At 47.8% G+C, this 72089-nt stretch overlaps 1 protein-coding gene across 1 annotated transcript; it reads left to right on the forward strand.

Moving 5' to 3' along the window:
* The first annotated feature begins 1484 nt into the window (after positions 1 to 1484).
* On the forward strand, positions 1485 to 58556 carry LOC119971512 (lysosomal protective protein-like). The gene is made up of 11 exons (XM_038807132.1): positions 1485 to 1759; positions 39168 to 39279; positions 40861 to 40998; positions 41857 to 42015; positions 42812 to 42903; positions 48473 to 48557; positions 50803 to 50952; positions 51341 to 51471; positions 51700 to 51862; positions 54246 to 54335; positions 56123 to 58556. Exons 1-11 carry the CDS (start codon positions 1605 to 1607, stop codon positions 56204 to 56206), a joined length of 1359 nt encoding a protein of 452 aa, XP_038663060.1. The 5' UTR covers positions 1485 to 1604; the 3' UTR covers positions 56207 to 58556.
* The last annotated feature ends 13533 nt before the right edge of the window (positions 58557 to 72089 follow it).

Genomic DNA, 72089 nt, shown 5'->3' on the forward strand with positions numbered 1-72089 from the left:
CTGAGATCGATGAGGGTGATCAAAAACCCTATCGATCCATTGGACCTGGAGTAAGGACTGCCCAAAAGGGCACGAAAGAGATGAAGGATAAAAAGCCCTGCGCACTAGAGATCTGTCTCTTTTGGGACCGGCCTGTGTGCGACCAACAGCAGCAGAACAACCAAGTTCAAAGACCTGCTACCATTCCTGAAGGATGAGCCCAGCTGAGACAAACGCAACAACTTCCAAACCAACCACGTGGACCCGGATAAAGGCCTTATCTCACACAGTGCCGGTCACTCGTAGTTAAGTAAAGGTCATCTTAGTCGTTAGGTGTAGTTTAGTACGGAGCTGCGTGTGTTATTGCATAGAGATATAAGTCTTGTGCTATTAATAAACTGTGTTTTTGAGCTAATATATTGGTTGTGTGGTCATTTGGTCGATATAAGAAACAGCTTGTGGTTCACCCCAAAGTAAAAAAGGCAACAGGGTGTTAAAGATCCCACTGAGCTTTTGGAAGAAGAGCAAGGGAGATTTTCCTCGGCTAGAGTTCCTCCAACTAAAACAATCAGCTGGTAATGTGTCATCTGGTGTTTGTAAGCCTTTGTTGTAAATTGGCTGCAGTTTCTCAAACTTAACAACAGGAGCTATGTTCAAATGAAACAATTAATGAGGATAAAGTGTTTAAGACACCTTGATACCAGTCTTTCTTTAATTAGACGGTTGTTGGACAAAATCAGTTGTTTTCAAATTCCTCCAATCCAAGGTCTTTTTCTCTTTATCCAGCCCAGTGCCTGTATCTGTCTGTGTCTCACTCCGTCTGCCTGTTTCTCTGTCACTTTCTCTCTCTCGGTCTGTCTCTTTCTATCTGTCATCTGTGTGTGTCTCCCTGTCTGTTTCTCCTTCCAGTCCAGGGAATGTCTCTCTGCATCTGTCTCTCTGTCCTGTGTGTGTGTCTCCCTATCTTGTTTCTCCAGTCCAGGGAATGTCTCTCTCTGCATCTCTCTCTCTGTCCTGTGTATGTGTGTCTCCCTATCTTGTTTCTCCAGTCCAGGGAATGTCTCTCTCTGCATCTGTCTCTCTGTCCTGTGTGTGTGTGTCTCCCTGTCTGTTTCTCCAGTCCAGGGAATGTCTCTCTCTGCATCTGTCTCTCTGTCCTGTGTGTGTGTGTCTCCCTATCTGTTTCTCCAGTCCAGGGAATGTCTCTCTCTGCATCTCTCTCTCTGTCCTGTGTGTGTGTGTCTCCCTATCTGTTTCTCCAGTCCAGGGAATGTCTCTCTCTGCATCTGTCTCTCTGTCCTGTGTGTGTGTGTCTCCCTATCTGTTTCTCCAGTCCAGGGAATGTCTCTCTCTGCATCTGTCTCTCTGTCCTGTGTATGTGTGTCTCCCTATCTGTTTCTCCAGTCCAGGGAATGTCTCCTCTCTCTTTTTGGCAGTGTTACAGGAGCTGTTATGTATTCTGCACCGCCCATGTTTCCGAGAATGTATAATTTACGCCGCTCACGTGATCAGCCTATTCCGAGCCGGTCATATGAGAAGCCAATCCAGGCTGCTGCATTCCTGTCGGTTCCTCCGGGTTGTGGCTGTTTATCCTACGGTCTCACTCCTGCTTCTGCTTCGCAGCAATGTGGTGGAGTTTACTGTTGCTCTGTGTGGGCGGCGCTCTGGGATATTACACTCCAGATGAAGTCCTGTCCTTGCCGGGTCTGAGCACCCAACTCAACTTCAGGCAGTGGTCCGGCTATCTGCAGGCATCTACAGGCAAACATCTACATTATTGGTAAGTGAACGGTACAGGAGGCGAGCTGCTGCATGCCCTACCCTGGCATTGGGGCTGGTCGCCCTCCTGAACTCTCAGTGGGTGAAGATCCTATTTTAGATCATTGAGCAGACAGGGAGGGTGGGCGAGATAGGCCAATGCAATTGCTTGTGATATCTGAACACCGCCAAAATCTGAGGAGGAAATTAATCTCTAATGTACATTGGATTAGGTCCTGTCTGATAAGAGAGGTCGGGGAATACCGGAGTTATCCTAGATGAGGAAGGGATGGATGTTTGAAAAGGTTTTAGCCTGAGGTGCTGCTATAATGTGACAGAGTTTATACTGTTCAGTTATTGCAGCGTGATTAAAATTGAATAGTTCTTTGAAGGACATTATACCAAGTTTTGACATTTTCAGTGGACCCCTGGCCTCAGTTGATTTTGTTTTTTGGGAGAGAGTTCCAGATTTTCATTATCCTGTCTGTGGAGTGCTTCCTGACATTATCCCTGAATATCTCTACTCTAATTTAAGTATATGCACTTCATTCTGGACTCAGCCACTAGAGGAAATAGCTTCTCTCTGTCTACACTGAAATTCTTTAATCATCTCAAACATGTCAATTATCACTGTTTAATCTTTCTCACTCGAGGGTCGAATTGGCCTTGGAGTCTTATGTTTTTGTCAGTGTTTTTTTTTAATGTGTCTTGTGAAATGAGACTGCTGTTGGTGAGGATGTTATCGTGATTTTTCAGGCATCACGGTTATGGGGCAAGCGTGGTGGATCAAGATAATATTTCTTTGCTTGTCGTTCTTCTGTTCCTGTTTCAGTGAAGGAAAGCCTCTCTGGTGAGGGAAAAACCCGACTCTTGTAATTAAACATAACTGAAGTGAGGATTTGATAGTCTCTAAATATCACCCGGTTGCAATGCTCAAAATGTCACTGACTGGGGGGGGGGGGGGGCAGTGGCAGAAGTGATGGGACGGTTACTGGGTTGAGACCAGACGCAGGGGCCTTTGCTGAATTTTTCTCCTTCTGAATGCAAGAGAGTTGAGGCTATTGAAAGTATACCCGATGTAGTCAGAGTTAACTGGGGACAGACTGGAAAACAAAGCTGAGGTATTTTATCCTGCGGCTCAGTTACACCCAACCTTTGGCAGCTGAGTCACTAGCAGCTAATGGCTGTCTGACACTGGGCTCCTCATCCCCACATCCAACCACCTCTTGCTGGGATTGACCTATATTTCGATTTAGATTTATTGTCATGTATACCATGAAAAAGGTATTGTTCTGCATACAATCTAGGCAGATTGTTCCATGCATGAAAAACATAGGACCAACGATAAATACATAGACATCGGGTGAAGCATGCGGAATATAGAGCTACAATAGAGAAGATGCATAGAGAGATCAGTTCAGTCCATAAGAGGACATTTAGAAGTTTGGTAACAGTTGGGAAGAAGCTGTCTTTAAATCGGTCAGTGCGTGTACTCAGACTTTTGTATCTTCTGCCCGATGGAAGAGGTTGGAAGAGAGAATAACCTGGGTGGGAGGGGTTTTTGATCATTCTGCCCACTATCCCAAGGCAGTGGGAGATGTAGACAGAGTCAATGGATGGGAGGTGGGTTCACGACTCTGTATTTTCTTACAGCCTGGGCCGAGCAGTTGCCATACCAGGCTGTGATGCAGCCAGATAGGATGCTCTCTACAGTGCATCTGTTCAAATTGTTAAGAGTTAATGTGGACATGCCGAATTTCCCTTGTTTGCTGAGGAAGAATATGCGCTGTTGTGCTTGCTTGGTTGTAGCGTCGCAGTGGGTGGACCAGGACAGATTGTTGATGATGTGTACACCTAGGCATTTGAAGCTGTCAACCATCTCCACCTTGGCACCGTTGATGTAGACAGGGGTGTATACGACACTTCGCTTCCTGATGTCGATGACTGGCTTCTTAGTTTTCCAATTAAGTGGCAATTTAGAGTGTCCAATCCACCTCCCCTGCACATCTTTGCTTTGCGGGAGGTGAGACATGGGGAGAATGTGCAAACTCCACACAGCCAGTGACCCGGCCCGGGATTGAACCCGGGTTGTCAGCGTCGTGAAGCAACAGTGCTAACTACTGTGCCACCATGCTGAGGGAGAGATTGTTGTTGTTAGAGCATGCTACTAGGTTCTCTATCATCCTCCTGTACTCTGCCTCATCATTGTTTGAGATCTGACCCACTGTGGTCGTGTCATCAGCAAACTTGTTAATGGAGTTGGAGCCAGATTTTGCCACACGGTGTGTGTGTGCATAAGTAATATAGTGGTGGGCTAAGTACACAGCCTTGCAGGGCCCCGGTGTCGAGGACAATCGTGTAGGAGGTGTTTTTTTAAATTCTTACTGATGGTGTTCTGTGGGCCAGTTGGAGTTGGAGGATCCAAGTGTGTGTGTATTTACAGTATTGATTTTTTTTAAATATAAATTTACTAATAATATAATCTTTATTAATGTCACAAGTAGGTGAAAATCCGACGCCTGTTCAGGTTTACTGAGGGAGAACTCCAAGTCCAATTCACCTAACAAGCACTTCTTTTGGGACTTGTGGGAGGAAACCAGAGCCCCCGGAGGAAACCCCGCAGACACGGGGAGAAATTGCAGACTCTGCACAGGCAGTGACCCAAGCCGGGAATCGAATCCGGGTCCCTGGCACTGCGAAACAACCGTGCTAACCACTGTGCTACCATGCTGCCCCAATTTAGAGTACCTAATTCTTTTTTTTTCCAATTTAAGGGGCAATTTAGCATAACCAATCCACCTACCCTGCACATCTTTTTGAGTTGTGGGGGTGAGACCCATGCAGACAGAGAGAAAATGTGCAAACTCCACACGGACAGTCCACCTGAGGCTGGGGTCAAACCGGGCAGCAGCGTTAACCACTGTGCTGCAGTGCTGCCCTTGTATTTACAGTATTGATGAAGTACATTTGCAGTTTTGCATGTGATCTGTCATATTTACAAAGCCTCTTATAGACATAGGAAAGGGATATCCCATTTAGCCCCTCAAACCTGTTCCACCATTCAATAAGATGGTCTGTGACGTTCAGACCTGAACGTTTTGACTGTTTGACTCTAACTTTTAGACATTTTCTGGTCTTAGACCCCCCCCCCCCCCCCCCCCCCCCCCCCAAACCCCCAACCCCCAACCAGTGGAAATAGTTTCTCCTCTATCTGCTTATTTTAACATCTTGAAAAGTTTGATCAACACAGCTGTTAAATTCCAGGAAATACGACTCTAGTTTGCATAATCTCCCCTTATGTGTCATGTGCTTTTGATTCTCAAATTGCTCCGCAATGTGCAAAGAAATAATTTACAGATCACAGAATTTACAGAGCAGAAGGAGGCCATTCGGCCCATCGAGTCTGCACCGGCTCCTGGAAAGAGCACCCTACCCAAGGTCAACACCTCCACCCTATCCCCATAACCCAGTAACCCCACCCAACACTAAGGGTAATTTTGGACACTAAGGGCAATTTATCATGGCCAATCCACCTAACCTGCACATCTTTGGACTGTGGGAGGAAACCGGAGCGCCCGGAGGAAACCCACGCACACCATTCAGCATTTGCCAAAACCATTTAGCATTTGCACAGCCTGAGGATGTCCCAACTCATTTTCCACACGTACCCAAATGAACATGGAAATTTCTGGAAGTACTCAGCAGATCAGGGCAGGACTGTTCATCAGATCTGGTGAAAGGCCGTCAACCTGAAATGTTACCTCTGTTTCCCATTCCACAGTAGTAACCTGTCTGCCAATTTTTCCAGTGATTTGATACTACTTTGGATTTCCAGCATCCGCAGTATTTTGCAAAGTGAGGTTTGTCACTATTGTGATGTTGGAAAAGTGGTGGCCAGTTTTCACACAGCAAGATGATAATGAGCAAGTAATCTGACGTTAATTGAGGGGTGTGTAAATATTGGCCAGGACACAGGGGATAACATCCTGCTCTTCCGAATGTGCCCCGGGACCGTTTATGTTTATCCGAGGGAACACAGAGTCTCAGTTTAACATCTCATTGACAAACGGCACCTTTGATAACTGCCGCACTCCCTCATTACTGCATTGGAGTGTCAGTCTAGATTTTGTACTCCAGACTCTGGAGCAGGATTTGAAGCTATGACTGTAGAACTCCCACAGATTTAGAATTATTGTCACAGTGCAGAAGGAGCCCATTCTGCCCATTTGGGCTGCACCGAGGGAGGGGTTTTGTTTTGTTACATGTTGTCGCGGTTGGCTTTTGTATTTTTGTGGATATGTAGATATGACAAATCCCTTCAATAAAATGTTTTTTTTAAAAAGTGACTGCACCGACCCTCCGAAAGAGTACCCCACTTTGGCCCAATCCACTATCCAATCCCCGTAACCCCACCTAACCTGAATATATTTGGCCTGTGGGAGGAAACCCACCTTCTGACTCGGACAACTGTGGTACCATTGAGCCGGTTAATGAGAATAGCTCCAGGCTGCAACTACAGCCAGAATCTGAATCTGGGGTGATTGAGAGAAAAGACAATGAGTGGGGTAATTGGTTGCACGTTCACACATGTCATTACAGTACTACCAATTCAAAGCTTATCTTGTGGAAACCAGCAACCCTGAACAATTTACAAAGTAAATAGCTGACTCCAGCAGATTAGGAATGCTGATTACTGACTTGGCAGGTGGGACATTGGTGCAACAATTTGGCTCTTGTTGACGGGACAGTAGCCAGAGTCACTGCTCCTCATCACTGTTGGAATTACCCTCCAGCCTCTGGGATCTGCTCTACCATTTAATTCGATCAGGGCTGATCTGTACCATGACTCTACTTATCCAGCATTGTTCCATGTCCTTTCGCAGATGTGTGTAGATGGTGAAGAAAAAGAATGAACTAAAATCTGCACCGTGTGAGGGAAGTGGGGGTAAAGTGGGTTTTTATTTTAAGCAACAGAAAGAAATTACAATATGGAAATAGTCCCAAGGTTTGTCCCACCAAGTGAATGTTGTTTATCCTTCCTGTGAGCATATCTTATTCCCACATGCATGCCCAAACCCACATCCCTTTGTTGTTCTTTCCTTCGCCCAGCTCTCTGGCCCATTTTTAGTTGACGATCTTTGGCGCTGCCGGACCAGAACAAAAGTGGGTGAGCTGTGCCTCCTCAGTAACCCAAACCTGAGGAATGCTGCAGCTCTGGCCAGTCAACATGCCACGCCTTCTTCCGATCCAGTCACAATCGCTTTCCATTCCCCAACATTCAAAGAGGAACTAGAAAATAGGGTCTGATTTTTTTTTTTAAGAATGCAGTTCTGTGCAGCGGAAATGAGAGAATGAGGTGAGATTCTGGCTTGTAGCCTGAGAGCCTGAGTAGCAGAGCTGATGGGTTCCTGTACAACAGTTAGGAGGCCAAGCAGGCAAGTTTCCTGTGTGCTCCCAAGCTCGGGTTGCAGGCCTGTGTGATCAATTTTCAGCATTGGCACCACTCCAGGTTCACTTGACCACAACCAGTGAGAGGCTCCGTCAGCGTTGAATCACAGACAACTCAGCCAGATTCACTTTGAATAAAGGACCTGATATATTTAAGGCTACTTCCTCATTTTTAAAAAAATTTAAATTACCCAATTATTTTTTCCAATTAAGGGGCAATTTAGCGTGGCCAATCCACCTACTCTGCACATTTTTGGGTTGTGGGGGCGAAACCCACGCAGACACGGGGAGAATTACTTCCTCATTTTTAAAACCTTCTATGATTCATTAGCTCCCAGATTTTGATTCAGTGAAGGAATTATGGTATATTTCCAAGTCAGGATGGCAAGTGACTAAGGGGCAGCAGGGTGGCACAATGGTTAGCACTGCTGCCTCATGGCGCCGAAGACCCGGGTTCAATTCCGGCCCTGGGTCACTGTCCGTGGGGAGTTTGCACATTCTCCCCCGTATGTTCTATGTCCAGGTTATTAATATTAAAACATCCACTGCCCACTATCTGTTGCCTGTCACTTAGCCAATTTTGTATCATGTTGCTACTGTCCTTTTTATTCCGTGAGCTATTACTTTTCTCGAGTCTGTTTTGTGACATTACATAAAATGCCTTTTGGAAATCCATGTGCACCACATCAACAGCGTTGCCCTCATAAACCTTATCTGTTAGCTCTTCAAAACAAAACCCAGCAAGTTAGTTGAACACAATTTTCCCTTAATAAATTATGCTGGCTCTTAACTAACCCACATTTGCCCAAATTTATTTTGACAAGTTTCTGTCCCACCATAGTTTAACTGACCAGCCTGTAGTTGCTGGGCTTACCCTTACTGTTTTCAACAAGACTGGAATGTTTGCTGCCCTCTGGCAATGCCCTAAGTCTAAGGAAGACTGAAAAACTATGACCAGGGCATCCGCAATTTACACTCTCTCTTTCATCTGTAACCTTGAATTCATCTCATCCAGACCCAGTGCTTTATCAACTTTAAATTCGGACTATCCGATACCAACTTATCAATTTTAAACCCATTCTCACCATGGCCTGCACTGCATCGTCTTTGGTGCAGACATGCAAAGTGTTAATTTAATCCTTCAGCTAACCCTCTGGCTCCATGAATAAATCCACTTTTTTTTCCCAAATCGGTCCGACTCCTTTTACCCCCACCTTTTGCTATTTATAAGCCTGTTTGAACTCTTGTTTCTCAGACCGTTAGTCCAGTCTAGTAACATAATTGTATTTCAATTCCAATAAATATTCTAACCAGTACAAAGGCTATGGAGCTAAACTGGACCACCCCAGAAACAAGTTTTGGGAATCACAATATACAGTTACCCTGCACCCGTTCACTGTGATACAGGCAGTACACCAGCTTCACGTCACTGGTTCATTGTCATTTTGGCTTACAGACTGCATTGAACACTCTGCTAACTGGCTGCATGCACCAGCTGGAGGGCCCAACTGTGAAGCATTAGCCTGCACAGTTCAGTTCCAGCCTGTATCTCCTGAAGAAGGAGTAGCAGCTGCTCTGGATTGGCACAGGCTTGGAGGGCCAAAGGGCCTGTTCCTGTGCTGTAATTTTTCTTTGTTCTTTTTGTTCTAAACCCTTTGTGAGCTGAATTTGGACAATGGAAGAGAGAGAGGAATGGCTGAACATGGGAATGAGCGTATGCTCAGATCCTCCAACAATGCACCGGATGCCCCAGTGGAGGAGGCGGAAATGAAGAGAACTGCCCTGCATGGAGTGAGGTGCACCTCCGCACACATGAGGCTGGATTTTACTCTTTTCCCCCAGCGACAGGTTTGAAGGCTTGGGGACTTGTTAAATCTAGCAGGTGGCCTGCCATTACCTGGCCGCCCCCCCCCGCAATTATAACAGCAGCAGGGATGGCATTGGACAGCTCGCCTGCCACTGGGCCAACTGAGGTCCCCAAGTGGACAGTTGCTTCACCCCCAAAACCTCACTCCGCTGCCAGCAATTAACCAGTGATGGGAATGGCCCAAGCCACATGGCCAGCCCTGCAGCTTTCCCTGTGTGAGCTGGTAGTGGGCAGGTATGTCCCTCAATGGGACCCATGGCCCATCGGAGGGCATACCCAAAGTTGTTTTTTTTTTGTACTATCCTCGCCCCCCATTCCCAAAAAGATGTCCTGCCCTCATGACCTGCCAGCCTGACACCTAGCGCGACACCCAAACCCTGATCCAATGCCACATACCCCGAGTAATGGAGAGCTGGGGGTCTCTGCTTGCTTGGCAGCTCTCTGAGGTGCAACTACAGTTGCAGGATGGTGGTAGTCCTCCTGCCAGCCTATTGGCTGTTAAATGACTGCAGGGAAGTGGATATTAGGAACATGGATTCCTCTCAGTGGGCTCCTGACTGACGTTTTGGCTGGGTGGGCCTTCCCCCGCCCATGCTTTTCTCCTTTCAGACACCCAAGAAGTGTAACCCAATCAGGTAGCAGAGGACGACCATGCAGAGAAAGATGATGAAAACGCAGTGCTATCACTTGATTTGTCGCCAACAGTCATCAGCTCAGATATTGACACTAACCGTGAGGCAGGAGCTGCACCTGGCGAGTCTGTTAAACATGACTGCACAATGTCATACGAGCCAAATTTAGTTAAATCTAACAGTGCGTGAACATTTATGAAACAGGGATCATTATGATCAAGTTCAATGTAGTATTTCCCCTTGAGTCTGCTCCGCCATTCTGTACGATCATGGCTGATCTCATCTCTACCTCAACTCCCCTGTTCGCCATAACCCTTCAACCCATTAATCATTAAAAATCTGTTTCTCTCCTTGTATTTATTTAATGTCCCGGCATCCAATACACTCTGGGGTAGTGAATTCCACAGATTCATGACCCTTTGAGAGAAGTAATTTCTCCTCATCTCTGTTTTAAATCTGCTACCCCTTATCCTAAAACTGTGACCTTGAGTTCTAGATTGCCCCACAAGAGGAAGTATCTGCTCTATGACTACTTTGTCAATACTTTTTATCATATGTACCTCTAAACTTGAGAGTATAGGCCCAAACTTCTCAATCTCTCTTCATAATACAAACCCCTAATCTCTGGAATCAATCAGGTGAACCAGATTCTCTGAACTGCCTCTAATGCAACTATGTCCCTTCTCAAGTAAGAGGACCAAAACTGTACACGGTACACCAGGTGCTCTCGCACCAATGCCTTGTACAGTTGCAGCAACACTCCCCTACTTTTATATTCTATTCCTTTAGCACTGACTCTGGATTGCATTTTGACTTTCCAAATGTCTTGTTAGTACTTCCTTAGTGATGGATTCTAACAATTTCCCAGTGACAGACGTTAAAGTAACTGGTTTATAGTTTCCTACTTTCTGCCTCCCTCCCTTTTTAAATATGTATTTTTTCAATACACTGGAAGTTTTCCCGTATCCAGAGAATTTTGGAATATTATTTTTTTTTTTTTTTTATAAATTTAGATTAGCCAATTATTTTTTCTAATTAAGGGGCAATTTTAGCGTGGCCAATCCACCTACTCTGCACATTTTTGGGTTGTGGGGGCGAAACCCACGCAGACACGGGGAGAATGTGCAAACTCCACACGGACAGTGACCCAGAGCCGGGATCGAACCTGGGACCTCAGTGCCGTGAGGCGGTTGTGCTAACCACTAGGTCACCGTGCTGCCCTGAATTTTGGAATATTATAACTAATGAATCCACTATCTCCACTGTGACTTCCTTTAAGACCTTGGATATAGGCCATCAGGCCCTGGGGACTTGTCTGCCTTCAATCCCAATAGTTTGTTTTGTATTTTTTCCCGATTGATGATTGATTGTTCTAAGTTCCTCCAATCTAATACCCCTGCATTACCTGTTACTATTGGGATGGTACTAGTGTCCTCCACCATAAAAATTGAGGCGAAATAGTGTCTCCGCCATTTCTGTGTTCCCCACCATTAAGTCCCTGGTCCCAATCTCTGAGGGACCAACATTCACTTTAGCTACTCTCTTCCCTTTTGTATACTTATAGAAGGTTTTGCTGTCCTTTTTTTATCTTTTGTGCTTTCATAATTTTCCTTTGCCCTTCTTATTACTTTTTTGGTAACCCTTGATGATCTTTAAAGTTTCCCAATCTTCAATCCTGCCGCAGGCCTTTGCAATTATGGTATGCCTTAGTTTTTATCTCTGTTATCTTTAATTTTGTTGCTTAACCATTGGATGCTTTTTTCTCTCTCTAGAATATATTTAGTTGGAAGGAATTGAATACCTCCTTAAACAACTAGCACTTTTCATCAGCTGTCCGACCTTTTAGTCTTTCTGCCCAGTCCTCAAGCCTATGTAATTACCTTTGCTTAACTCCAGAACGTTAGTGTGGGACACCAGTTTCTCACCCTCAAACTCAATCTGTTATGATCGCTCTTCTCTAAAGGATCCTTAACTATGAAGTTATTAATTAATCCCTCCTCATTACACAATACCAAATCCAGAATAGCCTGCTCCCTGGTTGGTTCCACAACATATTGCTCCAAGAAACAATCTCTGATACAATAAAACAGAGCCTGTCCACTGTAAACTGGGCAAATCTGTTAATGGATAAAATGGCAGGAGATCAGTGGGAGGCGTTCAAGAATTTAATCTGATACAGAACCTTAAGGGGCAAGAGCTCTACTAGCCAAAAAGGACAGCCGAAGGATATAACAAACTAAAAAAAAATGCATGCACAAAATGGTGCAGGCGAATGAGAAAATACAAAAATCAGCAAAAGGTTACAAAGAAAATCAACACTTTAAAAAAAAAAGTCACATCAAGAAGAAGAGAAATAAAAAACAGAAAATGCTGGCTAAATCCACCAGGTATGGCAGCATTAGTGGAGAGAAACAGAGTTAACATTTTGAATCTGAATGATTCTTTTAGAGAACTGGATGAAGTGGGTTAACTCAACTTGTCTAAATCACACCGAAGGATCTCTGCATCCTCCTCACAGTTCACCTTCCCCCCAACTTGGTGTCACCTGCAAATATGGCGATAAGACATTTTGTTCCCTCATCTAAATCATTAATATATATTGTGAATAGCTGGGACCCTAGCACAGATCCCTGCGGTATCCCACTAGTCACTGCCTGCCAATTTAAAAAGGACCCATTATACACTAATCTTTTATGCGGGACTTTATCAAAAGTCTTCTGAAAGTCCACCTACACCACATTCACTGGCTCCCCTTCATCAATTTTACTATTTACATCCTCAAAGAAATCATGCTGGACAGATTTTTTGCGACCTGCAGAGTGGACAAGGATGAACCAGTGGATGTTGTGTATCTGGACTTTCAAAAAGGCTTTTGACAGGGTCCCACACAAGATTAGTGAGCAAAATTAAAGCTAATGGGGCAGGAGTCTCTCAGCCCACGCCAGGCCGGAGAGTCGTCGGGCCAGGCGTGAATTGCGCAGCGCTGCCCCGACACTGGTCCGCTGATTCTCTGGTGAGAGGGGAATCGGTGCCATTGGCACCGGCGCAGCGCCGTTCGGGGACCACTCTACGAGCCCCCTCCCCCCTCCCCCCGGCGATTCTCCACTCTGGATGGGCCGAGCGGCCGCATAAAGGATTCGAGTCCCGCCAGCGCTGTCCACATGTGGCCCGGCGGGACCTCAGTGTGCATCTATCCGGGCGGGGGGGAGGGCCAGGCCAGGCCGACCCCAGGGAGGGTCTCCGCTGTGACCTGGCCCGCAATCGGGGCCTACCGATCGGCGGGCCGGCCGCTCGGGCTGGGGGCATCTTTTGCTCCGCGCCGGCCCCTGTAGCCATACGCCATGTTGTATCGGGGCCGACGCGGAGAAGGGAGCCACCGCGCATGCACGCAATCGCACCGGTCGCACTGCGCATGCGCAGCCCCACGGCGCCCATCTGACGCCAGTATCGGCAGCTGGAGTGGTGTGGGTCACTCCAGTGCCGTACTGGCCCCCTGTAGGGGTCAGAATCATTGCTCCTGGGGCCAAGTTGATGCCGTCGTGAAACGCGACAGCGTTTACGACGGCATCAACACTTAGCCTCAGGATCAGAGAATCCAGCCCATGGTATTGGCGATAATGTATTGATGTGGATAGAGAACTTGTTGGCAGACAGGAAGCCAAGAGTGGGAATAAATGGGTCTTTTTCAGAGTGGCAGGCAGTGACTAGTGGGGTACCGTAGGGTTCAGTGCTGGGACCATTTGGACGAAGGAATTGTATGCAATATCTCCAAATTTGCAGATGATACTAAGCTGGGTGGCAGTGTGTGGCATGAGGAGGATGCAAAGAGGCTGCAGGCTGACTTAAGACAGGCTGGCTGAGTGGGCATACACTTGGCAAATGCAATTTAACGTGGGTAAATGTGAGGTCATCCACTTTGGTGGCAAAAAAAGAAGACAGACAGTTTATTATCTGAATGGTGGCAGTTTAGGAAAAGGAGAAGTGCAACAAGTCCTGGGTGTCATGGTGGAACAGTCGCTGAAGGTTAGCATGCAGGCACAGCAGGCGGTGAGGAAAGCTAATAGCATGCTGGCCTTTATAGCGAGAGGATTTGAGTATCGGAGTAAGGGTGTCATGCTGCAGTTATACAGGGCCTTGGTGAGGCCACACCTTGAGTATTGTGTGCAGTTTTGGTCTCCTGGTTTGAGGAAGGACATTCTTACTATTGAAGGTGTCCAGCGAAGGTTCACCAGACTCATTCCTGGGATGGCAGGACTGACATATAAAGAAAGACTGGATCGACTGGGCTTGTACTCACTGGAGTTTAGAGGAATGAGAGGGGATCTCATAGAAATGTAAAATCCTGATGGGACTGGACAGGCCAGATGAGGGAAAAATGTTCCTGAGATTGGGGATGTCCAGAACTACGGGGTCACAGCCTAAGAATAAGGGGTAAGCCATTCAGGACTAAGATGAGGAAGAACTTCTTCTCAGAGAGTTGTGAAGTTGTGGAATTCTCTACCACAAAAGCTGTTGGGGCCAGTTTATTGGATATATTCAGGAGGGAACTGGACGTGGCCTTTGCAGCTAAAGGGATGAAGGTGTATGGAGAGAAAGCGGGAGTGAGGTGCTGAATTTGCATGATCCGCAATGATCATATTGAATGGTGATGCAGTCTTGAAGGGCCGAATAGCCTACTCCTGCACCTATTTTCTATATCTACTAACCTCCCCCCGCCCCCACCTTGTATTCATGTATGCTGCAGTATTTATACTATACTGTACTGCGCCAGTTTCGAGGGTTTGTTGTGTTATTTGTAAAAATGGGAACACTCTAAAAATAGATATAAAATAAAAACTGATGATTGTGATGCTGTCAGTGAAAGTGAGGAAATGGTGGACATGTTGAGTGATTACTTTGTGTCCGTGTTTACAATAGAGTAAGAAGTCATCCCAAGGAAGCTATTATCGAATCAGGTTTATTTCAGAATTCAAATTTACATTTAACCATCTACCATAGTGGGACTTGAACCTGGAACCCCAGAATATTGGCATTGGTTTACCAGGTCAATGGCCTCAGCCACTAGGCCACAGGAGGAAGCCAATATTGAATCAGGAATTCAATCCAATTAACCTAAGCAAAATAATTTTTATGAAGAATGACAAATCCTCAGGAACTGATGGTTTCCATCTCAGGATTTTAATGGACGTAGGTGAGAACATTACAGATGCCGTAACTAATTTTGCAAAGGTCTCTTGACTTGAGAACTGTTCCTTCAGATTGGAAAATTACCCATGTCAGTCCACTATTCAAGAAAGACGAGAGAGGGAAGTCAGGGAATTATAGACTAGTTAGTTTAAATTCTGCTGTTAGGAAATTGCTAGAGTTTGTATTTAAGGATAGGGTGATTGAACACCTTGAACATTTTCAGTTGGTCCAAAGCCCTTGTATGGAGTTTTGTTTCTTATAAATTTAGCGTACCCAATCTTTTTTTGTCCAATTAAGGGGCAATGTTAATGTAAGCCTACTTGTGACAATAAAGATTATTATCATTATTGTTATTTAGCATGGCCAATTCACCTACTCCACACATCTTTTTGGGTTGTGGGGGTGAGACCTAGGCAGACATGGGGAGAATGTGCAAACTCCACATGAGCAGTGACCCGGGGGCTGAGATTAAACCCGGGTCCTCAGCACTGAGGCAGCAGTGCTAACCACTGTGCCACCGTACTGCCTCCCCTTGTATAGAGTGGTGAAGGGTAGGTCATGCCTAACAAATCAGATTTAATTTTTTGAAGAGATGATGGGGTAGAGGTATCGTCACTAGACTAGTAAAGCCTGCAATAGGCCCAAAGTAATGCTCTGGGAAGCTGGCAGATTTCACTGTGGCAGATGGTGAAATTTGAATGAAAATTATGATGTCGATAGTTGCAAAATCCCAACTGGTTCACTAATGTCCTTTAGGGAAGGGAATCTGCCATCTTTACCTGGTCTGGCCTACATGTGACTCCAGATCCACAGCAGTTTCCTCCCACAATCCAAAGATATGCAGGTTAGGTGGATTGGCCATGCTAAAATTTCCCCTTAGTGTTCAAAGGTTGGGAATGTAGCAGGAGAGTGGGCCTGAGTTAGGGTGCTCTTTCGGAGGGTCAGTGCAGACGCAGACTCAATGGGCCGAACGGCCTTCTTCTGCACTGTAAGGTTTCTATGATGCTACGAATGTGGTTGACTCTTAAAATGCACTCCGTTCAAGGGCAATTAGGTATGGGCAATAAATGCTGGCCCAGCCATCAGTCGTGAAAAAGGCAATGTGTCTGGATGTTATTTATATGGACCTCCAGAAGGCACTTGACAAAGTTCTGCATGAAAGACTGTTAGTTAAAGTTGGAATTGGAGACGACTTATTAGTCTGGTGAGGAATTGGCTTAGTGGGTGTAGACGAGTATGGATCGTGGGCAGATATGCCAATTGACAGAGTGTGACTTGTGGTGCCCCACAATATCGGGGTTTGTGTGGGCGGGGAAAGCCCCACGGGTGAAGATGGTGCTACTGGTTGTTGTAACAGGCGCTGGCAGCCTGTGTAAGGGCGAACCGGGTGAGTTTGGGGTATTTTAGGCTGCACTGTGGGACGCGGCAGGGATGCCCACTCTCCCCATTGCTCTTTGCCTTGGTGATAGAGCTACTGGCAATGGTGCTTAGAGTGTCAAGGGGTTGGAAAGTGATTGTGCGGGGGTGGGGTTGGAACATAGGGTCTTGCTATATGCCGGCGGCCTGTTGCTCTACATATCGGACCCAGTGAAAAGTATTGGAGTGATCATGGACACTTTGGTGGAATTTGGCCAGTTTGAATAGATAGCATGCCACTAAAGTAGTTTTACGTAAATTATTTTATTAAGGATTGATATGAATTATCGGACTGAGTAACCATCATTAACCATTAAACATTTATTTTTAGGACAAAGCAGTAATAAGTAATGAAATGGGATTTAGGATACTAACTTGACCAAAAGGACGTTACTTCTGACATCTTGGGCGGGATTCTCTCGAATACCCCGATGGCCCGACGCTGGCGGAAAAGAAATGGCGCGAACCACTCCGGCGTTGGGCCAACCGGAAGTTGCGGAATCCTCTGCACTTCCGGGGGCTAGGCTGGCGCCGGAGCGGTTGCCACCGCGCCAGCCGGCGGCGAAGGGCTGGCACGAATTAGCGCATGCACAGAACCACCAGTGTGATTCCGCGCATGCGCAGACTGGCCAGCGTATTCTTGCGCATGCGCAGGGGTGTGTCTTCTCCGCGCTGGCTATAGCGGAGCCCTACAGAGGCTGGTGCGGAAGGAAGGAGTGCCCCCACAGCACAGGCCCGCCCACAGATTGGTGCCCCCCCCCCCCACCCGAGCACCGCATCAGCCGGCCTACCAGCCAGGTCCAGCCATGTGGAACCATGTTCATTTCACGCCAGCGGGACTGACCAGAAACCGACAGCCACTCGGCCCATCGGGGCCCCCGGAGAATTTCTGGAGGGAGGGGTGCGGCCAACGGCCCCCGCCTGGCATAGTGTGATCCCCGCCCCCGCCTGAAAACCGGCGCCGGAGAATACAGTAGCCGGCGTCGGAGCGGCAGGGCGGGATTTACGCCGCACCCCCGGAGATTCTCCAAACAGCCGGGGGGTCGGAGAATCCGCCCCTTGTTTTTGTGAAACAATTCAGGGTGTTGGTTCTGTTCTGTTTCTCACAAACAGTCAGCACAGGCTGCTGGGATTGTACACAGCTGTCAGGATGAGGATCAATCATGCGCTGCTTGCAATTCTATTGGGTGAAGTTTAAAGACTGTTTGCAATTCTATTGGATAAGTTTAAAAGTAGCAGCTTCAGGGATTGGATCCCGTCCAATTGGGGTGGGCTATTGATTTTTGAACGCTGTACAAGTACTGTGTTCTGGTCTTTGTTCGGCAGAATCGGTCTTGGCTGATATCCAGTCTGTTCTCCGTGTACACGCAACAAGCTTGATTTAAACAAGCCATCTTGTCCAGGTTGTCGTGTTTGTTCCTCTCTTTACTGAGTTGAACCACAGGGAATAACCCCATGTGCAAGCTGACTCAATACACAGGTCTTGAAACCGTTCATACATCACAAATGAAAGGGCATTTGAAGAGGTTGGACGTGTTCCCGCTGTCATTGGCGGGGTGAAGCCCGTGAAGATGACGGTACCCCCGAGGTTTCTTTTCATGTTCCAGAATCTTCCGATTTTTATCTCAAAGGCCTTCTTTAGGAAGATCAATACATCGATCTTGGGGTTTGTGTGGGGAGGTGTGGGGTGGCCTTGCCAAACTTCATGAATTATTACTGGGCAGCAAATATAGTTGTGATAAGGAAGTGGGTAGTGGGGGAGGGGTTGGTATGGGAGCAGATGGAGGCATCCCCGTGTAAGGGCACTAGCTTGGGAGTGCTCTTTTCTTTTTAAAATTAGAGTACCCAATACATTTTTTCCAATTAAGGGGCAATTTAGTGTGGCCAATCGACCTACCCTGCACATCTTTGGGTTGCGGGGGTGATACTCACGCAGACATGGAGAGAATGTGCAAACTCCACATAGACAGTGACCCAGGGCTGGGATTTGAAGCCGGGTCCTCAGTGCCGCAGTCCCAATGCTATCCACTGCGCCAGATGCCGCCCGACTTATAAAGAATGAATGGACTGTGAGGGCGCCTCGATAGAAGTTAAGCGGAAGTGGGAGGAAAAGCTGGGGAAGGAAGTGGAGGTGGGGTTATGGGAGGAGGCTCTGAGAAGGGAGGTGGCCAGAATAAGCAGGTTTTTTTGAGGGGGTGGAGGATAGGTGTGGGCGTTGCGCGGGGGGTGCCCGCAAACCATGTCCACATGTTTGGGGCCTGTCTGAAACCCCAAAGCTTCAGGGATATTGAGGGATATTGGCGGGGGTTCGCTGACGTGATGTCTGAGATGCTGAAGGTGGAGGCGGTGTCAAGGTCAGAATTGGCAATTTTTGGAGTTTCGGAAGATCCGGGAGTCCAGGGGATGAGAGGCTGACATTTTGGCCGTTGCCTCTCTGGTAGCCCGGAGACGGATCCTGTTGGGATGGAGGGACTTGGGGCCACTGAAACCGGGGGCGTGGGTGAGCAACCTCGCAGAATTCCTTAGGCTGGAAAAAATCAAGTTTGCCCTGAGAAGGTTGGTGGAGGGATTTGCCCGGAGATGGAAACAGTTTATCGACTTCTTGCAGGATAGTTAAATCAGCAGACACTTCATCTGAATACACTGTGCATCTCTAAAAGGATAGACAAATTAATGGCATAAATAGAGAGAAATAGGTTTGATCTAATAGCCATTGCAGAAGCATGGGTGTATGGTCACCAGAAGTTGGGAACTAAATTTCCAGGGTACACTATTTTGAAAAGACAGATAAAATCAATATGTAAGAGAGAAGACAGAAGGTAGACCTGATAAAGGATGACAAGGAAGGTGAGGAAAAATCTTTTGCTCAGAAGAGCAGGAAGTGAGATCTGTGTGGGTGGAGGGGCTAAGAAGTAACAAGGGTCATACAATGTTAGTAGTAGTTGTTTGTAAAGGTAATAATTATACCATTGAAATGAAATGAAAATCGCTTATTGTCACGAGTAGGCTTCAATGAAGTTACTGTGAAAAGCCCCTAGTCGCCACATTCCGGCGCCTGTCCGGGGAGGCTGGTACGGGAATCGAACCGTGCTGCTGGCCTGCTTGGTCTGCTTTAAAAGCCAGTGATTTAGCCTTGTGAGCTAAACCAGCCCCTTGGACAGCAATTAAGCAAGAAGTAAGAGGAGCTTGTAATAAAGACAATGCATTGTTGGAGACTTTAATCTTCAGCTAGACTGTACAAATTAAATGGGCAAAAGTATTTTGGCGGATGCACTAAAATCACAAACCGATTCAATTTGCAAGATGGCGCCGGAGCGTCGCAGCTCTCTGCGATCTCTCCCAAACAGATCCTCTTTTTACTTATTTTATAATTGTACTAATCATTTTAAAATTTAATTTTAAGACTAACATTACTAATTTTTCTCTTATCTTCCGGTGTTTATGTAGTTACATTGTGTACCTTGTGTTGCCCTATTATGTATTTTCTTTTTCTTTTCATGTACATAATGATCTGTTGAGCTGCTCGCAGAAAAATACTTTTCACTGTACCTCTGTACATGTGACAATAAACTAATCCAATCCAATCCAAAAATAGCTTATTCCCCGCTGTTACCAGACTCCTAAACAACCCTCTTATGGACTAACCTGATTTTTTACCGCACTCCTGTATGCTTCACCTTATGCTGGTTTCTATGTATTTACATTGTGTACCTTGTGTCCTGTTTTTTATTTTATTTTCATGTACTAAATGATCTGTTTGAGCTGCTCGCAGAAAAATAATTTTCACTGTACCTTGATACACGTGACAATAAACAAATCCAATCCAAAACAGTTTCCTAGAGTAAAGCATTATGGAACCAGCCAGAAACGGTTATTTTTCAGTCTTTGTATAATAAGACTGGATGGTTTAGTAATCTCATTGGAAGGGATCTTGAGACTTGGCAAAATGTGGCAATGAGCTGGAGCAGGTAATTTTTACTGGAGCTCCTAGATGATGGGGTGTGGGTCTGTGACGCAATACAACCACTTCTCCGTGATCAGGGTATTTCAAGCCTGTGGTTAGATATGGGAACATTTCTCTTTTTTTTATCTTCCAAATGGCCATTATTCATGTCTGAGCTTGGGTAGTAGAGTTGATCTGCCCTTCAACTGTGAATATATCATAATAACATAAGAACTAGGAGCAGGAGTAGGCCATCTGGCCCCTCGAGCCTGCTCCACCATTCAATTAGATCATGGCTGGTCTTTTGTGGCCTCAGCTCCAATTTCCGGCCCGAACATCATAACCCTTAATCCTTTATTCTTCAAAAAACTATCTCGCCCATTACTCCCTTTTTTTTAATCACAGCTGAACCGCAGTATTAACATAGCAATCGGGATTTTTTTCCCCCTTGCATTCTCTCAAGATTTAGCACCTAGTTGAGATCAAAAATTTAATCTGTGGACTTTACAATCCAATCGTATCGTTTATTGCCACACCTACGAGAAGCCTTTACTGACTGGGCCAATCTAAGTTTCAAGCTTTTGCCGGCTTGTGTTGTTATGGTTGAGGATTTATTTCCGGCATAGATTCTAACCACACACGCTCACTGCTGAGTTAAAGCTGTAACCTGAAGTAGCTTTTCTGCTCCTTTGAACCCTTTCCCTACAAGGAACTTTTCTCTTTTGTTTGTTCTCTTACCTTTGTACACGTTCCCTCACTCATTCTGGCTCTCTCTCCCTTACTCTGTCATTCAATCACATTCTTTATTCTCTTCCTCAATGTTTCTCACTCTCTGACTTTCTGTATTTCATTTTCTCTCTCTCTGTTGCACTCTATATAGAACTGGGAGCAAGTGGCGGACGCAGGGAAAGTAATGCATCCCTGATGATCACGAGGGCAGAGAACAAAACAGACCTATCCATTGTGTGTCAGAGCAGGGACCATCAATGCCTTCTGTCCTTTTTGTTTTTGACTGGGAATTTGGCTGCACAGCAAATGGATCCATAGAATCTCGAAAACTGGTTGTCAGACGTCACATCTCCCCACGGTTTCTCCAGGAGCCTCCCATGCAGCACAGTGACTAGATTTCCACATGGGTAACTCTGAGAACCCTCATGAGGACCACGGGTAATCGCTCATCGATCTCCCCCTGAGGCTCATGGATTATGAGTTCCCATGGTAACGGGCCGTGGCCCGCCCAGTGGGGACTCGTTACCGAACCCTTTCAATGGCGTCCCAGACCCGGAGTTGTGTTAGATCAGGGCTGGGATACTTGTGTTGTGCCCCTCGAGTGCAGATTTACTTTTGAAATTAGAATAAATCTGGTTAAACCTTCATCTTCGTGTATCTTCGTGTCTCCTATCTTGCTACAGTAATATCAGTGTATGAAACTTTCCTACTGTGTCTTGATGGACTCTGAGGTTCAGTTCTGTCCTTCCCTACTTGTGTTTGGAGAGAATCATGCTGGAGTGAGACTACTTCCTGGTCAGTGGGAATAATGTGAGGTGGTGGATTAAGAATATGTTAATTGATGCCAATACATTAAAGAAGGCTAGTGTCTGTGTCTGCGTGGGTTTCGCCCCCACAACCCAAAAATGTGCAGAGTAGGTGGATTGGCCACGCTAAATTGCCCCTTAATTGGAAAAAATAATTGGCTAATCTAAATTTTTAAAAAAAGAAGGCTAGTGTCAGCATTGCTGTGGTTTCATGTTTTGACCTCATTCTTTCGGTCAAAACCCGATTTTTCCACAGGAAAGAAAAGCATTCAGATTTTCAAATTGTGGATTTATTCTCCGGATGTGGCTGTTGTTGCCAAGACCATCATTCATTGCTCATCCCTCGTCTCCCTGAAACAGTAGCGGGTGGTTGCCACTCTCTTGATCCACTGGAGTCCATGAGATGTTGAGGGAGATAATTTCCAGGATCTTGAGCCAAGGACAATGCAGAGGTTGCATTCATAGAGGTCCATGTCAGGATATGGTGGGGGACTTAGAGGTGATAGTATGAGGCTGCTATTGTTCCTCTCAGTAGTAGATCTCTCAAGGGAGGAATATGCTGTTGAAATAACCTTGATGAGTTGCAGTATTCACATGATGCATAATCGCAACCAAAATGGGCTAGTGGTAACAGTGTTTGGTAATGAGTCCTGCGTGAAACATGGTGAAACATGAAAACCTTGTACTTGCACCAAGGCTTTATGCGTTGAGCTGGTGTAGATTGGACTGTCAGAATTCAACATTTTGCATCAGGCTTGGATTTGGTGCTGACAGTGTGCAGCCTAAATACACTGTCATGGGTCATGAGAACAATTTGACCTGCTTTTAAAGTCACTGTGACTATGGTCAGAAGATAGCAAATGTTGTTATGTAAACTATTGTTGGCAACCGTCTGCCAATGGTGTGACCAGTTTGCCTCAGTTGCAACATCAGGAACATGCTGTTAAGAAATAGGAGCAGGAATGGACCATAACTCCATTTTGGCTCCCACTCCCCATATCCCATGATTTCCCGAGAGACCAAAGATCTGTCCGTCCCAGCCTGCCACATATTCAATGATGGCTCATTCACAACCCTTTTGTGTGAAGAAATTTCTCATCTCAGTCCAAAATGGTTTAGCACAGTGAGCTAAACAACTGGTTTGTACTCCAGAACAAGGCCAGCAGCGCGGGTTCAATTCCCGTACCAGCCTCACCGAACAGGCGCCGGAATGTGGCGACTAGGGGCTTTTCGCAGTAACTTAATTGAAGCCTACTTGTGACAATAAGTTATTATTATTAATAATCAATCCTTTATCCTGAGATTGTGCCTCCATGTTATTAGAACATAAGAACTAGGAACAGGAGTAGGAAATCCGGCCCTTCGAGCCTGCTCCGCCATTCAATCAGATAATGACTGATCTTTTTATGGACTCTGCTCTACTTACCCATCCGCTCACCACAACCCTTAATTCCTTTACTGTTCAAAAATCTGTCTTAAAAACATTCAACAAGATAGCCTCAACTGCTTCACTGGGCAGGGAATCCCACAGATTCACAACCCTTCGGGTGAAGTTCCTCCTCAACTCAGTCCTAAATCTAATTCTAGTTCTAGTTTCTCCTGCTAGTGGAAACAACCTCCCTGCTTCTATCTTATTTATTCCCTTTATAATTTTCTATGTTTCTATAAGGTTTCCCCCCTCATTCTTCTAAATTCCAATGTATGTAGTCCTAGTCTACTTGGTTTCTTCTCATAAGCCAATTCTCTCAATTCCGGAATCAACCTAGTCAATCTCCTCTGCACCCCCTCCAGTGCCAGTACATCCTTTCTCGAGTAAGGAGACCAAATCTGAACATAGTACTCAAGGTGTGGCCTCACCAACACCCTACACAGCTGCAACATAACCTCCCTGGTTTAAACTCCATCCCTCTAGCAATGAGGGACAAAATTCCATATGCCTTCTTAATTATCTGCAAACCAACATTTTGCAATTCATGCACAAGGACACCCAGGTCCCTCTGCACAGCAGCATTCTGCAATCTTTTACCATTTAAATAATAGCCCATTTTGCTGTTATTCCAACCAAATGGATGACCTCACATTTAGCAACATTGTACAGTACTCCATCTGCCAGACCCTTGCCCACTTATTTAAACTATCTATATCCCTCTGCAGACTTTCAGTGTCCTCTGCACACTTTGCTCTACCACTCATTTTAGTGTAATCTGCTAACTTTGACACATTACACTTGATCCCCAACTCCAAATCATCTATGTAAATTGTAAACAATTGTGGTCCCAACACTGCTCCCTGAGGCACACCACTAGCCACTGATCATCAACCAGAAAATCACCCATTTATCCCCATTATTTGCTTTCTGTTAGTCAAACAATCCTCTATCCATGCTAATACATTACCCGTTATGCGTCTTTATCTTATGCAGCAGCACTGTCCGTGTGGAATTTGCACATTCTCCCTGTGTCAGCACAATCACCCAAAGAGGTGCAGGGTAGGTTGATTGGCCACGCTAAATTGCCCCTCAGTTTAAAAAATAAAAACATTTTTTAAAAAAAGAGGGTGGAGGGAGTTCTAGATAAGTAGCCCCTTCAGAAAGCCAGACACGTTGGGTTGAATGGCCTCCTTTTGTCCGATAACCTGTGATTCTATGATCATGCTATTTGCTTTCGTAATTGTTTGCTGTACCTGAATGCAAATGTATTGTGTTCCTTGTGTAGGTACACTTAAGTCTCTCTGAATATCAACATTTAGCAGGTTCGTGCCTTTTAAAACGCTATTCTTTTTTAAAAAAATTTAGATTACCCAATTATTTTTTCCAATTAAGGGGCAATTTAGCGTGGCCAATCCACCTACTCTGCAAATTCTTTTGGGTTGTGGGGCGAAACCCACGCAGACACGGGGAGAATGTGCAAACTCCACACGGACAGTGACCCAGAGCCGGGATCGAACCTGGGACCTCAGCGCCGTGAGGTGGTTGTGCTAACCACTAGGCCACCAAGCTGCCCTTAAAACGCTATTCTGGCACTTCTGTTCTAATGACCAAACTTCCCACTTCCCCACATTATACTCCACCTGCCACTTTGTTGCCCCCTCACTTAAACTGTCATCATAACATCCCTTTGTGTTGGGGACTTCCGATGGGGGCATGTAGGAGAAGACCGGCATAAGGTAGCTCCCGCCAGAGTCCTTGTTTTTTGGTACTTTTAGCTTGGTTCCCGGGGGCAGTTGGTTGACAAACCCAGCCCATCTAACTGTATTTTGTGAGAAGGTGTCGAAAGCTGTGCAAAAGAATGTTGGAAGAAAGGGTGAGAGTGGTAACCCTTCAGCGGAGAAGGAGAAGATGCAAAGCTTGTAGGAAGTAAAGATGGCAGAAACGACTTTGTTGGGTGGGGCCGTGCCTATCAGTGGAGAGATGTTGACGGAGGTAATGGCACTTCAGTTCGAGAGACAATTTGGCAAACACCTTTAGAAGCAAGGAAGAGAGATGGAGACCTATAAGAGATTGGGAAGGACCCTGGAGACAGTAAAGGAGCATAGAAGATGCTGAAGGGGGCAGAGGAGTCCTTGTCATGACATAGCGACCAAATAGTCTCGCAGGAAGCTGAGTTGCTGGTGGTGGAGGAGAGGAATTTTTTTTTCTTAATAGAGGGGCAATTTAGAGTGGCCAATCCACCTACCTTGCACATCTTTGGGTTGTGAAGAATTTAAGGGCTGATGTGGTGCTTCTGCAAGACACCCACCTGCAGTGAGAGATCAGACTCGGCTTGGAAAGGGCTGGGTGAGTCAGGTGTTTCACTCGGGCTTTGATAATAGGACCTGGGGTGGTGGAAATCTTAATGAACAAAAGAGTCTGCTTTCTTGCAGGAAGGGTGGTGGCAGATCAGGGAGGTAGGTATGTTCTAGCCACTGGGACACTGGAAGCTATGTTAGTGGTGTTGGTGAATGTGTACGCCCCAAACTGGGACGATGTAACATTCATGAGAAGGTTGTTGGGGGTAATGCCAGACTTGGCTACACATCAGTTGATTCTGGGAGGAGACATGGGGCGAAATTCACCGCGGACCTACGTGACGCCCATTTCTGGCGGGCAAAAGCGGCGCCGGTGACTCCGACGTCGCGGCCTGCTTTTAGGCCCTAAATCTCCGTTTCCGAAAGGGCCAGCAGGAGAAAGGGGGAGGGAGGAGAAAGGGGGAGGGAGGAGAAAGGGGGAGGGAGGAGAAAGGAGGAGAAAGAGGCCCAGGGGGTGGGGAGGCAGAATTAATCCAAATTCCTGCTTATTTCCTCAGACTCTTCAAAAGGTTGTTTCTCCCCAGGATTAGAAAAGGTGCCTTGATAAGTCACAGCGCAGAACCCTTTCTGCGCTGTGAATTATAAAGGCAGAACCCAGAAACTTTGCCAAAAGTTTTTCCCTCTCTCTCGGCGCGTTTTTCCTGTTGTTGTGAAACTGACCTGAAATCGCAGAGGCTGAAGCTGAAATAGACAAATCCAGACACAGCTCCCACCCCGGGATCCCAGCATTTCCCTCTGCATTCTAACCAGGCAATATTCCTGGGTTTAGGCAGATTGCAATATACTCACCAAAGCCCTGCTCCCAGCCAGAGGACGGACGGGACTCCCTCTCTCTGTCTCTCTCTCTCTGTCTGTCCCCACAATCTCCCTCTCTCTCTATCTCTCTCTCTCTCTCTCTCTCTCTCTCTCTCTCAAAGACAAGGCAGCTGGGTGGAAGAGAGCCTTGAGGAAGATCTGCTGATGCCCCCATCCAATGGATGCCCGGGGCCAACGCACAGTCGCACCCCCCTCTGCACGCTGCTGCCCCCTACCCTACCCCCCCCACCCCTACCCTCCCACACCCCCCCCCCCCACCACCACCCCACAAACGCCGGTAATCTTTCCCCCCCCCACCCCACAAACGCCAGTAATCTCTTCCCCCCCCCCCCCCCCCCCCCCACCACCACCCCTCCACAAACACCGGTACTCTCTCCCCCCCCACCACCACCCCACAAACGCTGGTACTTTCTTCCCCGCCACTACCCCACAAACGCCGGTACTCTCTCACTCTCTCCTCCTACCCCCCCCCCCCCCCCGCCACCAGACAAACACCGGTACTCTCTTTCTCCCCCCCCCCCCCCCCCCCACCACCACCACCCCACAAACGCCGGTACTCTTTCCCCCCCCCCCCCCCTCCCCACCACCACCCCACGAACGCCGGTACACTCTCTCTCTCCACACCCCCCCACCACCCCACAAACGCCGGTACTCTCCCCCCTCCCCCACCACCACCCCACAGACGCCGGTACTCTTCCCCCCCCACCCCCACCCCAACGCCGGTACTCTTCCCCCACCACCCCACAAACGCCGGTACTCTCTCCTCCCTCCCACAAACGCCGGTAGTCTCCTCCCCCCCCCCCCCCCCACACTCGATGTAGGTAACTGAACGGCGTCAACCATCATCAATGGTCGACGCCGTTATAAACCTACTGTGATTTTCGCCGACGTGGCCACGGGCCACGTCGGCGGGACTTCGGCCCATCCGGGCCAGAGATTTGTTGACAGTAAAAATTAAATGACATCCCGCCGGCGCCAGCTGTTCTCCGAGGCTGCCGGCGGAATTTGGACAACGCCGGTTTATGGCGGTTCGGAAAATTCAAAACCTGGCGGGAGCGGGAATAACGCCGCCGCCGGCCAATTCTCCAACCCTGCGTGGGGTTGGTGAATTTCGCCCATGAATTGTGTCTTGAATCCAAAATTGGACCGGCCGAAATTGTTGGCCTCTTCGGGGGTGGCAAAGGTGCCGTTGGCGCATATGGAGGAGATGGGGTGGGGGTGGGGGGATAGATTCATGGTGGTTTATGTGGTAAAGAATTTTTTATGATTGGAAAGTCTCTTTTGGGATGAGGAAAACTGAATACTCAGTGATAGTCATCTCAGTCCATGCTCCACGTCTAGTAGATTAGATATTCGAATTAGATTTCGTTCAGCGTCCAGCATGGAGGCTAGATGTGTGGTTATTGGCGGATTTGGGGTTCACTGGACGGATATAGAGGACAATAGATGATATTTAACCAGAATGGGTCGGGGTCTCCCTCCGTTCTATGGGAGGCCCTGAAAGCAGTGATGAGAGGGAAGATAATTTCGCACAAAGTGCATACGGATTGGGAGGATTGCCAAAGATTGCTAGAGAATACCCTGGACGTAGGCTACTGATATTCAAATAACCCAACCCCAGAGCTCCTGGCTAGCAGGAAGAAGCTGCAAATACCTGTAATCCATGGTTTAGGCGAGTGCCAGCTGCAGCATTCGAGGGGAATTACGTAAGCGTATGGGGAGAAGGTCGGTCATCTCTTGGCTTGCCAGTTGAGGCGGCAGGCAGCTTCCCGAGAGATTATCCAGGTCAGAGACTCAGGTGGCAGGCTGGTGACCACTGCGGACAAAGTTAATGGAGCATTTGAAATGTTCAATAAGAATCTTTATTGGAGGTCTTGAGAGTTTCCCGAGGTGGTGCAGGAAGATGGTGAAGGGTTGGAGGTTGGGCACAGAGGAGGTTTTAGCAGCAATTGGGCGGATTCAGACAGGTATGGCCCCGGGCCATGCTGGTTCCCAGTAGAATTGTACAAGATGTTTGTGGGACAGCTGGTGCCTTTATTAGTGGAGTTGTTCGAGGACTCGGTAACACAGGGTTCCCTGCCTGAGATGTTGATGCAAGCATCAATTTCACTTCTATTAATGAAGGATAAAGACCCTCTGCAATGTGGGTCGTACCACCCTATTTCTCAACTTAATGTGGACACCAAGATATTGGCCAAGATATTAGCACTGAGGTTGGAGCCATGTCTTCCTCATGTTTCTGGGAAGATCAGATGGGTTTGTCAAAGGCCATCAATTGTCGTCTAACATGCGGTGATTGCTAAATATGGTACTTTCCCCAACTTTGGGGCCTGTTCCAGAGGTAATCGACACAACAGATGCCGAGAAGGCATTCAATAGGGTAGAATGGGGGGTATCTTTTTGCGGCTTGGAGAAGTTTGGATTGGGTCCTAAGTTTGTGTCTTGGATACGACTTGTACAAAGCCTCAACAACTAGCGTCCGGACCATGAACTCAGGGTATTTCCAATTGAATAGTGGAACGAGGCAGGGTGCCCTATGTCCCCCCCCTTGTCATCGCCATGAGGGTTTCAGATAAGTGGAGGGGGACAGTGAGGTGAGGGGTGAAGAATTGGGTGTCATTGTATGCTGATCATCTCTTACTTTGTGTGACGGACCCGGTCCCCACCATGGGTGCCATAATGGAACAGCTGAAGTGCTTTTGCTATTTTTCAGGGTCCAAGCTAAACTTGGGGGGAAATTGAGTGCTTTACAGTAAATCCTCTGGGGAGGGTAGTTCATCTAGGGGTGCTACCTTTTCATATGGCTGGTTTGCATTGGTTTAGGTTGCAAATCTTTCGGTATCTGCGGGTCCAAGTAGCCCGTCTCTGTAAAGTGAACGATACGAGCTTGGTAGGTAGGGTCAAGGCCGATCTTCAAAGGTGGGATAATCTTACCCGGTCTTTAGTGGGTAGGATCAGTCAATCAAGATGGACATTTTGCCAAGATTTTTGTTTTTGTTCCAGTGTTTGCTGGTCTTTCACCCTAAATCTTTTTTTGGGGAGTTGAAAAATTGATTACATCCTTTAAATGTTCAAATCGGGAGGTTTTGTACGGCAGTACATCAAAGGGATAGACAGTCAGGGGGCTTGCTGTTCCTGAACCTGATATTTTCCTATTGGGCAGCTAATGCGGAGAAGATGTTGAGCTGGTGTGGTGACCCAGGAGCCCTGTGGGTGCAGATGGAATCAAAGTCGTGTAGAAGGTCTGGTCTGAGGGCATTAATGATGACCTCACTCCCGTTCTCGCCAGCAAAGTATTTGTCCAAACCAGTGGTCGAAGATATGGAGACAATTTTGACAGCATTTTAAATTGGGGTCAGTGTCAAAGCTGGCTACCATTTGTGCAAACCATTGAGCCTGCAAGACTGGGTACGACTTTCAGGGGGGTAAGAAGGGAAGGGGCTGGATAGAGTGGGTGATTTGTACCTGGTGGGGCCGTTTGCCAGTCTAGGGGAACTTTCACAAAAGTTTGGGTTCTCACCTGATTTAAAAAAAATAAATTAAGGGGCAATTTAGCGTGGCCAATCCACCTACCCTGCACTTCTTTGGGTTGTGGTGGTGAAACCCATGCAACATGGGGAGAATGTGCAAACTCAACACGGACAGTGACCCACAGCCGGGATCGAACCTGGGACCTCGACAGCGTGAGGCAGCTGTGCTAACCACTGCGCCACCGTGCTGCCTCGCTCTCACCTGATTTATTGAGATCTTACAAGTTTGCAACTTTGCAAAGCGGATTTTCCCAACATTCCCCATGGCACAGCCAACCTCTCCTTTGGAGAGGGTTCTTTTACTCGCAGAGTCGGAGGAAGGGAGCATTTTCGGTGTTTGTGAACGGATTATGGCGGAGGATTCAGTGTTGGTGAAGTGGGTTAACGCTGGATGGGAGGAGGAGTTAGGGCCCATATTAGATGACAAGGTGTGGAGTGAGGCCCTGCGTAGGGGGTACTCCGCACCTCGTCTGCGAGGCTTGGTTTAGTCCAAGGTATTTTATAGGGCATACCTGAACCAGACAAGTGCAAGTGCTGCTCAAGCTGTCAAGACATTCGGGACATACTGCTTGGAGTCACCAGTTGGTACTGCGTGTGTCTGATGGGGGGAATACGCGGTTAGTGTGGGGTTACTGGGTTATGGGGATAGGGTGGGGGTGTGGGCTTGGCGCATACCCGATGGGCCGAATGGCCTCCTTCTACATTGTAAATGCTATGACGTCGGCAAATCTGAAAATTGAGCTGGAGCTTTGACCCTTAGTGGGCATATTTGGGGTGTCAGACTCAGCGGCAATGCAGAGCAGTCTTCACCTCGCTGATTGCCTGAAAGTAGATACTGCAGGGTGGAGCTCTGCTTCTCTGCCCAATGCCTCAGTGTGTCTGGGAGATCTTTTTAAATCTTTTTTTTTATTGGCTTTTCACATATTTATAAACAGTTGTTCCTTTTATAAATTTTTCTTGCCTGCGCTAATTTCCTTTAATTTCCAGAGCGATTTGTTTTGTCCTTCATTTGACTAACTGTATGTACAATTTGCTGCCCTCTGGATCAGTCTATGATATCCCCCCTTCCTCCCTCCCCACCCCCTCATTGGTTTCAGCTCCCTTTGTTGCTGGCCTCAAACAGATTTTGGAATAGGCCGACGAACTGCCCCCCAGTATCCAGGAAGCCTTCCTCTGACCCTCGGGTGGCGTACTTGACCTTCTCCAGGTGGAGAAATTCCGAGAGGTCAGCGAGCCAGTCTGCAGCTTTGGGTGGTGCTGCCGATCGCCAGCCGAGCAGGATTCTCTGGAGTGCGATTAGGGAAGCGAAAGCAAGGTGCGTTGGCCCCCTTCCCCATGTGTAACTCTGGCTGCTCCGATACCTCGAAGATTGTCACTATTGGGCATGGCTTCACCCTCACCCCCACATTGCCTCGGAGAAGGGGTGTGGTTGGCCGGGCCCCTCTGGCACCGTTCTCATTTGTCTTCCACTCCGGGAAGAACCTGCTCATTCGGGTTCTGGTCAGGTACGCTCTGTGCACCACTTTGAGCTGCATTAGGCTGAGCCTTGCGCAGGAGAAGGTGAAGTTCGCCCTGCTCAGTGCTTCACTCCAGAATCCCCATCCTACCTCTGTCCCCAGTTCGTCCTCCCATTTTTGTCTGGTCCTGTCCAGTGGTGTTCGGGCTCTGTCCAGTAGCTGTCCGTGTATTTTCCCACATAGCCCCCCCTTCCCTTCTCGCTGCTTGTGCCTATCAGGTCCTCTCGCAGTGTGCTTTCGGGGGCCACGGGGTACCCTACTGCTTCTTTGCGGAGGAAGTGCTTTATTTGGAGGTGTCTCAATTCCTGTCCTTTTGCTAGTTTCCACTTCCTCGTCAGTTCGTCCAGTGTCGCCAGTCTGCGCCCTGCGTGGAAGTCCCCGACCGTCAGTGTGTCCCTGTCCCGCCTCCATCTTTTGAAGGTGGTATCTAGCATGGCTTGGGGGGAATCTGTGATTGCCGCCGATGGGGGCCACAAGGGACATTTTGGTTATCCCGCAGTGCTGTCTCAACTGGGTCCACGTTCTCAGCGTGGCCGCTACCACTGGGCTCGTTGTGCACCAGTGTTGAGGAGGATGGGAGTGCTGCTGTAGCCAGGGCACAGAGGGTTGTTCCTTTACAGGATGCCTCCTCGATTTGTACACAATCTGTATCGGGTTCTTGTACCCATCCCCTCACTTTGTGGCTGGGAGATCTGATGGAGTTCCTACACCTTGAGAAGATCAGGGGGCGGCACTATGGCACAGTGGTTAGTAGTGCTTCCTCACGGCATTGAGGACCCGGGTTCGATTCCGGCCTCAGGTCACTATTCGTTGGAGTTTGCACATTCTCCCTGTGTTTGCGGGAGTCTCACCCTCCAACCCAAAGATGTGCAGAGTAGGTGGATTGGCCATGCTAAATTGCCTCTTAATTGGAACTTTTTTTTTAAACCTTGAGAACATCATGTACACCGTAGGGGAACAACTGAGGGGTTTTACCAAAGATGGCACCCGTTCATTGTTAACTTTAAGGAACTGGTCTCCATTAGCTGTTAAGGGGGGAGAAGGGAAGGGGTTAGGTTGTGGGAGGAGTTAGGCTGTGTTTTGGGGGTTTTATGTAGCTGTTACAAGGGGGCATAATTATAAGGTTCAGGGTGGGAGATATAGGGGGGATGTCCAAGGTAGGTTCTTTACTCAGAGAGTGGTTAGAGTGTGGAATGGACTGCCTGCTGTGATAGTGGAGTCGGACACTTTAGGAACTTTCAAGTGGTTATTGGATAGGCACATGGAGCACACCAGAATGACAGGGAGTGGGATAGCTTGATATTGGTTTCGGACAATGCTCGGCACAACATTGAGGGCCGAAGGGCCTGTTCTGTGCTGTACTGTTCTTTGTTCTATGTTCTATTCTGTTCTGTTCTGTATTACATATTTTGTATTACATAAATGAAAAATCTCTGACTGTGTCGGGAAGAGACGACGCAGGACATGCCGGGGTTAAACAGAATATGAGATAAAAGAGAGAACTTCCATTCAGTTAGTGCCTTTCAAACCCTCCAGGTGCCCCAAATTGCTTCACAGATAATTAAGTACTTTTGCTGTGTAGTCATTGCTGTAATGTGGGACACATCGTAGCTAATTTGGGGACAGTAAGTTCCCATAAACAACAATGAGATAATAATCAGATAATCTTCTTAATTATTTTGATTGAGGGATAAATATTGACCAGGACACCAGGAGAACGCCCTGCTCTTCATGTTATTATCTGTTAAATTCAGACATTTAGACCAGTTTATTATTCAAACGAACGACCCAGGTGCCCTTATTCGCGAGGTGAACAAAGGACGGACACAAGTTAACAATTCAACCCAAGTTTATTTTCAAACACAATAAAACAGTTATCCCCCCCCCAAATTATCCCAACTGGAATAGGCCTAAGGTTCTTCATCCTACCCGTGCCGACAAACTGGATCGAGCGGCGGGTCCAATCCTCTGAGTCACGGTCGTCTCAGGGCATCTGCGAAGGTAGGTCACGCACGTTGCTTCCTTCTGTCCCCTGGCCTGCCGTTGAGTCTTCTTGATGACCATCAATTCACACGAGTCGAGTTGTAGAAGAGAACAGTGGTTTTAATAAGCTAAGAAGTATGCCAGCCTGCTGCTGCTCCCGCACTGAGAGCTGGCCACAGGTCTGCCAATTATATACCTCCCCAGAGGGGCGGAGCCACAGGCGGAGCCAACAGAAGCATCAACACAACAACAGCAAGTAACAGTGAATTAGAACAACAGTGAACATATATTCAGTGGTGGATAACAGCAGGACGAATAACGAATAACGGTAAATATATAATATATAGCAGCAATACGTGGTTCACCACATTCACCCCCAGTTTAAAAAGAAAAGTCCAGCGGGGATGAAATGGACTCTCAGGTTGAGTTTGACGGGAGCCTTGATCTTCCGCCGTGATCGCCTCAGCCCCGGCTGCGGTGTGGGCACAAGTGTCGGGACCTTTGACTCCGGGAGCGTGTCATCTATAGCTTCATCGCGATGTGTTGATGGAGAGGGAGAGGTAGAGGGTGTAGGGGCGGGGGCGGTGGTAACGGCCCCAGGGAGGGCTGCCGGTGCCAAATCCCGCCACATTCGAGTGATGGTGATAGGCGGTGCAGGGGTGGGCGAGTTGGTTATGGTTGCTGGGGAACCTGCGGGTGCCAAATCCCGGACGGAGACTGTGTCCTGCTGTCTGTCGTGGTGCGCCACATATGCATACTGAGTGTTTGCATGGAGGGGCTGAACCCTCTCAACCAGGGGGTCGGACTTACGGCTCCTCACATGCTTCCTGAGGAGGACAGGCCCTGGTGTTGTCAGCCAGGACGGAAGCGAGACCCTGGAGATGGACTTCCTGGGGAAGGCAAACAAGCGTTCGCGAGGGGTTTCTTTAGTGGCGGTGCAGAGAAGCGACCGGATGGAGTGGAGCGCATCGGGAAGGGCCTCCTGCCAGTGGGAGACTGGGAGACTTCTAGACCGTAGGGCAAGAAGCACAGCCTTCCAGACTGTCGCATTCTCGAATTCCCCGTTTCCCTGGAGGTTGTAACTGGTAGTCCTGCTTGAGGCGATGCCCTTACTAAGCAGAAACTGACGCAGCTCATTGCTCATAAAAGAGGAGCCTCGATCACTGTGGATGTAGGTGGGGAAACCGAACAAGGTGAAGATGCTGTGTAGAGCCTTGATAACAGTGACCGAGGTCATGTCGGGGCATGGGATGACAAAGGGAAAGCGGGAGTACTCGTCAACAATGTTGAGGAAGTACATGTTGTGGTCAGTGGAGGGGAGGTGCCCTTTGAAATCGACGCTGGGGCATTCAAAGGGGCAGGAGGCCTTCACCAGGTGAGCCATGTCTGGCCAATAGAAGTGCGGCTTGCACTCCGCGCAGACTTGGCAGTCCCTGGTCATGGTCCTTACTCCTCGGTGGAGTAGGGCAGTTTGCGGGCCTTGGTGAAATGGAGAAACCGGGTGATCCTCGGATGACAGTGGTTATTGTGGAAGGCTGAAGTTGGTCTTCTTGCGCACCGGCGCATGTACTGCGAGACAGGGCATCTGGGGGCTCATTGAGCTTCCCAGGACAATACAAGATATCGTAGTTATAGGTGGAGTGTTCGATCCTCCACCTCAAGATCTTGTCGTTCTTGATCTTTCCCTGCTGTGTGTTATTGAACATGAAGGCAACCGACCGTTGGTCAGTGAGGAGAGTGAATCTCCTGCCGGCCAGGTAATGCCTCCAATGTCGTACAGCTTCCACAATAGCTTGGGCTTCCTTCTCGACAGAGAAGTGTCGAATCTCGGAGGCATGGAGGGTACGGGAAAAGAAAGCCACGGTCCTTCCTGCCTGGTTGAGGGTAGGGGCCAGGGCAAAGTCCGACGCATCGCTCTCCACCTGGAACGGAATGAACTCATCCACAGCGTGCATCGTAGCCTTGGCACTGTCCGTCTTGATGCGGTCGAAGGCCAGACAGGCCTCAGCCATCAGGGGGAAAATGGTGGATTTGATAAGTGGGCGGGTCTTGTCCGCACAATTGGGGATCCACTGGGCATAGTAGGAAAAGAACCCCAGGCATCTCTTCAGGGCCTTGGGGCAGTGGGGGAGGGGGAGTTGCAGGAGGGGGCGCATGTGATTGGGGTCGGGCCCTAGGACTCCGTTTTCCATGACATAGCCAAGGATGGCTAGGCGGGTTGTGTGGAAAACGCATTTCTCCTTGTTATAGGTCAAATTAAGGAGTTGGGCAGTGTGGAGGAATTTCTTAAGGTTAACGTCGTGGTCCTGCTGATCATGGCCACAGATGGTGACATTATCCAAATACGGGAACGTGGCCCGCAGCCCGTACTGGTCAATCATTCGTCCATTGTTCGTTGGAAGACCGAGACCCCATTGGTGACGCCGAAGGGGACCCTGAGGAAGTGGTAGAGGCGGCCATCTGCCTCGAAGGCAGTGTATTGGCGGTCCTCCAGGCGGGTAGGGAGCTGGTGGTACGCGGACTTCAAGTCTACCATAGAGAAGACTCGGTAGAGCGCAATCTGGTTGACCATATCAGATATGCAGGGAAGATGAATGAAAAATGAAATGAAAATGATATGCATCGAGCTGCGTGTATCGGTTGATTGTCTGACTGCAGTCAACTACCATCCGGTTCTTCTCCCCGGTCCTGACGACCACCACCTGCGCTCTCCAGGGGATGTTACTGGCCTCAATGATCCCTTCCCGCAAGAGTCGCTGGACCTCCGACCTGATAAAGGCCTTGTCCTGAGCACTGTACCATCTGCTGCTGGTGACGACGGGCTTACAGTCGAGGGTGGGGTTCGCAAAGAGCGAGGGAGGGGTGACCTTTAGGGTCGCGAGGCTGCAGACGGGGAGAGGGGGCAGGGGTCCACCGAACTTCAAGGTCAGACTTTGGAGGTTACACTGGAAATACAGTCCTAATAAGAGAGTAGCGCAGAGATGGGGGAGGACGTAAAGTTTAAAGTTGGCGTACTCGACGCTCTGTATCACCAAGGTTTGTGATACAGTAACCCCCGGATCTGCACGGAATGTGACCCGGAAGCAAGGGAGATTGTTTGGGACCATGGAAAATCCGGAGGGAGCAGCACCTTACCGTATCCGGGTGGACAAAGCTATCCGTGCTCCCCGAGTCGAAGAGGCAGGACGTCTCATGCCCATTGATTCGGATGGCCATCATAGAATTCTTGAGGTGATGGGACCGGGACTGGTCGAGTGTAACAGAGCCGAGCTGCGGATGACTGGTCCGGTCGGCGGTAGCTGGGTGGTCCCATAATGGCAGCCTCCATGAGTCGCACGTGATGGGCGGTGTCGTAGATGGCGGCCCCACAGGTCGCACGTGGCGGGCAGCGTTAAAGATGGCGGACAAAATGGCAGCCCACACGGACTGCACGAGGTGGGTGACGCGTCAGAAGGGGGCAGTACCGGCAGGCACGATGCCACGCTGCGGGATCTGAGCTTCAGGTCGGGCCTGGCAGGCTTTCGATTTGGGAACTTTTGGTTGGGCCAGGCAGACTTTGGCAAAATGCCCCTTCTTGCCGCACTTGTTGCAGGTCGCGTTCCGAGCTGGACAACGCTGCCTGGGGTGCTGGCCTTGGCTACAGAGGTAGCAGAATGGCCCCCCTGGAGTTGGTGGGCAGCCGTGCGGCACAGGCATGGGACACGCCCGGGTCGGGTGATGGCCGCGACTCCGACGTCCACGAGGATGCCGCGTGGTCAGGTGTGAAGGCATCCAAACTCTGGAATGCTGCCTCTAACCAAGTAGATAGCTGTACCATGTCCTTGAGGTCAAAGGCACCCCTTTCGAGTAGTTGTTGCCGAATATAACTGGACCGGACTCCGGCCACTTATGTGTTCCGGTTCATGAGTTCCGTGTGTTGCACTGCCATAACTGCCTGGCAGTTACAATTCCAGGCGAATACCCTCAGGTCACGCAGGAATTCTGCCAGCGATTCACCAGGGCGCTGACGCTACGTGGTAAGAAGATGTCGAGCAAACACCTCATTCACAGGCCTCACAAACTGTCCTTTCAACAGTGCAACTGCCTCTTCGTACGAGGCCGCGTCTCTGATTAATAGGAAAACTTTGTGGCTCACCCGAGCATTGAGGAGACGCAGCTTGTGCGCGCCGGAGACGTCGGTCGAGGTAGGCCTCGAAACAACTTAGCCAATGCTCAAAGATTGCAGTGGCTTCAGCTGCCTGCGGGTCGAGTTCAAGTCGGTCAGGCTTAAGAACGGCATCCATTGTGATATCTTAGCTTATTAAATTGATGACCATCAATTCACACGAGTCGAGTTGTAGAAGAGAACAGTGGTTTTAATAAGCTAAGACGTATGCCAGTCTGCTGCTGCTCCCGTACTGAGAGCTGGCTACAGGTCTGCCAATTATATACCTCCCCAGAGGGGCGGAGCCACAGGCGGAGCCAACAGAAGCATCAACACAACAACAGTAAGTAACAGTGAATTAGAACAACAGTGAACATGTATGCAATACGTAGTTCACCACACTTCTCCACTGCCTCTGCATAGAGTCTTCGCTTGGGAGGGTCCTGGTAGTCGATTTTTATTCCCCTCTCCGCGCCTTTTCAGAAAGTTCTCTGCCCCTTAGTCAATGTGGTCTCGGGGCAGGGGTCACGACGCTCAGTGGAGTTTCTGATTGCAATTCTGCAGGACACTAGGAACCCACCTCAAGGGGATCCATCTCCAGGTGTATTGTCTGCACATAACTTTCCTCCACTTATGGTAATTACGGGAAATCTGGGTGCGAGAAAGTCACTATACTTGCAAAATTCAACTCGTAAACCCTTCCAACATGTGCCAATGTCAGTAAGAATGGGAGAGATTTCTGGACAATCAGGTCACCTGGTGGAAAGAACTTTGGAGCCTCTGCCATCACAACCCATAGCTCCAGACTGCAATATGCAGGTCAAAGTGTGTTGCCACAGCAACTCAGACTCTCGATGTGGATCAGATTGGTGCCAACAGCTCGGGCTTTGATCTCCATTCTGGTTGGGGTGGATTGGGGACCTAGCTCCTTGCCCTATCCATGGTGGAGATCACGGAGCTGTGGGTTGGACCTGGACAGAGAACTCAGAAGAATAAACATTTCTGCAATGGTAGATTCAGAACGGCCTGGATGCAAGCTTGTTTCAGTGATGATTTGAAGTGCTAATTGGTTACTCTAAAGGAGAATTGTTATCATACAATCTTTAAACATTTTGGGCAATTTTAATACCAAATTATCCAGGTTGTCACGACATTAAATTGACTCAGCAGGGGGCTTAACTGCACAAATTCCGAGGTCTCCTAGCTCCGAGGGCAGCTGGTTTTCAGAGTGATAACTATCACGATCCAAGTCCTGAAAACTACAAATTGTCACCCAGCATCCATAGCCTTTTGTGGGAAGAGCGTTTCAGAGATTTCCAGAAGCCTTTGAGAAAATATTGATAAATTTCACTCCTGAAATTTCAAGCTCTAATTTTGGGATGAAACCCCTTTGTCCTGGGTTTTCCTCTCCATCAAATGCAATTAATGTATTGACCGCCTCGATCTGATCACCCTTGCTAGAAAGTGTGTGTGTGTGTGTGTTGACTGGGATATCACAGATACTATACCTGTAGGAGAGACATGGTCCTGGTGGGTGATTCTGCTAAAATCATTCCTCATCTCTCCATGCTCTTGCAGGGTCTTTCATCACAGACATTAATTCCAACTTTGGTTTGCCTCCTGCAGGTTTGTGACATCTCAGCTAAACCCACTCAAAGATCCTGTGATCCTGTGGCTGAATGGTGGTCCTGGGTGCAGTTCCTTAGATGGATTCCTGTCTGAAAATGGACCTTTACATGTAAGTGCTTGTCTTACTGAAGGGTGATGATTGAGTTTTCTGTTGGCTAATCTCAGTTAAGACAGCAGCGTTGACTTTAACTCTCCTCTGGGCTGGTGGGGAAGGAAACAGCCAGGGCTCCTGGTTCTGTCCTGATCCACTGCTCACCTACCAGCCCAAGTTGTGCTTGAAGAACTGCAAACCCAAACCCTCGTTTCCCCTTTCCAATCCAGAACATGCATTAGGGGTAGAATAGTGATGTTCTGATCAGACTGGCTCACTGCTCATCGAGTCATAAGAGTTTTACAGCACTGCAAGAAGCCTTGGGCCCACCATGTGTGCCCCCCTTCTCTGCTCTAAGGAGAACAACCACAGCCTAACTAGCCTCTCTTCAAAGGGGGGTGGGGGGGGGGGGGGGGGGGATGCTGGCGAGTGTGGAGTTTGGGGGTCCAGGATGGTAATCGTCTTCATTAAATATATTCAGGTGGCAGGCATTGATGGGATAGTCATCTGAACATCTGTAAAGAGATCCCTTTCACTTGTTAAGCAGAAGCTAGGGACAAAGCATTCACTGTTAGGAGGTGTTGCGGCGCAGTGGGTAACATCCTGCCTCTGAGCCAGAAGCTCCAGGTTCGAGTCCCACCTTCAGACTTGATGGCTAAGGAAGGGGTGTTCATAATATGGTCCAGGTGAGTGTCAACCTGCAAAATCCTTCCAAACACGGCAATAGCTGGCAATAAGAGCGGGAGAGACTCCTAGTCACCAGTGCTTGGTGTGGAGTGATGCCCTCAAGCTATAAGCCCTTGGCGACAGACCAGCGACCAATTGCTGGAAAAGCTATCTTTGGAAACAAATAAAAGTCTGCCTTGTGCACCACTAGACATGGGAAGAGAAACCATAATCCATCATACATGGTACAAGATGTATAAAGAGTCACTTGTCCCATGCAATGAAAGGTTAAGATGATTTATAGACTCCGGGTGTCTTGTCTTTTCTGGCGCCTTGAGGTGTCCATGTTCTACATATGTAGAGATTTTGTGCAAGGTGCGCCCCTTTTCAATTATTTGAAGGGTGTGGTCCTTAGGTTTTTCTTGCACTTCAGCCCCATGCTCCTGATCTTTGATGTGGAGTGGGCAAGGTGCAGGACTTCTTGTAAGCCTGCTCCTGGGCCTGACCAGGGTGGCCATTAACAGGTTCAGGCAACGGGCAGTTCTGCGGTTACAGTTGTGCCCAGTGCCTCTGCAGAGGGAGCATGCATTGTTCACTGCAAGTGGCCTTTCACAACCAGTGGGCATCACAGGCTGGAGTGCTCTATCAGCCCCCAAAACCATATTTTCATTTACATTTTGTTTTTAGTGAGCGTCTCTGTAAATCATTTGATTTACAGAAGAGTATATGAAGAGACACTTCCAGACACGCGGGTTAAGTGGAGTCGGGAGATATATGCCTGTAATGTTTCACTCTGAAGAAATCTAGTTCATGTAGAGACTGGCTCTGGTTTACCAATTGGCAATCAGGAGTGGAACATGAGCGGGGAAGTTGGTTAATGCAAATTCAGGTCAATAGGTCACATCCTGTTAACTCCAGTGTATTTACTTCCAGGTGAATGACGATGGCAGCACACTCTACATCAATGGGTACAGCTGGAATAAGGTGGCCAATGTTCTGTACCTGGAATCCCCGGCTGGGGTTGGCTTCTCCTATTCTGATGATAAAGTCTACACCACCAATGATGATGAGGTATTGTGCTTAACCTCTCGCCCCTTTCAGACACCAGTTAGTGAGAGCAGTTTGCTGGGAGTTGGTGATCCCTGTGGTACTAAGTCATGATTCCTTTTCCACTCTGACCCAGCTGCATTCACAAAACACTTTTTTTTTTGCTTACTCTAGTTTAATCCATTTTCAATCCTCCTCCGATGTCTATCCCGTACTCGAGACGGATGTCTAGGATTTCACATGTTGTGTTCTGTAGCCAAAAGCAGCTTGATTATCGGGTCAAAAAATAATAAAACCACTTGTATTTCTGTAGTGCCTTTTGCAACCTTGGGATGTTTCAAAGCACCAATCAAGTATTTCTGAAGGGCGATCATTGTTGTAGAAAATATGGCCGCTGATTTGGGTACAGCAAGATCCCACAAAGAGCAATGTAATAATGACCCGATAATTTATGTTTTGTAATGTTGATTTGAGGAATAAATTTTGACCAGGTCACTCGGCATAGCTCATCTTTCTTTCATCTTTTACATCCACTTGAGAGGAAAATGGGCCTTGACTTAGCATCCTGACAGTTCCCTCTGTACTGATGTCAGGTGTGTCAGCCTGGATTGTGCCCTGAAGTCTCCTGAGTGGGATTTGAACCCACAACAGTCTGATTCTTTTTAAAGTGCAGGAGCTACCCAGCGAGCCACAGCTGACATCGAAATGACTTGGGACATGAACAAATTCCATTTCAAAGCTTTCAGGGCAACCAGCAACACTGAACCCAGTAACGTCAATGACTTTAGCTGGTAGGTTCTCTCTGAGTCTTTCACCCTGCAGAAAGCACAGCTCTAACTCCTGATCTTGTATTCGCCTCCCTACTCCTCCTCACTTCTACAGGTTGCCGAGAACAACTACCTGGCCCTGCAGGATTTCTTCAGCAAGTTTCCCAACTTCACAACAAATGATTTCTACGTCACTGGTGAAAGTTATGGGGGCATCTATGTGCCGAGTCTGAGTCTGAAAATCGCCAACGGCCTAGCCAAGATTAACTTGAAGGTATTTGCATTTCCTTCTGCTCTGGAAACTGGATCAGCGTCTTCCCGCCCCTCTGTTTGACTCTCCGCCTGTTATTGTTTGGGTGGATTGTCCTGGCTGGAATCTGGAACACTGGCCCCAGCCCCACACATGGGATTGAAGCATTTAATAAAGGGTGAAAGAGTAAAGAGTCTGTATTTAATACAGCATTTTATCACAATGTCAGAAAGAGCCTCACAGGTAATGAAGTACTTTTGAAGTGTCATCATTATTGCAATGTAGGAAACGTGGCTGCCAATTTGGACATTGCCAGCTGACAGAAACAGCAATAATTTGTTTTCCTGATTTTGGTGGGATAAACCAATGCCAGAACATTAGGGAGGGCTATACAGCTGTTCTTTGATATAGAGCTGTGGGATCTTTTATCTCTATCTGAAGTAACGAGGTGAAGATTTGGTTCAATGTCTCATCAAAAGAAAAAGCACTCTCTCAGTACTGCACTGACATGTCAGGCTGAATTGATGTCCTCCAGTCTCTGGAGTGGGAGTCAAACCTCCTGGCTTGGAGGTGAGGATGATATCTATTGAGCCAGTGGTTGCAGCTCCAGTTATTCAGTGTCTTCGGCCACTGTTAAATCTCCCCGCCAATCTCTGACATCAGCTGTGGGCGGGGGAGCAATTGGCCCCAGTATCCTGCAAGCGAAGATTGGCCTTATTGGACAGAGTGGGTAATCGTATATCCTGGAGTCACTGTCTTCAGGATGTGGGAGGGGGCAGGGGCCCAGCTTGTTGTGGTGATGCTACATTCTGTGTTCCAGGGGTTTGCCGTCGGGAACGGATTGAGCAGCACGTACTTCAATGACCAGTCGCTCGTCTATTTTGGATATTACCACGGACTCTTAGGGGACACGTGGGTATTATGTTTGAACCTCTAAACCAGATTTTAAATCACTGTATTAAATCACAATGCAAGGTTGGGCTAAAAGGGGCCTATCTCACCCCAAAATATTTCACGGACCAGAATACTGAGGGAGGCAAGAGAGAAAATCGGTAGTCCGGTAATAATAGCTTCATTGAAAATCTGGAGGCAGTTTCGCCAACACTTCGGGTTGGGGGCAAGATCAAGGGAAATGTCGATTCGGGAGAACCACAGATTTGAGCCAGGGAGGTGGGATGGAAGGTTCCGGAAATGGGAAGAGAAGGGGATTAAGACGCTAAAAGATTTGTTTCTTCGGGGTCGATTTGCAGGATTGAGGGAGCTGGAAGCGAAGTATGGGCTGGAGCAGGGAGACGTGTTTAGATATATGCAGGTTCGGGACTTTGCCAGGAAAGAGATACAGAGCTTCCCGGAGGAACCGGCTTCCACGTTGCTGGAGGAGGTGCTGACGGCAAGGGGACTGGAGAAGGGGACAGTGTCAGTGGTGTACGGAGCTATGTTGGAAAAGTATAAGGCACCACTGGAGGGGATCAAAGCAAAGTGGGAGGAAGAGTTGGGAGAGGTTATAGAGGAGGGGGTCTGGTGTGAGGTGCTCCGGAGAGTGAATGCCTTCATCTGATGTGCGAGGTTGGGGCTGGTACAGCCTCATGAGGGCGAGGATGAGCCGATAGAAGATGTGTGTGAGCGTTGCGGGGAGGGGGGGGGGGGGCTAATCACGTTCATATGTTTTGGTCCTGTCCAATGCTAGAGGATTACTGGAAGGAGGTTTTAGGGTAATCTCCAAGGTGGTGCATGTGAAACTAGACCCGGGTCCCCGGGAGGCCATATTCGGGGTGTCGGACCAGCCAGGGTTGGAAACGGGTGCGGAGTCAGATATTATAGCTTTCGCCTCATTGGTCGCCCAAAGGCGAATCCTGCTGGGATGAAGAGCGGCCTCTCCACCCTGTGCCCTGGCGTGGCAGGGGGACCTGTTGGAATACTTGACCCTTGAGAAGGTTAAGTTCGAACTGAGGGGAAGCTCGGAGGGGTTCTACAAGTCATGGGCACTATTTATTATGCACTTTCAAGAACCGGATAACATCGAACATTAGTTGGGGGGGGGGGGATGGGTGGGTGGTTTGGGTGGGGGGGAGGGGGCTGTGTATATTAAAGATGGCTATGGGTAATCCCTGATTTCTTTTTTGTCATTTGTTTATGTTAACATGCGGGCTGATGTCTGGGCATGGTGGGAGGATGGGATCGTTGTTACTGTTATGGGGTTTGAGATATTTGTTGTTGATTATTGTTTGTTGTTGGGTGTAAATCCGGGAGAAAATGTGAAAAAGGAGGAGAATAAAAATATTTTTTTTAAAAAGAGAGAGAAAATCGCTGAGGCCTTGACAGAAAACTTTGTATCCTCACTGGCTACAGGTGAGGTCCCAGAAGACTGGTGATTAGCCAATACTGTAATTTTGTTTCAGATGGGTAGCTGGGATGATCCAGGAAATTATAGGCCAGTGATCGTTGCATCAGTGGTAGGGAAATTATTGGAAAAGATCCTAAGGGACAGGATTTACTCCCATTTGAAAACAAACCGCCTTATTAGCGATAGGCAGCATGGTTCTGTGAAAGGGAGGTCATGTCTCTCTAGCTTGATCGAGTTTTTTGAGGAAGTGCCGAAGATGATTGATGAAGGAAGGGCAGTTCGTGTTGTCTACATGGACTTCAGTAAAGTCTTTGTCAAGGTCCCTCATGGCAGACTTTTTTATTCCATGGCTTTGGTAGAAATGTAGAAGAACAAATTTATCATGAAAGTACAGAGAAATGTAAAAAATAATTAGATTTATTGTCACATGTATTGTTTGGCATACAATCCAGATAGATCGCTCCATACATGAAAATATTGAACATACGATAAATATATGATGATACATAATGAAAATACATAAACATAGACAGTGTGTGAAGTATACGGTATATAGTGCTACAACTGTAGAGAAGATGAGTAGAAAGATTAGTTCAGTCCATCAGACGTAACAGTGGGGAGGTTGCTGTTTTTGAAGAGTTGTTATAATATATCTGAATATAGACAAGGATAGTAGTAGTCAAAGACAGAGGAGACAAGAGGTCATCGAATATTCTGTAGCACCCACGTTGCCAGTCCAATAGGAAAGGAATGTTTTTCAGACTTGAGGAAGGTTCATAGTCGAATTCGCTCAAGGTTGGTGTTAAGACCTCGCCTCTTCCACCCAGACCTTGGTGGACAGGACACAAAATGTCAAAATTTGTGAACAAGAAGCTACTTAAAGGTATTGTGAACGGCTTAACACGGTGGCACAGTGGTTAGCACAATTGCCTCATGGCACTGAGGATCTGGGTTTGATCCCAGCCCTGGGTCACTGTCAGTGTGGAGTTTGTACATTCTCCTCGTGTCTGCGTGGGTCTCACCCCCACAACCCAAAGATGTGCAGGTTGGGTGACTTGGCCACGCTAAATTGCCCCTTAATTGGAAAAAAATAAATGGGTACTCTAAATTTATTTTTAAAAAAGGTATTGTGAACTGTGGATAGCATCTGTGGACCCTCGAAAGGACACAGGTTGGAGGAGTGGGAGGGCAAGTGGCAGATGTAATTGAATGCAGACAAGTATGAAGTGATTCGGAGGAGGCACGGTGGTGCAGTGGCTAGCGCTGCTGTTTCACGGTGCTGAGGACCCGGGTTTGATCCTGGCCCTGGGTGCATATGGAGTTTGCACATTCTCACCGTGTCTGCGTGGGTTTCACCCCCATAACCCTAAGGCGTGCAGGGTAGGTGGATTGGCTATGCTAAATTGCCCCTTAATTGGAAAAAAATAATAATTGGGTACTCGAAATTTATTTTTTAAAAGTATGACGTGATTCATTTTAATAGAAAAATGCTGAGATGCAACGTAAAATGAAGGGCACAATTCTAAAGGGGTGGAGAAGTAAAGGGACCTATAGGATGTGCGCAAATCATGAAAGGTGGCAGGATGGGTTGAGAGAGCGGTTAATAAAGCATTTGTCATCCTGGGCTTTCTCAGAAGGATCACGGAGTACAAGAGCAAGGAAGTCATGTTAAACATGTATAAAATATATTTTTTATAATCTTTATCAGTGTCACCTGTAGGTTTACATTAACACTGCAATGAAGTTACTGTGAAAATCCCCTAGTCGCCACACTCCGGCGCCTGTTCGGGTACACAGAGGGAGAATTCAGAATGTCCAATTCACCTAACAGCATGTCTTTCAGGACTTGTGGGAGGAAACCGGAGCACCCAGAGGAACCCACGCAGTCACGGGGAGAATGTGCAGACTCCGCACAGACAATGATCCAAGCCGGGAATCGAATCCGCGTCCCTGGCGCTGTGAAGCAACAGAGCTAACCACTGTGCTACCGTACTGCCCCTGATTCAGTCTCAGCTGAAGTGTTGTGTCCAGTTCTGGGCACCACACTGCAGGAAGGATGCAAATGCTTCAGAGAGAAAGTGTAGGAAAGATTCATGAGAATGATTCCCGGGATGAGTGGCAGGGATAGTAGTAGTGTCCAGGGCAGCGGAGGCAAGTGACGTGGATAGTTTGGAGAAGTTGGGACTGTTCTCCTTCAAGAAGTGATGGGTGAGAGGTGGTTTGATAGAGGTATTCAAAATCATGAGTGGTGTGGACTGAGTTGATAGAGAGAAACTGTTCCCACTGGTGGAAGAATGGAGAATCCAAAGGCATACATTTAAGGTAATTGGCAAAAGAAGCAATGGCGACATGAGGAAAATCTTTTTCACGCAGCCAGTGGTTGGGTTTTGGAATGCACTGCCTGGGAGTGTGGTGGAGGTAGGTTCAATTGAGGCTTTCATGAGGAAATTAGATTATTATCAGAAAAGGAAGAATGTGCAGGGCAATGGAGAGTAGGTGGGAATGGCACTAAGTGAATTGCTCTGGGCCAGCACAAACAAGCCGGGGTGAATGTCCTCCTGTGTTATAACCAGTCTATGGTTCAACTTTGCTGGCATGTTTGATATGAAGCACAAAATCAACACCTTTTGGAAATCTATATGCCACTTCAACCACATTACCCTCATCAACCCTCCGTTACTTCATTAAAATGTCAATCAAGTTTGTTAAACATGATTTTCACTGAACAGACCCCTGCTGGCTTTCCTTGATCTACATTCATCCAAGTGTTAATTTTGTCCAGAACTATCGTTTCTGAAAGCTTTCCCACCAGCCGAGGTTAAATTGACTGGCTTGTGGTTGCTGGACTTATTCTCTCACACTTGTTCAAAATAAAGTGTGTAACATTTGCAGTTCTCCGGTTCTCTAATAACGTCCCTGTATCAGTGGAGAATTGGAAAATTATAGCCCAGTGCCTTCCCAATTTCCACCTTTACTTCCATCAGTAACCGAGGATACATCCCATCCGGACAGGCTGACTTATCAACCAACCTTTCTAATGCGTCCTCTTCATCACGTTTTAGCTCATTCACTATGACTGACGGTATCGTCTTCCTTATTCAAAACAGATGCAAAGTACTCATTTAGTACCTCAGCCTTATGCTTTACCGCCATGCGTGGGTCTTTCTTTTTTGTTTCTGATCAGCCTCACCCATTACTACTTGCCTACTATTTGTATACTTATAGAAGACTTTTAGATTCCCTCGTGTTAGCTACCAGGCTCTTTTTGGACTCTCTCTTTGCCTCTTTCTTTTTCACTTCCTGTCTGAACTTTCAATATTCAGTCTGGTTCGCACTTGTGATATCTGTCATATGCTAACTTTTTCTCTTTCATCTTATTCTCATCATTGAGGTAGCTGTGGTTTTGTTTTTTTTAAAATAATTTTTATTGAGAAATTTTGATTTTATACAACAATAACGCACCTTAGTAAAATACCGAAAATAACAATAATATTAACAATCATATACATTCGCCCCATCCCCATGAACAACCCAGCATTTTAACAACATCGCAAATTAACACACTATAAAGTTACAGAATAAACACTACAATAATGCACCCCCCCCCCCCCCCCCCCCCCCCGGGTTGCTGCTGCTATTGACCCAGTTACCTATCTCTGAGCCAGGAAGTCCAGAAAAGGCTGCCGTCGTTTATAGAACCCTTGTATTGATCCTCTCGGGGCAAATTTGACCTTTTCCAATTTTATAAATCCCGCCATGTCACTGATCCAGGTCTCCACGCTTGGGGGCCTCGCATCCTTCCACTGTAGCAGAATCCTTCGACGGGCTACTAGGGACGCAAAGGCTCTGTGGTTTTGTTTTAACCTACGTTCCACATTCCCGCCCCCTTCTCTTTTCTTTCTTACCCCATCTTTTCTGAACACCTTGGTACCAGGAATATACAGTGCCCAGTTCTGTCCTTTTTTAGAGCTAGATCTGTTTCACTGTGGCATCATATGATAGCTGCTGACTGGGCTTGATGCGAGGGGAATGAATGAGAGCTGGGATGGGAAGGAAAATAAATGTCTCAAGGGCATCTGACCCTGGGCGCTCAAAATTAGGACATCATCTACCTTTCTTTCTTCCTAATTCCTTAAGATTGTGGAGCAAACTGAACAGATACTGCTGCAAAGACGGATCGTGCAACTTCTTCAACAACAGCGACTATAACTGCCAGGAATCAGTAGGTTCTCCTTCCTCACTTCTCCTCTCCAGCTTGCTTGTTTGCTCTGATTCTGCACGCTGTGGATATATGAAAGAAAGGTTGGCATTTATAGAGCACCTTTCACAAAGTCAGGATGTCCCAAAGTCCTTTGCAGCCGATGAAGTACTTTTACAACAGTTACGAGATTTCAAAATGAGGCAGCCAATTTAAGGACAGCAAAATCCTATGAACAGCAATGTGATAACGACCAAATCATCTGTTCTAGTGATGCTGATTGAAGGTAAAGTGTTTGCTCAGGACAATGGGAGTACTCCCCCTACTCTTTGAATTGTGCCACAGGATCTATTGTATCCAGCTGAGAAGGCAGACCACCGGAAAGACGGCCCCTCTAACATTGCAGCACTCCTTCAGTACTGTTGTGACAGCTGAGATCGTGTGCTCCTTCTGACTCAGGAGGTCAGAATGAACCTCGAACATTGGTCATTTCTCCATTTTCTAGAGCAGGACAATTGTAGCTCAACTCGCCGAGCTGAAACTGACCCCTATCAGATCAGCTAGCCAACTAGGAGCTCATCAATATCTGAAACATGCCTGATCATTGAGGAGTTGGCTGATCTCCAGTCTGATGGAGTTTTCATTCTTCCCTCCGGCTGCCTGATAGGGCCAAGTTTGGGTGTGATGATATGATCTGCATACTCGTCTGCCATTGGGCCAGAACGTTGGCTTACCATTGGCCCTGGTCGGTCATGTGCCTCTCGACCGATTGGCCAAGAGGCTGAGTTAACCACGCCTCTATTAACGAGGTATAAATGCTCAAACGCCTGACGATCGTCCCTTTCCACTGTAGACGATCGCAGAGCTGTGTTCTAGTTAATTAAAGCCAGACTTTGGTAAATCACTCGCCTCGCGTGCAATCGATGGTACATCATTGGGTACAATTTCTCACTCCTTTTTGGCATTTCTTCTTCAGATTGTCCCAGTCGGGGTGAGGTACTGGGTGGTAAAGAAAGACATTTGATAGTGGAAACTGCCCGAGGCGGCGTTGAGATGTAGTTACTCGTGCATTCCAAACTGCGGGATATTTAGTTTCCTTTGTATAAAATCATAGAGCAGGAAAGGAGGCCATTCTTCCCATTGTCGCTGTGCTGGGTCTTTGAATGAGCTTTCTAATTGGTTCCATGCCCTTCCATTTCTCCACAGCATCGCAGACTTTTCCCCTTCAAGCATTGATCCAATTTCCTTTTGAAAGTTACTATTGAATCTGTTGGTGCGTTTAAGATCATCTTAAACTTTTGTAACTTAAGAAAAAGATTCCCATCTACTCCCAGTGCTTTCGCACATTACCACAAATCTATGTACACTGGTTCCAACTATCCTACCATTGGAACTGTTTCTCTCTCCATTCCAATTACTTCGATAAAACTTAGCGGAATTTTGAACACCAGTAAATCTCCTCTGACCAAACAGAGCAACACCAGCGTCTCCAATCTCTCCACACGACTGGAGTCCCTCATCCCTTTGCCAATCAGGTAAATATGGTGACCATAGTTGGACACCATATTCCGGTTGAAGCCTAACCAGTGAATTATGAATGTATGAATTAAGAAACACTTGCATTTATATAGCATCTTTCAAGACAACAATACCCCTCAAAAAGTGCTAGCAGCCCGCCAAGGACCCGGATTCAATCCCGGCTCCGGGTCACTGTCCGTGTGGAGTGTGCACATTCTTCCAGTAACTGCATGGGTCTCACCCCCACATCCAAAAGATGTGCAGGGTAGGTGGATTGGCCATGCTAAATTGCCCCTAAATTTAAAAAAAAATGCTAATTGTGAAGTGAAGTGACAGTTAGAATGTAGGGGATGTGGCAGTCGGATTCTGCACACGATCCCACAGACAGCAATGTGACAGTGACCAGACAACCTGTTCTTCGTGATGCTGATTGTCAGATAAATACTTTTATATTGACATCTGATTCAAACAGTACTCTAGAATATGTTCCATCCACCTTGAGATGGTTGATTGATCTTCATTTATGTCTTGCCGTTGCACTTCCTGACTTTTGTGTACAAAGCTCCGGATCCTATAATTTGTTTTAACAGCTTTACCAACTTGTTGTGCTATGTTTATAGATTTAATAATGCCACTGTCCGTTTCATGGAGGTGCATAATCCTTAACCCCAGTTAGAGAGACTGATGTGTGACAAAGTGATGGGGACCCAGGTAGCCTCAGAAAACAGTAAACAAATTATTTTCTTCACAGTTGAAGGAAGTCTTCATGATCATTTACGACAGTGGACTCAATATGTACTCGCTGTACATGGACTGTGCTGGGGGAATACAAAGAAATAACATGCGCTTCCACAGAGACTTCAAGAACCTCTTTCAATTTTATCAGTTTGAAATAATGGAGGTACAAACCATCTATTTCCTCTCTATATAGAATCCCAATGGACCACTGGCATCCCGTTGACTCCCACTGTACAGAATCCCAATGGATCAAACTCCCTCTATTCATTCTTGCTGTACAAAATACCAATGAGCCCAACCCTTTCTCATTAACTCCAATTCTACAGAATCCCAGAGGTCCATTCTCTTTCTATATATACTTTTCCTGTTTTCCATATAGAATAATTTTAATTATCTGGAATTTTATAAATGATCTTGCCTATCTTTGTGTTCATCCGGGTTTAGTTGTTTGTGGCATGTGTGGATAGCTTTTTGAGGTATGTCTGTGCTAAGCCTCTCTCTCTCTCTCTCTCTCTCTCTCTCTCTCTCTCTCTCCCTCTCTCTCTCACCAGAACGCTGATGATTCCGGGAAGCTGGTTCCTCCATGTATTAATGGTACAGCTCAGAGGACATGGCTAAATCGTGCAGATGTGAGAAAGGCCCTGCACATTCCAGAAAATGTCCAATCCTGGGAACTCTGCAGGTATGAGACTATGCAGACAATTGCAGGTGAAAAACACTCCTTTGGTTGCATGCCTTAGTTTAATCTCACTGCTTCACAAAAATCTACCCTGTCAATTTTTTGGGGAACTTGTAGATACCTTGATAGATCACCACTCGCCCTTCTAAACTCATGAGCTGAATCTTGGATGATTTTGATTTATTTCTTATATTTATTCTAACCTGAGCTGAACATTCACCTCTCCTGCAGTTCAGTGGTTGGAGACAACTACCAACGTATCTATAACAGCATGCAAGACTTCTACTTGAAGCTGCTCAGCAAGGGTCTCCGTGTACTGGTCTACAATGGCGACACTGACATGGCCTGTAACTTCCTGGGGGATAACTGGTTTGTGCAGTCGCTGAAGCAGAAGGTTTGTATTTGATACACAGGCTTGAGCTTAGATGTACCGAATTGATTTATAAAGCTCCGTGACTCTGTAAACTTTTCATGTTTTCATAGAATTTACAGTACAGAAGGAGGCCATTCGGCCCGTCCAGTCTGCACCGGCCTGGGGAAAGAGCACCCTACCTAAGCCTATCCCTACACCTCCACCCTATCCCCGTAACCCCACCTAACCTTTTTTGGACACTAAGGGCAATGTATCATGGCCAATCCACCTAACCTGCACATCTTTGGACTGTGGGAGGAAACCGGAGCACCCGGAGGAAACCCACGCAGACACGGGGAGAACGAGCAGACTCCGCACAGACAGTGACCCAAGCCAGGAATCGAACCTGGGACCCTGGAGCTGTGAAGCAACTGTGCTAACCAATGTGCTACCATGTGCTAACCACTGTGCTACCATGCTTGGGCAGTGAAGATGTTGGTAGTTATGGAAGGGAGTTAATAAGTGGGAGTTTCCCTGTGACTGATCACTGACCCCTAGAATCATAGAATTTACAGTGCAGAAGGAGGCCATTCTGCCCATCGAATCTGCACCGGCCCTTGGAAAGAGCACCCCACTCAAACCCACGCCTCCACCCTATCCCCGTAACCCTACTTCATCTTTTTGGACACGAAGGGCAATTTAGCATGGCCAATCCACCTACCCTGCACATCTTTAGACTGTGGGAGGAAACCGGAGCACCCGGAGGAAACCCACGCAGACATGGGGAGAACGTGCAGACTCCACACAGACAGTGACCCAAGCCGTGAATCGAACCTGGGACCCTGGAGCTGTGAAGCAACTGTGCTAACCATCATGTGCCTTGTGGAAAGAATGTAGATGGGTGTGGGTGTGGGGTGAGGCCTGGATCGACGATAAAGAGTCTGCTGAGGTTTCAGTCTTTATACATTTACAGGATGTTGGTGTCACTGGCTAGGCCAGCATTTATTGCCCTAATTGCCCCGTGAGGGTGGTGGTGAGCTGCCTGCTTGAACCGTTGCAGTCCATTTGGCATAAGTACATCCACAGTGCTGTTGGCGGAGTGGTTCCAGGATTTTGATCCAGGGACAGTGAAGGAACGGCGATATATTTCGAAGTCAGGATGGTGAGAGAGGGACTCGGAGGAGAACCTGCAGGTTGTGGTATTCCGATGTATCTGCTGCCGTTGCCCTTCTAGATCAGTGTTTTTAAACATTTTCCCGGGGACTCATTTTTCCCAACCCGGCCGACCTTCGGGACCCAACCCGGCCGACCTTCACGACCCACGCTGGTCAACCTTTGTGGCCCATGCCGGCTGACCTGCGCGACCCACCATTTTCTCTTACCTTGTTTGTTGCTGACAAAAATGAAGGAAATGGTTTTGGGTCCCTTTGGCGCCCCGAACATGATTTTTTAAAAAAGGTTGTGACCGTGTATAAAAAAAAATGCAGCCGCACTGCGCATGCGTGCCCGATCATCGGTGCGCATGCGTGCCCGATCATCGGTGTGCATAGTTTTGCGCATGCGCACCGATGATCGGGCACGCGTGCGCAGTGCAGCCGAATTTTTCTAATATGTTCGTGGCCATTTTGAAGGCCGCTTGCAGCCGGCATAGTTAAAAGCCGGCTGCTGCGGCTGTTATGCGCGGATTTGCACGATCGGGAGCACCACGACGGATGGCTCCGCAATCTTCCGACACCCGCCCGCGCGCGCTCCTGAGTTTGACAATGCCTGTTCTAGATGGTCGTGGTACGGATTTGGAAGGTGCTGTTGAAGGTGCCTTGGTGAGTTGCTGCAGTGCATCTTGTAATTGATACACACTCCTGCTACTGTGTGCCTATGGTGGAGTGACTGAAGTTTAAAGTGGTGGATGGGTTTTATTATCCAGGGCAGTGTCAATGTGGTCACCAAATGAAGGCTGGTGGTCTTGGGAATGGTGTTATACCTGTGCACCTGAATCTAAACAAGGATCAGCAACCTCCGGTGTAATGGTGCAGAGTGGGGTAATTACATTGAGTTGTTATTCTTATTAAATATTATTCTCGTGAATTAAAAGATTAATCTATTTGCATCTGCAGATGGGACTGTGCTGTGATCCCAGATGCTGAGTACCTAGCCTTGACACGAGCCCAGCACTCCCAATGTCCCATCTACATCAAAGGCCATCTCTGACAACAGCATTTCTTTAACAGAATCTCGGAACTGTCCCTCTCACACTGCTGGGCAGCTTCTGGGACACTTGAGTTAAGTGTATCTGTGAGCAAGGTCTTTGCAGGTCATTTAATGTAGGAAACATAATCTCCAACCTGTGTGGAGGCCGTTGAGCTTCCGGTGTGTCATTCCCAATGAATAATTAACTCACTGGCTAACCCACCTGTTTCACTACCAGAAAACCTTGGACTACCAACCATGGACTTACAATAAACAGATCGCAGGGTTCTACGAGCAGTATGGGAACCTCACCTTCCTGACTATCAAGGTAACACCCGCTTCTTTACATTGCTTTTCCTTTCGATCTAACCTACAATCATGTGCGTAATAGTGGAATTTGCACCTAGAATAAAAGTGTAACATGAGAGCGAACACATTCTGATTCCATATCACTGAATGAAGCAGAGTGATTGCTACAATGAATCTGAGAAAGAAACACTTGCATTTATTTGTGAAGCACCTTTCTTGGCCTCCGTATAGTTACGAATTGATCCGGCAGCCGTCACCATTTGTGGGAGAGAGTTCCAAACCTCTTTGTGACTCCCCGACAAGAAATGTTTCTTTTGATTTATGTAGAATAGCCTGAAGACTTTATGAAGTCATTTCCCAACCTACTAGATTCCAGGGAACGCCACCCAGTGCTCAAGCTGGCAATTTAATGCAAGTGAGAATTCAGTGCAGATGGAGAAGGGGTGCTGCATTTTATTCTTTTTGTTTTACCTCCAGTAGTTGGTGGTGGGTGTTCCCCGCATGACTCCAAACTAGAAGTCTGTAATTTGATATTTAACTCCTAGTAACAAACTATTAATCCAATAAAGAAGGTTAGACAGACATGACAGGGCAGGTGGGGTGCCATAACTGCAACGTGTGGGATGTTGCGGGTAGTGTTGCAATTCTGGGCAACCATATCTGCAGTCGGTGTCTGAAACCCAAAGCAACTTCAGCTCGGAATTGATGAATTGGAACCTGACCAGAAAGGTGGTGACCCTGCAGGGTGTGGATTCCCACTGTCACACGAGGGAGATATCAGAAAATTGAGTCAAGAAATGAGACCCCAATGTAGCGGGCAATTTTGGGGTTAAACAGACTTGAGGGAAAAAAAACTTGCTAGCGCAGAGTCAGAGGGATACGCCCCCACCTGGCTGAGTTACATTGTCCCAGTCAGACTTGAACCCATTAGTGGGAATACACAGGATGCCTCAGATTTATTGTTCTTCAGGACACAACCTGTCAGACAAGCTATTAGCCTATTACAGAGTCTGATGGTCTATTTGTCCGTCAGTGGGACGTTAGTTGCATATCAATAGCATGGCTCTGTATATTTGTATAAACGGGAGTGGGCAATCAAGCAGCCAAGATAATGCTGATGGGTTCAAGCCTGAAAACCCAGCAGAGAACCTTTGTTTGAGGGACTGGGCGGAGCTTAGAGAGAGCCTTCATTGTCCGCACGATTGTGATGGATTGGTGGTCAGATTTCAATGACTGGTCAAGCCATGATGACTGGGACCACCTTCTGCCTTTGCCCCCAGTCTCACACTGACCCTCGTGATACTCCACGCTTCTTCTCCATTCCCTCCCTCTGCCTCACACTGGCCCTTGTGAGACTCCACTCACTCCACCCTCCAGTCTATTTAAAAAATAATAATAACTTAGTGTACCCAATTCATTTTTTCCAATTAAGGGGCAATTTAGCCTGTTCAATCGACCTACTCTGCACATCTTTGTGTTGTGGGGGCGAAACCCACGCAAACACGGTGAGAATGTGCAAACTCCACACAGACAGTGACCCACAGCCAGGATTGAACCTGGGACCTAGGTGCCGTGAGGCAGCAGTGCTAACCACTGCTCTCCATCTGTTTTAGTTCATTCTGAGCCCTCACTGCTAAGGACACCATTTATTGTCCAACTTTAGTTCGTGCCTAGCAACCAACCTTCCTGGACACTTTATGGGCTGTTTCTAGTTCAGGAAGGGAAATGAAATTGGTGTGTGGAGTTAGACACCAGGGTGGTGATGATTTCCATTGATCCTAACTCTTCATTCTCTCTCTTCTTCAGGGAGCAGGACACATGGTACCACAGTGGGCACCAGCACGAGCCTTGAAGATGTTTGAATCCTTCCTCTCCAACTCTGCGTACTGATAGGAACAGCGCCTTGCCGTTGCAGCTCGTTGACTATCTTGTTGCCTTATTCTCATCTAGTTGTTAATTTTCTATCCCTCTCACACACACAAAATGGGATTTTTATTGTCGCACTGGGACCAAAACAAACCGCACCAAGCTGAGCCATGGGAAACAAAACACCTTGCCTAGTAAGAGAGATTCGATCAGAATACCAACTCAAGTGAGAGAAGGGTTGCTATCAATAATCAGAGAACAAGAGGAGAAAAGTGCTCAAACTGAGCACCCGCATTTTCCTAGTCCTGTTAAAGTAACCTCGGTCAGTATTCCTGGGGCTATCTTTATTGCTCCAAAAACCCATGTTTTGGGAGCTATTCTCCCTGCATTACTTTCTCCCTGGGGGGCACGTGCCATCTTTGGGTAACCAGGGTTTTGGCAACTCGCCTGAAGGGGGGTTCCTGAGATGAGACCGCTCCTACATCGCCCACAGTCAGAAGCAAAATGGTGAAGGAAAAAATAAACCTCCTCCAGAGGAAGATTTTGAACCTCCCACATTACACTTTCATATTTAGATTGTAGTGTTTCTCTAGGTAATGACTTTATCACTAGAGGCAATCCTATCCATGAAACTAATGTGTCCTGGGACCCGTTAGTGGAAACACCTGGACAGGGCGGCCCCCTTAGCACAGTCCTGACCCCTGCACACACAGGGAGCCCCCCCCCCCCACCACCTTGGGTCGATCTGAGCCCCTGCTCTCACGGCGGAGACCCCCCACCTTGTCTCAGTTTGTTGCTGTTTCTATTTTGAAGTAAAAATCCCCTTTTGGAATGTGGCTTTTTGTAATCTCGAGATTGCTAATCATTGGATTATCCAAAACGATCAGTTCCCTGCGGGAGCTTTTTAATCTGTTTTTAAAAAAAAATTTAATGTGATTTTTAACAAGGTCAGAAGCCACTGAATAAATTCAGTAACTTCACCTCCTCCCGAAATGCATTGAATCCTTCAGTTGCCTTTGGATTGGCTTCTGTCAGAAATGTTACACTTGAGTCATGAGGTGTGGGAGGTTTGAGAGTGAAAGATAACTTTGGACCTCTGGATCTCCAAGTTGTCCGTCACTGCACTTTTCCTCACCTGAAGCTGGATCTATTTTAGATTCATTGATACAGTCTGGTTATTATAATCATGGGACCAACTGGGTGCAATAAATAATAATTGGGTACTCTAAATATTTAAAAAAATTCAACAATCTCTGTTTAATTTGTTCATCTCACTTTAACAAACAGGTCACTGTTTCAGGAGGAGGAAAAATTGAAAGATTGAAAGTTGGGTGTTGGTTACTTTTAGAGGTTGCAGAAGCCCTCAGCTGCTTTTCGCTACTTTTAAATACATAAGTTCTTCCCTGCTGCTGAATAAAACAACTGTTTAACTTTCTGTGAAGGGCTGTGGGCTCCCTTGGGATCTCTCTGAGGGAGCCCGGGCCAACTTCCTTGGGACCTCATCAGGAGGGGGTGATGTAGCACTGGAACCAAAGCAAACTGCACCAAGCTGAGCCATGGGAAACAACACACCTTGTCTAGTAAGAGAGATTGGGCAACCAATGAAATGAGACTGGGGAGACAGTGGAGTGGAGGTGATTCCCTGGATCAAGTATTGGGCCCCCTCAAACTCAGATTGGTGATGGCCAAATACTGGGAGAAGGTTAGTGAGCTGTCCTTTCACCTGAAGCTGGGGAAAAGACACAGACTGGACCAAGAAAAGAAAACCACTCTTTTTGGGAGGATAATTTGTTTTAAAAATAGTTTTTCTAATCTTTTGTTTCTGCAAGTATTTTATTTCCCCCTTTGCACTGCATTACACTGATAGCACATTTGTAAAGTGTCTTCCTGTTAATTGCATTGAGCTTTGGGTACTCTGCTCCAGTATGGATTTTGCAACAGCTTGGGAGAGGGAACCAGTTTACCTATCTTGGGATTTAGCTCAGCTACCTAAGCTGGGGGCCTGGAGGCTCAGACAGCAGATTCACCAGCCCAGGAACGCTGACAGTAAGGGGATTGCGGGGGGGGGGGGGGGGTGATTTTAAGCTTGGTTGCAGCACTGAGCACTGTTGTTGAGAGCTGTGCTGTGAAACATGTCTGACATCAAAGCTACAGGAATACTGAGCACTGCACCACATCCTCCGTCTGCATTGAGTGTGGACTTGGTATTCATGACCTTTGCTGCTTGGTATTGTATTTAATATTTCAAACTATCAGTTTCATAGGATTGGTACATGCTGCAGCCCCTCAATCTGTACTTGGGGGTGAGGCAGAACAGGACATTCTGAAGCACAATTATACTTCAAATAAATAAATGATCTAACCTTTTGCACCATTCTGGCTCTTTGCATCTGAATTAGGAAGCATTGCAAACATTCCAGGCAAGCCCTGGAGTTTTCAGGAATCAAAGATTGTTTTTTTTTATAAATTTAGTGTACCCAATCATTTTTCCAATTAAGGGGCAATTTAGTGTGGCCAATCCACCTAGCTTGCACGTTTTTGGGTTGTGGGGGCGAAACCCACGCAGACACTGGGAGAATGTGCAAACTCCACACGGACAGTGACCCAGAGCCGGGATCGAACCTGGGACCTCAGCGCCGTGAGGCGGTTGTGCTAACCACTAGGCCACCGTGCTGCCCTAGGAATCAAAGATTAATCTCCAAGACAATCGGGACATTAAGCAAAACTGTTTCGCTGAGCACTTCTGTTTGTTTTTAAAAAATATTGGAGCAAGAGTAAAGATTGGTTGACCGTCAGATAAAGTCCTCCCAATGAGCAACAGAGGTTCTGGTTGATCTTGGATCCTGTGAGACGGGTCATCTCTGATGACCAATCTTGGAGGGTGTGCATGACAAAGAGGTGAGGGTTCCTGTGTTAAACCCTCCAGCAATGGGTTCTATTGGGAATGAATCTGCTGGATTAAAGGGGCTAGAAAAATAGGTCTTCCACCTCTCTCGCCATGGCTCATTCACTATCCCCAGTGCCTGTATCAACCCCATTTTCTGAAGTAACAGGTTCTGTACGTGACCTCAGTACAATTGAAAAATAGCAAGCTTAAAAAAAAAGGAATTTATATAAGAACAATCTGGCTGAGACGTGAGACACTACCCAATCCTCCCAGCTCACCTCCCCAACCTGGAGCCTGAAAAGAGACGTTGGCTATGGGCTGGGTTGCGGCCAACTACCTGTCCTATGTTCAACTGACTCACAGAACCCAGTTCTCCTTCTGGTGCTAAATATAATTAAACCCATTGCTGAACTCTTCTTGAGAGTTCAAACTTTGCCCTTTCACCTCTGGAACCCAGGATTATTGAATGTCTGGCTCACTCTAGTTGCTAACTGATTGCATCACCCAGTGTAAACCTGCTCATAAATGTCAGAGTTCACAGCTATGTTCTTGAAGCAGAGAATGTTCTATTCTTCGTTATGATCATTCCTTACTCTTCAACACAGACATAAACTGTTATCCAAACCTTCGACACAGTGCAATCCATTGCTTGGATTTCCACAGGCTGTGCTTGCTGGTGAAGAGCAGTGAGTGTGTGGGGAATGGGTCAGCTTAGGAACAACAGCAAATAATTTAAAGCACATGGGGAGGCAGTGGTGTAGTGGTATTGTTGCTGCCCTAGTAATCCAGAGACCCAGGGCAATGTTCTGGCGACCTTGGTTTAAATCCTACCATAATGAAATTTAAATTCAGTAAAATCTGGAATTAATAGTCTAAAGTTGGGTGGCACAGTGGTTAGCACTGCTGCCGCGCAGCGCTGAGGACCCCGGTTCGATTCCCGGCCATTATCCATGTGAAGTTTGCGCATTCTCCCAGTGTCTGCGTCGGTCTCTTCCCCAAAAATCCAAAGATGTGCAAGTTAGCTGGATTGACCATGCTAAATTGGGGGAAAAAAAGAATTGGGTTCTTTAGACTTTTTAAAAAAAATTCACATTTAATGATGACCATGAAACCAGTGTCGATTGTTGTAACAACCCATCTGGTTCATTAATGTCCTTTGGGGAAGGAAATCTTCATCCTTATCTGATTTACCAAAATTCACTAGACTCGGGTGGTCCCGGTGGATTGGAAATTAGCAAACGTGACGCCACTGTTTAAAAAAGGAGGTAGGCAGAGAGCGGGAAATTATAGGCCAGTGAGCTTAACTTCGGTAGTAGGGAAGATGCTGGAATCTATCATCAAGGAAGAAATTGCGAGGCATCGGGATAGAAATTGTCCCATTGGGCAGACACAGCATGGGTTCATAAAGGGCAGGTCGTGCTTAACTAATTTAGTGGAATTCTTTGAGGACATTACCAGTGCAGTAGATAACGGGGAGCCAATGGATGTGGTATATCTGGATTTCCAGAAAGCCTTTGACAAGGTGCCACACAAAAGGTTGCTGCATAAGATAAAGATGCATGGTATTAAGGGTAAAGTAGTAGCATGGATAGAGGATTGGTTAATTAATAGAAAGCAAAGAGTGGGGATTAATGGGTGTTTCTCTGGTTGGCAATCATTAGCTAGTGGTGTCCCTCAGGGATCAGTGTTGGGCCCACAATTGTTCACAATTTACATAGATGATTTGGAGTTGGGGACCAAGGGCAATGTGTCCAAGCTTGCAGATGACACTAAGATGAGCGGTAAAGCGAAAAGTGCAGAGGATACTGGAAGTCTGCAGAGGGATTTGGATAGGTTAAGTGAATGGGCTAGGGTCTGGCAGATGGAATACAATGTTCACAAATGTGAGGTTATCCATTTTGGTAGGAATAACAGTAAATGGGATTATTATTTAAATGATAAAATATTAAAGCATGCTGCTGTGCAGAGAGACCTGGGTGTGCTAGTGCATGAGTCACAGAAAGTTGGTTTACAGGTGCAACAGGTGATTAAGAAGGCAAATGGAATTTTGTCCTTCATTGCTAGAGGGATGGAGTTTAAGACTAGGGAGGTTATGCTGCAATTCTATAAGGTGTTAGTGAGGCCAAACCTAGAGTATTGTGTTCAGTTTTGGTCTCCTTACTTGAGAAAGGACGTACTGGCACTGGAGGGTGTGCAGAGGAGATTCACTAGGTTAATCCCAGAGCTGAAGGGGTTGGATTACAAGGCGAGGTTGAGTCGACTGGGACTGTACTCGGTGGAATTTAGAAGGATGAGTGGGGATCTTATAGAAACATATAAAAATTATGAAGGGAATAGATGCGGGCAGGTTGTTTCCACTGGTGGGTGAAAGCAGAACTAGGGGGCATAGCCTCAAAATAAGGGGAAGTAGATTTAGGACTGAGTTTAGGAGGAACTTCTTCACCCAAAGGGTTGTGAATCTATGGAATTCCTTGCCCAGTGAAGCAGTTGAGGCTCCTTCATTAAATGTTTTTAAGGTAAAGATAGATAGTTTTTTGAAGAATAAAGTGATTAAGGGTTTGGTGTTCGGGCCGGAAAGTGGAGCTGAGTCCACAAAAGATCAGCCATGATCTCATTGAATGGCGGAGCAGGCTCGAGGGGCCAGATGGCCTACTCCTGCTCATAGTTCTTATGTTCTTATCTGACCTACATGTGACTCCAGAGCAACAGCAACTCTTAATGCTCTCGGGGATGGGCAATAAATGGCCCAGCCAGAGGCATCCACATCCCATCAGCGAATAAAGTAAAACTTGGAGGACTTGCCAATTACTGTCAGAAGCGTAGTGACTAATGTATGAAATAAGGCAGCCCATTTACACACAGCCAGTGCCCACAAACATCAATGTCATTATGACTGAAAAATCTGTTTTAATAATGGTTATGAAGCGGTTTAAGGTTTTCCTGGGTATTTTGCCAACTTGTGTAGTTGTTTTTGTAATGTAAGAAATCAATGGCTAATTTGCTCACAGGAAACTCCCACTGTCTAGTCATTATCACATTGCTAATAGTCTGTTTTAGAGATGAGGGGTCAGTATTGGCCAGGACACTGGGATAACTCTTTAAAAATAGAGCCATGGTCGCTTATGGTTACCCAAGTGAAATGATCTGAACTCATAGAATTTACAGTGCAGAAGGAGGCCATTCGGCCCATCGAGTCTGCACCTGTCCTTGGAAAGAGCATCCTATTTAAGCCACACCACCACCCCACCTAACCTTTTTGGACATTGAGGGTAATTTATCATGGCCAATCCACCTAACCTGCACATCTTTGGACAGGGAGGAAACCGGAGCACCCGGAGGAAACCCACAGCAGTCATGGGGAGAACGTGCAGACTCCGCACAGACAGTGACCTAAGCCGGAATTGAACTTGGGACCCTGCAGCTGTGATGCAACTGTGCTAACCACTGTGCTACCGTGCCGCCCCATTACAATGTCTCATGCTAAAGAGAAACCTCCGGCAGTACAGCACTCCCTCAGTAGTATCAGCCTGGATTATGTACCCAGATCACCAGAATGGGACACGAACCTGTGACTCCCTGATTCTGACGTGTGATTACTACCACTGAGCCCAGAACAATGCAAAAACACCTACTCAAAACACAGGGCACCAAACAATGGAAGAGGGAAGACAATAAGAAAGTTTATTCCGAAGAATTGAGCAATACCAGCTTGATAAAAGGAGGAGAGGCTGAAAGCTTCAGCGAATGTGTTCCAGAGCTTGGGGTCTAGACTGAAGACCAACAACTCAGAGGTCAAGGTGATGGTCAGAATTGGAGAAGTACAAAGATCTTGGCCGGAGTGGTGAGTGTGTGATTAGATTAGAGGAAGATGGCAGCACGGTGGCGTAGTGGATAGCAATGGCGCCAAGGTCCCAGGTTCGATTCCGGCTATAGGTCACTGTCTGTGTGGAGTTTGCACATTCTCCCCGTGTTTGCATGGGTTTTTCCCCCACAACCCAAAAATGTGCAGGGTAGGTGGATTGGCCACGCTAAATTGCCCCTCAATTGGAAAAAATGAATTGGGTACTCTAAATTTAAAAAAAAAGACTAGAGGAAGATACAGAGAAAGGGAATGACTATGGAGGAACTGGACACTCTGGTGTATCCGAACCATGGCTGTGGTTGCTTAACTCAGTGCAGCCCAAGGATTGAGCCTGAGGTTGAGTGGCTGATTTACAACCCAAATCGGGCAAGTATCACTCACTGCAGAATAAGCAAATATTCCCTCTGGTCCCATAATTCTTTTAAATAAAGTGTGTCTTGTGAAAAATTGACACTTTGCAAAATGTTGAGAGCGATTAGACAGTGGCAGTAATTTCCATTAAAAAAATTTTTTTTTTAGAGTACCCAATTTTCTTTACCCCCAATTAAAGGGCAATTTAGCGTGGCCAAACCATCTAACCTGCATATCTTTGGGTTATGGGGGTGAAACCTATGCAAACACAGGGAGAATGTGCAAACTCCACACTGTAGCCAAGGGCCAGGAATCGAACCCAGGTCCTCAGGGCCAGAGGTAACAGCGCTAATCACTGCACCACCATGCCACCCAGTGAGGTCCATTATCAAACGCTGCCTTTGAGTGTCCCACTGAGGCTACAGGTACAAGCTGGCTGACTGAGTCAGTGTGTTACAGAGGACAGGCCTCACTGAACACAGAATGTAGGTTATTGCTGCGAACCCAAACCCACTGTAAGGGGAACTAATGAATACAATTTGATTACAACAATTTATTAGGGCAGACAATAATTATAGTCTATGAAAGGATTTTCGAGTTTTTCTGAACTTCATGGTGTTTTCGAAAGGTTAAGGAAAATGCCACACTCAGGGTAAAGACATTACCCAGCAACATGCTGATGTGGCAAAGGACCCCGACATCTGGAGGACCCATATCAGTAACTGGTTTGTTTGATGATCATTGCAACTTGTTTATTGATGACCTAAAGTAGCAGGCACAGCTAGCGGTGCAAGGCCGAGGTGGTTAGCAACAAGGGAAGAGATTAGAGAGGAGCCAAAGAGGAATACGAATTTAAAATACTTGGCCGTATGAACATCTGCAACTTGTTCAATATAAAAGTCTGAACCAGTTCAGATGTAAGTAATGCCTTGCCTGCATGACCAACAATGTGGAAGTATTGCTTGATTTCTCAACCGGACAGAGTCTGCTTCAGAGGCCTTTCTCTGAGTGCTTTCCAATGTGTTGGTTAATAAACGATGGTTCTGTACCAGTGTATCCGGAGATTATTTTCTGAAATAATCTTCTGCACTACATGAACAGGATACTCATATTGGATGATGGGAAACCAGGAGATGTAATTTACTTTGATTCCAAAAAGTGATAAGCTACTGCACAAAAGGCTACTTAATAAGATAAGAACCCATGGTATTAGAGGTAGTATATTAGCATGGAAAGAGGATTGGCTAATTGATAGAAGACAGAGAGTTGAGATAAGAGGAGCTTTTTCAGGATGGCAGCCTGTAACTAGTGGAGTGCCACAGGGATCCATGCTGGTGCCACAATTATTCACCATATATGTATATATATTTTTTAAAAATAATTTTTATTGAGATTTTTTACAGTAAATATAACAACAAACAATAACAAACAACAATAAAACAACATAATAAGTATAACAACCCCAAGACCGTAGCAACGCATGTATCTCACCCCCCCCAAACCCAGTAAACAACAAGAGAACTTAAAAATAAATTAAAATTAAATAAACATAGTCAACGCCCCCTCCCCCTTTCCCCCCCCCCCCAGGTTGCTGCTGCTGCTGACCCAGTACCCTATCGCTGAGCCAGAAAGTCGAGGAAAGGTTGCCACCGCCTAAAGAACCAATGTACCGATCCTCTCAGCGCGAATTTGACCTTCTCCAGCTTAATAAATCCCGCCATGTCATTGATCCAGGTCTCCACGCTTGGGGGTCTCGCATCCTTCCACTGTAGCAAGATCCTCCGCCGGGCTACTAGGGATGCAAAGGCCAAAACACCGGCCTCTCTCGCCTCCTGCACTCCCTGCTCCACCGCAACCCCAAAAATCGCGAGTCCCCAGCCTGGCTTGACCCTGGATCCTACCACCCTCGACACCATCCTCGCCCTCCCTTCCAGAACTCCTCCAGTGCCGGGCATGCCCAGAACATATGGGCATGGTTCACTGGACTCCCCGAACACCTGACACACCTGTCTTCGCACCCAAAGAACCTACTCATCCTAGACCCGGACATGTGGGCCCGGTGCAGCACCTTGAATTGGATGAGGCTAAGCCGCGCACATGAGGAGGAAGGAGCGGGGCAGCAGGGTAGCATGGTGGTTAGCATAAATGCTTCACAGCTCCAGGGTCCCAGGTTCGATTCCCGGCTGGGTCACTGTCTGTGTGGAGTCTGCACGTCCTCCCCCTGTGTGCGTGGGTTTCCTCCGGGTGCTCCGGTTTCCTCCCACAGTCCAAAGATGTGCGGGTTAGGTGGATTGGCCATGCTAAATTGCCCGTAGTGTCCTAATAAAAAAAAGTAAGGTTAGGGGGGGGGGGGTTGTTGGGTTACGGGTATAGGGTGGATACGTGGGTTTGAGTAGGGTGATCATGGCTCGGCACAACATTGAGGGCCGAAGGGCCTGTTCTGTGCTGTACTGTTCTATGTTCTATGTTCTAAGAGTTAACCCTCTCCAGGGCATCAGCCCATGTCCCATCTTCGATCTGTTTCCCCAGTTCCCCCTCCCACTTAGCCTTTAGCTCCTCTACTGATGCCTCCTCCACCTCCTGCATTACCTTGTAGATATCAGATATCTTCCCATCCCCGACCCAGACCCCCGAAAGCACCCTGTCCCTCACCCCCCTCGCGGGAAGCAAAGGGAATCCCTCCACCTGCCGCCTAGCAAACGCCTTTACCTGTAGGTACCTGAACATGTTCCCCGAGGGGAGCCCAAATTTCTCCTCCAACTCCCCCAGGCTCGGAAACCTCCCATCAATGAACAGGTCCCTCAGCTGATACCCGCTCTGTGCCAACCCTGGAACCCCCCATCAATGTTCTCCGGGACGAACCGATGGTTCCCCCTTAGTGGAGCCTCCATCGAGCCCCCCACTTCCCCCCTATGTCGCCTCCACTGCCCCCAAATCTTGAGGGTAGCCGCCACCACCGGACTCGTGGTATACCTCGTAGGAGGGAGCGGCAACGGCGCCGTTACCAGGGCCCCCAGGCTTGTGCCTCCACAGGACGCCATCTTCAACCGTTTCCATCCTGCCCCCTCCCCCTCCACCACCCACTTGCGCACCATCGACACATTGGCCGCCCAATAATACCCCGAGAGATTGGGTAGCGCCAGCCCCCCACCATCTCTACCCCGCTCCAAGAAGACCCTATTCACCCTCGGGGTCTCATGCGCCCAAACAAAGCTCATGATGCTGCTAGTCACCCTCCTAAAAAAGGCCCTAGGGATGAAGATGGGCAAACACTGAAAAAGGAACAAGAACCTCGGGAGTACCGTCATTTTGATGGACTGCACTCTACCCGCCAGCGATAGCGGCACCATGTCCCACCTTTTGAATTCCTCCTCCATCTGCTCCACAAGCCTGGTAAAATTAAGCTTGTGGAGAGTCCCCCAACTCCTGGCCACCTGCACCCCCAGGTACCTAAAACTCTTCACTGCCCTCTTAAACGGGAGCCTCCCAATTCCCTCCTCCTGATCACCCGGGTGCACTACAAATACCTCGCTCTTGCCCAGATTCAGCTTATAGCCCGAGAAGCTCCCAAACTCAGCCAACAGCTCCATCACCCCCGGCATTCCCCCCTCTGGGTCCGCCACATACAGCAGCAGTTCATCCGCATATAGCGATACCCGATGTTCCTCCCCACCCCGCACCAGACCCCTCCACCTCCCCGACTCCCTCAACGCCAAAGCCAGAGGTTCAATCGCCAGTGCAAACAGCAAGGGGGCAGGGGGCACCCCTGCCTGGTCCCACGGTAGAGCCTGAAGTACTCTGATCTCCTTCCATTAGTAACTACACTCGCCATCGGGGCCTCATAAAGCAACCTCACCCATTTGATGAATCCCTCCCCAAATCCGAACCGCTCCAGCACCTCCCACAGGTACCCCCACTCAACTCTATCAAACGCCTTCTCTGCATCTAGCGCCGCCACTATCTCCGCCTTCCCCTCAACCGCCGGCATCATAATAACATTTAGCAGTCTCCGCACATTCGTGTTAAGCTGTCTTCCCTTGACAAATCCTGTCTGATCCTCGTGTATCACCCCTGGCACACAATCCTCTATCCTGGTGGCCAGGATCTTCGCCAGCAACTTAGCATCCACATTGAGGAGCGAGATTGGCCTGTATGATCCACACTGCAATGATCCTGCTTCAGGATCAAAGAAATCAGCGCCCGTGACATCGTCGGGCCCCCTTCCCATGCCTCATTGAAGGCTCGCACCAACAGGTGGCCCACCAGGTCCGCATACTTTTTATAAAATTCCACCGGGAACCCATCCGGCCCCGGCGCCTTACCTGACTGCATTTGACCAATCCCCCTGACTAGCTCCTCCAACTCTATCGGTGCCCCCAACCCCTCCACCAGCTCCTTTCACCATATATATTAATGATTTAGATGAGGGAAGTGAATGTACCTATTGTCAAATTTGTGGATGACACAAAGATAGGTAGTAAGGTAAGTGGTGAGAATGTCAGAAAGAGCCCACAGAGTGATGAGGCCAGGTTAAGTGAGTGGACAAAAACTTAGCAGATGGAATATAATGTAGGAAAATGTGAAGTTAGGCACTGTGGTAGGAAGAATAAAGGAGCTGAATATTTAAATGGAGAAAGACTGCAGAAACTGCAGCATGGAGGGATTTGGGGATCCTCGTGCAGGAATTACAAAAAGCTAACATGCAAGTTCAGCAGGTAATTGGGAAGGCAAATGGAATGTTGGTCTTTATTTCAAATGGAAGGGAGTATAAAAATAGGGAAGTCTTGCACAGCACTAGTTAGATCACACCTGGAATACTGTGAACAGTTTTGGTCCCCTTATCTAAGGAAAGATAGGCTGGCATTGGAGGCAGTGCAGAGAAAGCTCACTTGGTTGACTCCAGTTATGGAGGGATTTTCTTATGAGGAGAAGTTGAGTAGGTTGGGCCTGTACTCAGTGGAGTTTAGAAGAATGAGAGGTGACCTTATTGAGACATATAGGATTCTCAGGAAGCTTGACACGGTAGATACTGCAAGGGTATTCCCTCTTGTGGGAGAGTCTAGCACCAGAGGACCTAATCTCAGAGTAAAGGGGTCGCCCATTTAAGGCAGGCAGAGCCAGCAGCAAACTCCCTGAAAAACTCGCCACAAATTAACTTAGAAAGTTTTGGGGAGAATCGGGCCCTTAGTCACTTTTTTGGGCCCTGGGGAGCTTCTCACCAGTTTAGCCCAGTCTTTGGGCTGGATTCTTCCATCCAGCCCACCGCAAGAACACCAGGGGCTGGATTCTCCGATTCTGGAGCTATGTCCCAATGCCGGCTTGGGAACAGTGGCGTTTTGCGCCAGAAAAAGTGGCGTAAAACGTCCAGCGATCCTCCATTTTGCTGGGGTGAAGAGCACCCGGCTCTAATTGCCAATTTGGCCCGGAGAATTGCCGGGTCCGTGGCCGTACTGTGCTACATGGTGGAGGCCGCCCGCGGACCCGGCCCGCGAAATAGTGCCCCAACTTCTGGCCGGCACGTGGGCCCCGGACACCCCCCACCCACCCCCCACAGTGGAATGTTACCTTCAAATCTTCAACACTCCAAGTACCATGTTTAGTTCTGTGATCTTGGGCGGAATTCTCTGTTCCTGAGGCTAAGTGCCGGCATGAACGGAGAATCCACAGAGGTTTCACGACAGGAAAATTGGTGTGAGCCCCTGAAGGACACGAAAAACAATGTTCAGCAAAATGATTAACACGGCCATACTTTTCCGAAGGCCGGACATTGTCGTGGGCTGCCACATTCTGGCACAAGTTGGCGGCTCTTGTCAGCCACTTAAAATGGCTGCCTGCACTGAGACCATGTTACTTATTGACCTACGTCACAGTGCTGATGGCACTGCCGTTCTCTTCCATGTTGGCACCAGAATGTTTCAGAGTAAGTCTACTGATTTGCTGTGCAGGCAACTCACTCGCATGACAAATCTTTATCGCGTTTTCCAATTTCAGGTCTTCCTCCTGTAACAACCTTTCATGGAGCTTATCATTCAATATGCCAAATACAATTGGGTCGCCTTTCATTGGTGATTTTAGATGACTGAAATTGAAGGACTGGGCCTTCAGCTTCAAGTCGGTTACAAAACAGTCGAAAGATTTGCCCGGTTTCTGGGTACATGTAAGAAACATATATCTTTCAAATGTTTCACTTTTTTTTGGAGAGCAATGGCGATCAAAGTACTTGATCACTTTAGTGTTTTCTTGCTCTCCTCTTTGTGATCAAAAGCAAATGTGTTATAGATTTCAGCTGTTTGTGGACCCGTCACCGTGAGCAGCAATGCAATTCGCCTTTTTTCAGACTGTGCCTGCAGGCCAAGGGCTGAGACATAGAGTTTAAACTGCTATTTAAAAATGCGCCAGTATTCGTCAACGTATCCGAGACTTCAAACTGGTGGGGTGCCTTTAAAACTTCCATCTCGAACTTCAATGTTGTTTGTTGCGTTGAGTTGCCAATGGTCGCAGTTCATCAGGTCGGTGGAAGAAATTTCTCCTTTTTTTGTTCTTCGGCCGATTTTACTTTGCCTTTGCTACTGTTACCTTCAAATCTTCCAGACTCCTGGTACCATGTTGTGTTCTGTGACCTTGGGTGGAATTCTCTGGTCCTGAGGCTAAGTGCCAGCGTGAACAGAGAATCCGCGCGAGTTTCGCAACAGGAAAATTGGTGTGAACCCCTCACTTATTCCGGTACCGGTGAGGACCGGAGCCGCATAACACTCTTGCAGATCACGCAGAAAACAACTGGAGAACCGTGGGGTGCTGGCCCGCGCATGCACAGGGCTTCCAGCTGTGCTGGAACCCTAACTCGCCAACCCTGACCCCACAGCCCACCCCCTGTCCACCCCTCACCACTACCCCCAGCCCCAGCAGAACCCCCCCCCCCCCCACCTGCCAGTGGCAAGGATCCTGGACGAGTGTGACGGCACTCGACACTGCCCGTAGCCCACACGCCGGGTTCCCAACTGCTGGGACGACATGTGACCTGCGCCATTGGGAACTCGGCCCATCTGGGTGGAGCATCGTGAGTGAGCTGGCTGATGACACACTAACGGCATTGCAACCACACGCGGCGTGCATCCCGATGGCCCCAATTTGCAGGGGGGCGAAGCATTGCGGACCGGCATCAAACCTGTGCCTGCCCTGATTCAGGCATCGGAAGCCATTCTCCACCCAATCGCCGATCCTGATTTTGGCGTAGGGCAAAGGAGAATCCAGCCCCTTGCCTTTGCAATGATTCATACAGAACTGCTGGTGATATATCCAAAATGATGATTTATTGATGTACATGTAGTGAGGTAACAATCAGAATGCTATACAGACTGAAGTTAGTGATTGAGTTACATTAGACTCTCCTGGAACTACCCTTATGTGCGAAAGTCCTGGTGTATGCCTCACAACCTTCTGGCAATAGCCCGACGTCACAGGACTTCTGATGCCACCTGCTGGGGGGAGGTCGCATTGCTGAGTATATATGATATTATTCACAGGCATATCACGACAAACCCACTCAACCTGCACATCTTTGGCGAAACTTGTATAAAGTAAAAAGAGACACCAGGGGCTGGATTCTCCCCTATCCGACGTGATGGAGGGTCCCGGCGTAGGGGAGTGGCGCTAACCACTAAGGGATAGGGCCTCCCCAAAGTTGGAGAATTCTCCCCACCTTTGGGGGCCAGCCCCGCGCTGGAGCGGTTGGCACCAGAAGACTGGCGCAAAAATCAGGCGCCCCCGGCAGTGGGGCTGGCCGAAAGGCTTTCGCCGGTCGGCGCATGTGCCGGCAGTGACGTCAGCGGCCAGCTGCTGCTGATGTCACCACCGGCGCATGCGTGATGTGGGTTTCTCTTCCGCTTCCGCCATGGCGGAGGCCGTGGCGGCCGCGGAAGGAGAACGAGTGCACCCAGGGCACTGGCCCGGAGTCTGAGCGGGGGCCCCCGATCGCGGGCCAGGCCACCGTGGGGGCACCCGTCCGGGGTTCGATCGACCCCCCCCCCCCCCCCAGGACCCCGGGGCCCGCTCGCGCCGCTGATCCCACCGTTACAGAGGTGGTTCAAACCTCGGCGGCGGGAGAGGCCTCCCAGTGGCGGGACTTCGGCCCATCCGGGCCGGAGAATTACCGCAGGGGCCTCGCCGATCGGAGTGGCGAGATTCCCGCCACCGCCACTTCCCGGGTGGCAGAGAATCTCTGCCACGGCGGGGGCGGGATTTTCAGCGGCCCCAGGTGATTCTCCGACCCTGCTGGGGGTCGGAGAATTTCGCCCCAGGTTTGTAGCAATATAGCAGGATGTTTCTGGAAGCTGCAAGGATTTTTCTTCAAATGGATGATTTATCTTTGGTTCATGTAAAAGGGATTTAAAATGATAAGCTAATCGAATTGGCAGGTGAATTAGAGGTGGCACAGTAGTTGTCACTGCTGCCTCAGCGCCAGGGACCCGGGTTCGATTCCCACCTTGGGTGACCATTCTGTGTGGAGTTTGCGCATTCTCCCCGTGTCTTCGTGGGTTTCCTCCGGGTGCTCCGGTTTCCAAAGGTTAGGTGGATTGACCATGGTAAATTGTCCCTTTGGGAGCTCCCCATCAGGATAGTCACCTGGAACGTAAGGGGACTCAACGGCTCAGTGAAAGGATCCAGAGTCCTCACCCACCTCAGAAATATCAAGGCTGACATAGTCTTCCTCCAAGGGACACACCTGAGAGAGCAGGACCGACTGCGGGTAAGAAAGGGCTGGGTGGGACAGAGCTACTACTCCTGTTACGGGACAAGGGCCAGGGGGG

Source organism: Scyliorhinus canicula, chromosome 9 (genome assembly GCF_902713615.1).
Source record: "Scyliorhinus canicula chromosome 9, sScyCan1.1, whole genome shotgun sequence".
NCBI classification, from domain to species: domain Eukaryota; kingdom Metazoa; phylum Chordata; class Chondrichthyes; order Carcharhiniformes; family Scyliorhinidae; genus Scyliorhinus; species Scyliorhinus canicula.

What these genes read in the sequence shown, in the direction of transcription:
- LOC119971512 (XM_038807132.1), top strand. Translation starts at nt 1,605, where the DNA reads ATGTGGTGGAGTTTACTGTTGCTCTGTGTGGGCGGCGCTCTGGGATAT. An exon ending in ACACCACCAATGATGATGAG is followed by an intron (nt 40,999 to 41,856) that starts GTATTGTGCTTA and finishes TCACTTCTACAG; the next exon opens with GTTGCCGAGAACAACTACCT. An exon ending in CACGGACTCTTAGGGGACAC is followed by an intron (nt 42,904 to 48,472) that starts GTGGGTATTATG and finishes TAATTCCTTAAG; the next exon opens with ATTGTGGAGCAAACTGAACA.